This window comes from Podarcis liolepis, assembly GCF_965112155.1.
Source record: "Podarcis liolepis genome assembly, chromosome: 4".
Classification (NCBI taxonomy): domain Eukaryota; kingdom Metazoa; phylum Chordata; class Lepidosauria; order Squamata; family Lacertidae; genus Podarcis; species Podarcis liolepis.
Genome location: NC_139558.1, coordinates 2,507,087 through 2,579,175, shown reverse-complemented (window position 1 = coordinate 2,579,175; position 72,089 = coordinate 2,507,087). Strand labels below are relative to the sequence as shown.

Below are 72,089 nucleotides of genomic sequence, written 5' to 3'. Positions count from 1 at the left end.
ACTTACTGACTTCGTATGATTCGCGGTCAGGCTGAAGGAAGTCCCAAAACAAAGAAATAAGTTATGAAAAAACTACGGAAACAAGAATTTTGAGTGCTCTTTTTGTTTGTTGTGACTGAGAATTTTTGTATTTATTTTTTTTTGTATGTTTGTGCTTTGTTGATTATCTGTGTGTATGTTGTCTTTGTGGAATAAAAATAAAAAGAATTTGAAAAAAAAAAAAAGGAATAGGCGTCCACCACTACCATAAAGGTCCGGCTGTGAAAGGGGATGGCCAAATCGATGTGCACCCTCGACCAGGGTGTCTTTGGCGTCTCCCAGGTGTGTCCCTTAGCTGCCGGTGGTGCAGGCCTCGATTCTTGGCACGCTTGACAGGCGGACATCCAGGCAGTGATGGCATCGTTCATGTTAGGCCACCAGACGTAACACCGAGCCAACGCCTTCATTTTGACGATTCCTGGGTGGCCAACATGCAGAGCCTCCAGGACACGTTGACGGAGTCTTTCGGGAATCACGACGCGGTCTCCCCACAGCAGACAGCCGCGATGAGCCGAGAATTCATGTTTTCTGGTTGCGAACGGTTGGAACTCCGATGCAAAAGGCCCTTATGGCCACCCTCTCCACACCCAGTTGAGCACACGGCTGATGGTGCGATCCTGGGCAGATGTGGAGGCCACAGTGGCAGCCGATACAGGCGCTGCCGGAAGATCCTCAATCAGGAGGAGTGATGAAGCAGGAGCCGGGTCTTCCACAAATGCTGGAAGAGGGCAACGGCTGAGGGCATTGGCATGGCCCATCGATTTCCCCAGGCGATGGATGAGCTGGTAATGGTAGGCAGCCAGGAAAACAGTCCATCGCAGCATGCGCGGTGAGAAGACCGGTGGAGTTGGACAGTCACAAGCGAGGAGGCCCAGGAGCGGCTTGTGGTCAGTGATGAGGTCAAAAGTCCTGCCGTAGAGGTATTCATGGAACCTCTTCACTCCAGCCACAAGTGCCAGTGCCTCCTTGTCGAGCTGGCTGTAATTCCGTTCTGTTGGAGATAACGTCCTGGAAAAGTAGGTGAGTGGTGCTTCTCTTCCGTCTGGAAAATGGTGACTAAGGACAGCACCAATGCCAAAAGGTGAGGCGTCGCAGGCAAGGACCAGCGGCCTGGCTTCGCTGTACTGTACCAGCACACTGTCCAATGAAAGGAGAGCCTTGACCGCATTGAAGGCCGCCGTCTCCCGATGACCCCAGGACCAAGGCGTCTTTGTGCTGAGGAGTCGGTGAAGAGGCTCAGCCACCGTGGCTTTGTGCGGCAGGAACATATTATAAAAGTTCAGCAGCCCCAGGAACACCTGCAACTCCGTCTTGTTCTTTGGGATGGGGGCCTGCTGGATAGCGCGGATCTTGGATGTGGTCGGGTGAAGGCCGGAGGCGTCGATAAGATAGCCCAGGAACTCCACCTGTGGAACGGCGATCTGGCACTTCTCCCTCTTTACCTTGAGTCCGGCCTTCTGGTACCTGGTCAGCACGGCACGGAGGCGCTCAAACAGCTGCTGACGTGAGTCTGTGGACACCAAGACGTCATCAAAATATGGTACCATGCCCGGAAGCCCTTGCAGGAGACACTCCATAAGACTTTGGAAGATGCCAGGAGCCACACTCACCCCGAACTGCAAACGGCGGCAAAGGAATGCCCCTCGGTGGGTGACGATCGTCTGGGCTTCAGCAGTGGCATCATCGACTGGCAGTTGTTGATAGGCTTGGGCAAGGTCCAGCTTAGCGAAGACCTTACCCTCACTCAGGGAATGCAGCAGGTGTTGAACAACAGGAACCGGATAAGCGTGCTGCTGAAGTGCCTTGTTGATCGTGTACTTGTAGTCAGCGCAGATTCTCACTGCCCTGTCTGGCTTGACAGGCGTGACGATGGGGGTTTCCCACTTGGCGTGGTCAACCAGCTCCAAAACTCCTTGGGCAATCAGCTTGTCCAGTTGTTTGTCCACCTTAGCCTTGAGAGCAAAGGGAACCCGGCGTGGCTTTAGCTTGATGGGGGTGACTTGTGGCTCAAGGCTAAAGGAGATGGGCGTACCTGTATATTGCCCCAAAGTGCTGTCAAAAACCTCAGCAAAGTCTTTGACCAGACCCTCAGTCTCTGTGTTAGAGATGCAGTTGATGCCAGTGATTTCCAGGCCGAGGGCATCAAACCAGTCTAGCCCTAGGAGGCTTGGCCGCTGACCTTTGACCACCACCAGTCGGAGCTGGCCCGAAAAATCCTTGAAGGCGATCCAGAACCATCCAACGCCTACCACGGGAATGTCGTTTCCCTGGTAGTCTCTCAGGTGTACGCGGTGAGAGTCGAGTTGCCTTTTGGACACTCTGGGTACCAGTCTTTTGATGGTGCTCCAAGACATGATGGACAGGGCAGACCCAGTGTCGATCTCCATATCATATGGAGCTCCTTCAATGAGCACCGTGACGTTCAGCTTGCGTTGCGTAGGCGAGTCGGTTTGGCCAATTGTGGTTCCAGACGGTAAGCAGCAGTTGGTGAGAGTGAAACAGCTTTCCTTGGCAGACTGGAGTGAAGACTTGAACTTGCGAGTCAGTGAAGGGGGGGTGTCAGACGGAGCTGATCGGCAGACCTTAGCGATGTGGCCCCTTCTGGAACACGTCCGGCAGATGGCGTCTCTGAATCGACACTTGGCACGGGAATGGTTGCCTCCACAGCCGGCACATTCCGGTTGGCCCTTGGACTTCTGTTGGAACTTCCTGCGCTCCCGCTTTGTCTGGTGCACGTCATCGTCTTCACTGGAGGATGCCTCATCACTGCTGGCCTCTTCGTGATGCACTGGAACTGGCTTCCTAGCAAGACGTGGGCTGCTGGCCTTGCAGATCTCTCAGCAGCTCCTCAATGGCTTTCTGCAGCGTGAGGTCTGGCTTGGCGAGGAGACGCCGTTGCAGATGGATGTCCCGGACCCCGCAGACAATTCGATCCATCAGGGCATTGTCTAAGTCTCGGAACTCGCAGTGCATTGCAGCCTGTCGGAGGGTGGTGGCGTAGTTGTTGATTGACTCCCTCTCTGCCTGGTTCCGGTGGTAGAACGCATGGCAGGCAGCAATCTTGGACGGCTTTGGCGCGTAGTGGTTGCGGAGCTTCTCTTGGATCATGTCCCATGGTGTTGCCTGGACTGCTTCAGGCGCAACCAATGCTCGGGCCGTCTGAAACACCTCAGGCCCACAGAGGCTGAGGAATAGGCCCCGCTTCCGTTCCTTTGATACTGCTGTCAGCTCGTTGGCTTGGAGGTAGCAATCAAACCGAGCGAGGTAGGAGGCTGGCGCAAACGGCAGTAGAGGCACAAGTGAAGCCATGATTCCGATGCCGGCATGAAGGGCGATGGATGGAACACAGTTCTCTAGCCACAACGGTCAGCTCTGAATTGGCTCTGTTCAGTGATTTCACTCAGTGATTTCGCTCAGTGATTCAGCTCAGTGATTCAGCTCAGTTCAGAGGATGGCCGCATCTGGCTGTGCTCTGATGTCCATCGATCCCACCCTCGTCGCCAGTGTTAAGTTGTGGGTGAACATATCAGACAACACAGCGATTCTTCCAAAGCAGCTCTTTATTTGTAAGCTGGAACAGAACTGAACTGAGGAGCTCAGTCAGCCTGCTTATATAGAGCTCCAGAACAATGTAACTGTTGCCATTTTCTAAAACTATCCAATCACTGAGTGTCACTTTCGATCCATCATTTGCATACAAACTATCCAATCACTGAACGTCACTTTCGATCCTTGATTTGCATAACTATCTACAGTATCCCCCTGCTGGCCCAGGGTGAGAACTTCAGTACATAACAGAAATCACCCCCCCCCCCCAACTACATAACTGCAGCATCAGCTGCTTCCAGAACCTAGACTAGACCTTAACAATGTCAACCAACTGGCCAAACACCAGGTAACTTTATGGACTCACTGTACTGTTTTACCAAGTGGTAAAGAAGAAATGGAGCTCTCTCACCTGTAGGGCGGCTTATATCCTATTATTTGGTAAGCAGATTTTTACCACAAAAAGCGACAGTGCACATACTTTTGTAACCAAAGAAAATCATATCTATATTAAAAATAGATGCAGGTGTGTACTGACCATGTGGTTGGGTGCACACTGCAGTAAAATTTGCCACTTGATAAATTTATATTTACCCTCTTCCACCTGCAAAATTATTATTTTTTTATAAGATATTTATTGACATTTTTTAACATATTACAATAAAAATGGAAAAATAAAAAGAAAAATACAAAATAAAAACAGTTAAAAACACATTAATTTTCCGTTTCTTATTTTCCTTAAGCTTATTTCCCCGGACCTCCTCATACCTCCCTTTTTTGTATTCCACTTAGATTTATTAGTTCAGCAAATCTTTACCATTAAGCTTTTACCCATTTATAAGCCTTTTTTCATATTCTCTTAAAGCATTAGAGCTAGAAACCACTTAATTTCTATCCAACATCATTCTAACATTCATTAATTTTACAATATTTCTGTAAATAATCTTTAAATTTCTTCCAATCTTCTTCCACCGACTCTTCTTCCTGGTCCCGGATTCCGCCAGTAATTTCTGCCAATTCCATATAGTCTATCACCTTCCACCTGCAAAATTAGTGCTGAGTGGTTTAAGACTAACCTGGGCCTATTTTGGAGAGGCAAACTGTGGGAGGCAGTGGAAGACAGGAGTGCCTGGGGTGCTCTGGTCCATGGGGTCACGAAGAGTCGGACATGACTAAACAACTAAACAACAACAATTTTGGAGAGGATGACGTGGAGTGTTCTGGACAACATATGTGTGAATGAATTCTGAGCTGAGAGCATTCCATTTGAATGGTGGTTATGCCTGGTTCAATCAAAAATTAATTATACCCCCACTAAGAAGCATGAAAGAACGATAACAAACATGGACTTTATGTTGCTGCAACTTTTTATCAGTAGCCATATTAGAACTTAAGAGCACAATGCATAAAACTATGGGGAAATGAAAAATGTCAGGATGCGAAAATGTAAAGTAATTGTAACCTGGAGAGAACACAGTGAGTTGAGATTTTGCAACCCACAAAGAATAGAGAAAACACTTCCCAGCAGGATTTTGGAAAGGAGGGGAGAAAGAAGAAAATAAGTCTTCAGCTTCATCTTTCACTATAATAACTTGGCTGCAGTCTTTTGTGTATTTAATGGAACTTTTGAAATCACCTTCAAATGCTGAGCTTCTGTTATAAACAGAAACAAGGCTTCCTACCGGGAGTCTGGGCCTCAGGGCCGACTTTAACGGCAGTATTGAAGCCCCACAGGCAGAGCGATCAGTGGGGTCTAAATAAATAAAAAAGAGGCGAGAAAGGAGGTGATGAGATACAAGGCTTTGCTGTGTTTTAATATTGTGTTTTATTCATTTCAGTGTTTTTAATGGTTGCCTACATGTTTGTATTTTAGTGGAAGCTGCCTTGGTGTTTTCAGGGTGAAAAGAGTGGAAATAATGGTCTGAAAAATATTTTAAATAAACAAGCAAGCAAAATGAAAAGAAAAGAAAAGAAAGGAAAAGGGCATTTTTGAGAGAGAAAATGGAAGCTGATGGCTGGGGTCTCAAATATGGTTAGGGGTTGGGAGGTTGCTGTGTGCAACGGAATGGCTGGGGCAATAGTCTGGCCTCTGCAAGAAAGGAGATACGGGTCAGGACATTCAGGAGTCTAAAGACATTTTTGTTCAAGAAGGCTTTCCCAGTGGTGTGACCCCGTCATTTCTGTTGGCATCTGTCAGTCTCAAGAGACAATGCAGTGCACCCCCAGGGGTGAAGTCAAACCACTGTGTTAGCAGCACTGAAGTGAGCCCCCCCCCCCCCGTTCAAACCTGGGCAGTGTATGTGGAGGTACAAGACCCTCCTTTTGGCCTCACTAATGAGGTCCAGAGGAAAGCAGAGCAAAACATTTGGCACCATCTTGGCTGCAGGAGTTGCCAGAAGGAGGCGTATGAGGAGCCATCCTTAGGGACTCCACTTAGGATTTCTGTAGAGTTTACTCCTTAGCCTTTTATTTTCCTGGAATATTAATTGTGCATATGTAGAAATTGGTTTATTGGTTTTGGAGTTTGTACAAATGGTCTTATTGTGTTTAGAATTTGGTGGTCCAGGCTGTGAAGTAGTTTGTAAATTTGTCAAATAAATAAAATAAAGTAGGTAAGTTGCCACAGCTAGGACATGGGGGTTGGCTTCTGCAAGCAAGTGATCGCAGAAAGCAGGGAGAAGATGCGGGTGGGATGCCAAGATGTTGTAAGGACAGAGGGACTGTGTACTCTTGGTAGAGCACGGGTGGGATGTAGGATTCAAAAGGACCAGACATATCTTTGGGTAGAGTTCTCGAGGAAACAAGTAACTCTATGGTTCTGGGCAATACTCCCCACTCCTGGTGTATGTTTGTTTGAATACACACCAGGAATGCACCAGTTCTCACCTTTTATGGTTCTGAGGAATCCATGCAAAAATACCAAGTAAAGGGGTCTGTTTGTCCAACTTGGAGAACTTCCCTGAAGATTCTAATGCTATTTTAAAAATAAAATAAAATGTTTAAAGTCATCAGTCATAGATGCTTTCAATAGAAACAGGCATTAAGATCATGGTCATTACTGGAGTCTGAACTTCAAAGGACACTTCATGTGTGGTGAGGCAAATATACCTTGACACATTTCTTCCTGCCTGAGGCAAGTGGGATCGCCATAAACCAAGAAACAGTCACCCCTAAAAACAGTGGTGGACCTTTGGGATCCCTGTGCTCCCCCCAGGCTCTGCCGCAAGTGCTGCCTAACTGGGCACGCTCCCCTAAATCCTCCTCTGCTGAAAGCCAGCTTCCTCCCAGCCTTCCCCCATGTTCTGAGAGGGCATTCTGAGGGAGAACTCTTTTTCACCTATTAGCAATGCTTTTTTTCTTTAAAAATGTTAGGGGTACTCTCATTTTGACTCCAAAAAAATCACCATTTTATACTTCAAATCGGGAAAAATAAATACAGTAAATGGATAAAAGTACAAAGATTCACAAAATATTTAGGGGTATGTGTACCCCAGAAAAAAGCCCTGCCTATTAGGACCTGGAAGTGTGCGTCACCCACAGTTTTCCAGGGAGAGATCATCAGGAATTCTGAAACATAATGCTTAACATGTTATAGCATGTAAGTGCTACAAAATGCTTCACAGGTGTATTTCAGTAATCTTTACTAAGTAGGTTAGTATTATCATCTTCACATTATCAGTGAGAATGGTTGGGACTGAGGCTGAGAAAATAGTATTTTTTTGCCTAAGGCCACTTAGTAAAGTTGTAGCTGAGGTGAGAATTTGCACTGGGAACTTCCCAACTCACACTTTCATGGGATGGTCCTGCCTGTGCTCTTATCACTTAATGATTGCAGTGTCAAGTGATGACTGGCATGTGTGAGTGGGGAAAAGATAAATTTCCAGGGATAGAATTTTCTTATCACCACAGTTGCCACTTACCCTGCTCAAAGCAGCCTGATTTGCATATTGTGCAAACCATTTGCTAATTATGCAAATAAAATACATTAATTTTGGCATTTTCTAAGAATTGCTTTGTTTGCCCCAAGCCACATACCAAAAAAATTGAGGAAGGAGCAATGGAAAGATAAGTGACAATTTGCCCACATCATAAAATAGTGTTCTTTCTTAACTGTATCCATCTTTCTCCTCCAAGGATGGCTCCAGAGTATTTCTGTATTCCAGGAGGGATTTGAGCACATCTGGGAACTTGTAAGTTTGCAAAGTAAAAGTGGATTAAAGCACTATGTCACCCAAGCCCAACAAATCCACTTTAAAAACAACAGAGTTTGGTAAGCAGTTTGGTAAGTGATGGGAAATGCCTCAAAAATTGTGAGCTGAATGAATGAAAAACAGATAGATAAGTTAACATCCCCGAAGCAAATCAGTGCAGGATGATTGTTCTATCAGCAAATGAGTGCAGGATGATTGTTCTATATAACCACCCAATAAACAAATCAGAATGGATACTCAATAAAGATCAGACATAAGTTTCTTGCCACTACACAAGCAAATCAGGATGTATGCTGTGAGAGCACAGCAAAGCATGATCGAGAAAGAGATAACAGCTTGCTTTGTCCTGAATGTGGGTGGGCTTCCACAGGAATTCGTCCAGTGTTGGGGCAAAGTAAATACTTGAAACAAGCAGAATAATTAGCATTTCTAGGAGATCTGGGAACTGAGCAGTGGCAAGTTCTATGTAGACCTGTATTCTGCCTCCCAATGTTCATCTATCTCTCGATCTTGCATCCAGGCAACACCTTTCCACTCCCCACTGAAACCTGCAATGCTTTCCAGCTATTAATTAATTGTGCTGCTGCTGAAATCAACTTCACATACACATACACACTGCCTTGAGAGTATTTTTCAATCACCAGATGCTCTATATAATACATTAAGAATTTGTGTAGCTGAGGTGCCTGGTAGTGATCAGCATGGAAACTGTAAACAGATCAAAGGAGCAAAATCAATCAAAGGAGCAAAATCTACCAATCGGAATTGGCTTTTCAAGATAACCATGGATGAAAAGCCCCCCCCCCCCCCCCGCAAAGGAAAGAGTTTATTCATGTGCAAGAGGCAATCATGAAAAAGAAGTGATGAAAGGGTAGGCACCAGGACACTGGATATTTGAAGATGAGGTGCATCTCCACTTCCCAGTCCTATCCATATCATTCCGCAGTACAGTCAGCTCCTCCAGAGTAGAACTGTGATCAGCAACTGAATGCACCAGCTATTGATGCCTGAATCACAAAGTGGTAATCTGAATGCATGAAAGGGCCATTACAGATGTAACACCACATACATTTCATATCACTCTACAACATCTCAAACATTGTGTTTCCCACAGGCATTTTCTTCTAGAAAAGAAAGGTGCCAGAGGTCACCATGGAATTGTTACACTAAGTACCGCCAGAAAAAAGCACTGAGTTGAAGTAATAAATTATTATCAATATTGAATGCAGCCCATAATAATAAAAGAATGCATCTATCATACCCATATAAAACATCTCTTCTTACAGTGCCTAATAGGAGTGAACAAATATGAAGCAAAGCATTTAAAGATATCTGGATTTTTGCTATGGGATTTCTGTCTCAAACACTCTTTACCCTAAGCACAACCAACACACTCAAACACCAACCAACACACTCAAACTCAGGGACAGCTGTAAGCCACAGGCCTATTTTATCACTCTCTCTTAATGTCCAAACCATTATACAAACTTTATATAATATATGCAGTCCAAAGCATGGAGAGTCCAACCCAACCAAATATAAACTTTTGGCCATATTTTCCACATGGGCTCTGAGATGGCAAGTTGCCTTGTGCCTATTCTGCCATGGGCAGTCCAAGCAGGTGGGCACAATGTCTGCACTAAAATGCAAAGCAGTTTCGCTACTCCACACCCCACCACAATATCCCTTTGGTCCCATGTGCCCTGCTTCAGGACCCTTAACGCTCTCCACCCCACTTTTTAAACTACCCCACAACTTATCCCAAATCCCTGCCACACCACTCTCAAGCTTACTGCACACTCTCCACTTCTCCCCCTGAGACTCCTCTCACCCCACCATGGCCTTGGCTTCCTCAATGGGCTTCTCCTGCCTGTAATGCAGAGAACAACAACAACAACAATTTATTTACACCCTGCCCATCTGGCTGGGTTTTCCCAGCCACTCTGGGCAGCTTCCAACAAAATATTAAAGTATTAAAATACAATAGTCCTTCAGATATTAAAAGCTTCCCTAAACAGGGCTGCCTTCAGATGTCTTCTAAAAGTCTGGTAGTTGTTGTTCTCTTTGACATCTGCTGGGAGGGCATTCCACAGTGAGGGCGCCACTACCGAGAAGGCCCCCTGCCTGGTTCCCTGTAACTTGGCTTCTCGCAGTGAGGGAACCGCCAGAAGGCCCTCGGTGCTAGACCTCAGTGTCCAGGCTGAACGATGGGGGTGAAGACGCTCCTTCGGGTATACTGGACTGAGGCCGTTTAGGGCTTTAAAGGTCGGAATTGTGCTCGGAAACGTACCGGGAGCCAATGTAGGTCTTTCAAGACCAGTGTTATGTGGTCTCGGCGGCCGCTCCCAGTCACCAGTCTAGCATTCTGGATTAGTTGTAGTTTCCAGGTCACCTTCAAAGATAGCCCCACGTAGAGTGCATTGCAGTAGTCCAAGCAGGATATAACCATAGCATGCACCACTCTGGTGAGACAGTCTGTGGGCAGGGAGGGTCTCAGCCTGTGTACCAGATGGAGCTGCCCTGGACACAGAATCGACCTGCGCCTCCATGGACAGCTGTGAGTGCAAAATTACTCCCAGGCTGCACACCTGGTCCTTCAGGGGCACAGTTACCCCATTCAGGACCAGGGAGTCCTCCACACCTGCCTGCCCCCTGTCCCCCAAGAACAGTACTTCTATCTTGTCAGGATTCAACCTCAATCTGTTAGTCACCATCCATCCTCCAACCGCCTCCAGACACTCACACAGGACCTTTACTGCCTTTACTGGTTCTGATTTGAAAGAGAGGTAGAGCTGGGTGTCATCTGCATACTGATGAACACCCAGCCCAAACCCCCTGATGATCTCTCCCAGTGGCTTCATGTAGATATTGAAAAGCATAGGGGAGAGGACAGAACCCTGAGGCACCACACAAGTGAGAGCCCAGGGGTCTGAACACTCATCCCCCACCACCACTTTCTGAACACGGCCCAGGAGGAAGGAGCAGAACCACTGTATAACAGTGCCCCCAGCTCCCAGCCCCTCTAGATGGTCCAGAAGGATGTTATAGTTGATGGTATCAAAAGCCTATGAGAGATCCAGCAGAACTAGGAAACAGCTTTCAGCTTTGTCTCTAGTCCACCGGAGACCATCTTCAACTTTGAAAAAAAAAGTGCCGGTGCTGTGTACTGTTGAGTACCACCAGAAAAAAGGCACAAGTTTCCCATTTGATTCAGTTTACACTTTCATCAAAATCCCTTCAGACATTCAAAATCTGTGCATAATGAATGTGTTCTGTGCACACTTGTGTGTACATTCGCATGCGCTTTGGGCATGCGCATCCCAACCTTTGTGCAGCTTCATTAAAGGATCTGAAGAAGGACCCTGTACACCCATGGGAGACACGATGCAGCCGAAAACTACAACTTCCACTGTCTTTGTATATCTTGTCTGATGTACAGTCATCAAGTGTAAAGAAATGATTCAAGCCTCAACTCAAGCTGATGGGAGGAGAGGAACACCTCCAGACCCCTTCCAGACTGCAGCAGATGTCATGCAGGCAACAGCCCCTCCCCTGACCTCTAGCTGGTCACCTTGCTGCCATCTGCTGGGAAGTGGAAGAGGAAAGGTGAGGTGGCAGCAAGGGATTCCAGCACAGAGTGGAGTACAACATGGGCTCTGCCAGTGTGTGTGGACTGCACTGACTTCACTGCCACCTTTGCCTTCCTCCCTTCCTTCTGGTAAGCAGCAGCAAAGCAGCTGACGGGAGGTGAGATAAGCAGCTGCTCCCCCCCCCCCCCCGTCCACCATGCCACCCACTGCTGCCTGCAGATATCCAAACGTCAGATAACATCTTGTTCAGCAATACTCTCCAGTCCTTTCAAACTGCTTAATTGTATCTTTCATAATCTCCACCCCCCTGCAAACAATTCATCACTTTTCTTCATGTCAAATATCTTGGGTCATTTTTGGTTTGCCTAACTTATTACCAAAACTTCACAACATTATAGTGTACAGTGATTTGCAGTAGGTTCCCAGTTTACTTATTTGGTAATAGCTTCCATCCCTTCCTTCAAGCCTTTTCTGTGGAAAACAATTTCAGTAGCGGGTCTGTGATTTCCCTTATCTATCAAACTCAAGAGATTACAATAGGTATGATCTACATTTAGTTAAACCATCAAGAATTCTGTCAAACTACCCAAAATTCAAGCAATTCTGTACAATCCATAGTCTTTTGGAGTTTTTAACCAAGCCAATGGAACACAATCTAATAAAGGTTTTGCACTGCAAAGGAATTTTGGATTTTTAAATTATTATTTTTTTTGCAAGGTGGCTATTGTAGAAATCAGGAAGTCATCAGAGTGAGGGACTGGGGAAACAAGGTGGAGCAAAGAGATGGGCCAGCTTGACATAGCTGTTTTCTTTCACACTATTATACTCAGCTTTAATAATAATAATAATAATAATAATAATAATAATAATAATAATATCTTTATTGTCATTGCCCCCTCTCGGGGACAACGAAATTACTTATAAGCACCTGATTTAGGGCAGCAACAATGTCTGTGCATATTTCAGTGACTGAAGCCCACCTAAAGAGCTGCTCCTGGTACATGCCTCATGTGCAGGGATACGGGTTCCTGGATATACACAGTGAAGAAGCCATGGCAGTGCAGTGCCTTTTAGGTCCAATGACAGTAATGGCAGAGAGAGGGAACAAAAATGATAAGGAATGAGGCGGGTCAACCAATCATCTTCCTCCCCTTTGCATGTCACTCACTGGTCTTCCCACGTGCCAAATGACTGCCACCCATGAAAGGATGGATCACAGCTCCCATAATTTAAAGGGGATTGTTCATGAGTTTACAGATGTCCTCACAGGTCAGCCTGAAGGCCACCATCAAAGCAGTTGCTGGAACCTTACTGTGTTTATATTGAGAAAGTTCTGTTTGGTCTAACAGTCATGTGTCATGTAATTGCAAGACTTTAAGGAGGTGGATGTTTTGAAGCATAATTCAATTTTGTCACTTTGGTTTCCTGGAAATTTCAATTAGGAGAGAGAGGTACTGCTGCTACAAATTAAAGTGTGTCTTGTTTGTTGATAAACAGAAAAGAGGAGAAGGGGTATGAAGCTTGAAAATAATAAATACATTGCATATATGACAAGTCAGATGCTGCGTTGAGAGCCCTGTGCAGAATACTAGGCTACAAATATAATTAATAAACAAATGTACCAATCAAAAAGGAGAACATAAGGTATATATTTCTTTATGAACCAAAAATGTTTAATGCCTCCACTAATGGCCCCAAATATTCATAACCCAGAATCACTGTGATAGCTGAAGTATTAATAAGCTGCAAGTTAATAGCACTGTAATTCCTTTTAGCACTTCTGCTGTACTGTAATATTTTTTCCTAAAATAATGATGAAATGGAGTGCATATAATATTGCTATGAAGGTGGCACATTACTCTCTGGTAGAAACTGATTTCTTCCCAAAACAACCCTACAAGAAGCCATCCTGAAACATGGCTATTGGGAAATTAAATCAGTCCACAGTTCTATTATTATTATTATTATTATTATTATTATTATTATTATTATTATTTAGTTATTTCTAAAAGGCCACAGCTTCATTGAACACAAAGAAGTTTCAATGCATTCTGATCTATATTCCCTTTCGTTTATACAGCCCATGGAGCAACTCATTCTTCCCAATTTTTGAATTTGATCAATAATTAGATGTCTCCCAGAAGTCAGCCACAAAGAGGTTTCCCTGGCAGTAGCCAAATTTTCTGATAAAGCTGTGATTCTTAGGACAGAGCAAGAAGGTGGTCACCTGTGATTTTCCCCAATGTCATAAGAAAACAAAGATTTCTCAGCAATATCCAATTTCATAGATCGTACTCTCACCAATTGGAACAGAGACAGATAATAATCTACTGAACTGCTATCAACTACACTGAAGAACCCTGTGGAGAAAATGAAAGATTCATTTTCCCAATATCACGCAGTTCCTATAAATGGCGACTAGTCAAGGCACAGCAGACCCTGCCCCCGACCTGGTGCAAACCATAGTTCTTCTCAATGTGACAGAAGAAAAGAGTGGCACTTCTGCATATTTATGTGGGAAGGGAAGCATGTGGTACTCTTTATTTTCCCACATGGAAAAATCTGACTGGCTGCCCACCAGTGTGACCAGTAAACCTTCAAAATGGGTGGAATGGTGACACATCTGTTTTTAAGTATTTACATTGTTTGAGTCTAAAACCAGGACACCCAAGTGTCCATGCTGCATGTTTTAGGATAAGCAATTCCTGAGGCTGACCTGTGGAATATTAAATATAGCTGTTTTCAGATGCTAACTAATAATTATCAGCTTTTCATGGTACTGCTAATTCCTCCCCTGTAGTGTGTAGGGATATAGCAGAGCTTGGCACCCAAATAAGAGGTAGTAACATGCTAGTGGGCTTTATAAGGTGTCCCTGTCTCTTTCTGGGAAGCATTAAAGTAGCTCTCACACTCACACCTTGTGATGCTCACAGTGGAATATTAGCTGAATGATCACTTGGCCGCTATGTAAGAACTCTTCATCTCTCTTATCTGATTAGCCTGGAGTGAGCAGGTGTTTTTGCCCACATGAATTGCTGATGTGGGTCCAGATTTGTCATGGTTTTCGTTTGGAAATATTACTTTGGTCTGAATGGGGAGCTGTGTGGCTGAGGTGCGTGAAAGACACAGTGCCCTGAAACATGAGAGAGGTTTGGATGCCGATTGAAACCGAGGAATTTGGTTGAATGTTGGAGTAGGAAACCCTTAAAAACAACAACAACCCTCTCACATCTCTTGGGGGGGGGGAAATGATTTTTTTCACCATCTGGGTCCCAAAGAATGGCATTCATGGAGCAAAGGCCTTCCGGAACAAAACAAATTCAAGCAGGTGTCTAATACTTAGCAAGGGTGGTCCTCACCTGATTTCTAATAGAAGGGGCTTCATTACAGTTGGACCAACTACACTGATGGCATGACTCCTCATTGACACAAGTTGGGCTTCTGGTCTGCTCATACTGCTCCACCAAATGATCTCAATGATCAGCTTGGGTAAGGCGGTCCTTAAGATATTGTTTTCCTCTATTTCTTTGCATTGCTCGTTTAAGAAGGCCTTCTTGTTTCTCCTTGCTATTCTTTGGAAATCTGCATTCAATTTCCTGTATCTTTCACTATGTCCCTCGCATTTTGCTTGCCTTCTCTCCCCCCCCCCCCTGCTATTTGTAAGGCCTCCTTGGACAGCCACTTTGCTTTCTTGCATTTCCTTTTCATTGGTATGGTTTCCGTTGCTGCCTCCTGTATAATGTTACGAGCCTCCATCCACAGTTCTTCAGGCACTCTGCCCAGCAAATCTAAATCCTTAAACCTATTCCTCACTTCCACTGTGTATTCGTAAGGGATTTGATTTAGATTGTATCTTACCGGCCCATTGGTTTTTCCTACTTTCTTCAGTTTAAGCTTGAATTTTGCTATAAGAATCTGATGATCTGAGCCACAGTCAGCTCCAGGTCTTGTTTTTCCTGACTGTATAGAGCTTCTCCATCTTTGGCTGCAGAGAATATGATCGATCTGATTTCGATGCTGCCCATCTGGTGAGGTCCATGTGTAGAGTCGTCTTTTGTGCTGTTGGAAAAGCATGTTTGTGATGACCAACTTGTTCTCTTGGCAGAACTCTATTAGCCTTTGCCCTGCTTCGTTTTGAACCCCAAGGCCAAACTTGCCAGTTGTTCCTTTTATCTCTTGATTCCCTACTTTAGCATTCCAATCCCCTATAATGAGAAGAACATCCTTCTTTGGTGTCATTTCTATAAGGTGTTGTAAGTCTTCATAGAATTGGTCAATTTCAGTTTCTTCAGCACCAGTAGTTGGTGCATAAACTTGGATTACTGTGACGTTAAAAGGTCTGCCTTGGATTCGTATCGAGATCATTCTATCATTTTTGAGATTGCATCTCAGTACAGCTTTCACCACTCTTTTGTTGACTATGAGGGCCACTCCATTTCTTTTATGGGATTCTTGCCCACAGTAGTAGACATGATGTTCATCCAAACTGAATTCGCCCATTCCCGTCCATTTTAGTTCACTGATGCCCAGGATGTCAATATTTATTCTTGCCATCTCATTTTTGACCACATCCAACTTACCCAGGTTCATGGTTCTTACATTCCAGGTTCCTATGCAATATTTTTCTTTACAGCATTGGACTTTCCTTTCGCTTCCAGGCATATCCGCATCTGAGCGTCCTTTTGGCTTTGGCCTAGCCGCTTCATCAGCTCTGAATCTACTTGTACTTGTCCCCCGCTCTTCCTCAGTAGCATGTTGGATGCCTTCTGACCTGAAGAGCTCATCTTCCAGCGTCATAACTTTTATATGCCTGTTGTCTATGTCCATGGAGTTTTCTTGGCAGGGATACTGGAGTGGCTTGCCGGTTCCTGCTCCAGGTGGATCACGTTTGGTCAAAACTCTCCACTCTGACCTTGTGCTGGTCCCGGGGGTAAGGTACCTTGGGCGTAGCAGAGTCCACACGAAGAGGGGCAAGGTCCGAGGCAGAGAGCCGGGCGGGGAACAGGTACGCTGGAACAGGAGGCTGTGCAGGGAACAGGAACACCGGATGGTCGGGAACAGGAGGCCGAGCAGGGAACAGGAGTACCGGATAGTCAGGAACAGGAAGCCGAGCAGGGAACAGGAGTACCGGATCGTCAGGAACAGGAGGCCGAGCAGGGAAGAGGAGTACCGGATAGTCAGGAACAGGAGGCCGAGCAGGGATCAGGAACACAGGAAGGTCCGAAGCCAACAACGACGTTGCTCCCGCAACCTGGGGCTGGGCTGACTGGGCTGACTGGGCTTTTATCCTCTTCTAAGGCCAGGGGCGGTCCCGGCCCCCAGGAGCCCCGCCTCCTCTGGCCTTAAGGCGAGCACTCCTCCTGGGGGCAACCAGTTCCCTTCGCCTCTCTGCCCTAAGCCTCTGCAGATCAGGAGAGGCCGAAAGGTTACTGGGCCCTGGAGGAGGCTCACCTGTGGCCACTGAGTCGTCAAGCCTCTCTGGGGCCAGAAGAGTTTCACCTGGGGCCAGCTCCTGATGCACTGCCACAGGTGCAGGTTCTTCAGCATCTAGGCCTTGCCCCAGTTCAGCCGGCCCTGGAGGCGGGGACTCTTGTGCAGGCTGGGATTCCTCTGTTTCATCCTCCGAATCGGAATCCCAGGCCATCACACCATCCCCCCTCCCAGGCCCCCCCCTCAACCGAGGGTCCGGACCCGGCTTGCCGGGGTACGTCGCATGGAACTCTCGGAGGCAGGCAGGTGCGTGGACGTTGGCCGCTGGTTCCCAGGAACGGTCCTCCGGTCCGTACCCCTTCCAGTCAATGAGATACTGCAGCTTTCCCCTGCGGTATCGGGAGTCCAGGATGCGTTCCACCTCGTACTCAGGCTCTCCCCGAACCAACACTGGCTGTGGTCGGGGACGGTTTGGGTGGAACTCGTCGGGTGGGGCCACCGGACTCAAAAGGGACCTGTGGAAGACCGGGTGAACCTTCAGGGTTGCGGGTAACCGGAGACGAAATGCCACAGGAGAGACTTGGTCTACGATAGGGAACGGGCCGGTGAAGCGGGCGTCCAACTTCTGCGAAGGTCGAGAGGGGTGGAGGTGGCGAGTGGAGAGCCAAACCAGGTCACCGACGCGAAGTTCCGGCCCCACCTGGCGGTGGCGGTCGGCCTGGGCTTTGTACGCTTCCTTGGCCTGGTGCAGTTGCTCCACCAAAAGCTGTTGCTGGGACTGGGGCTCTTGAAGCCACTCCGTCACCGCCGGGACCGCGGACGCCGGCAGCACCTCTGGAAACAGCCGTGGATGATAACCATAACTGGCCTGGAACGGGGTCTGCTGGGTGGACGCATTCACCGCGTTGTTATAGGCGAACTCTGCCAATGCCAGGTGGTTGACCCAGTCATCCTGCTGGTAGCTGCAGTAACACCGGAGGTACTGCTCCAGCACCGCATTCGCCCGTTCCGTCTGGCCATCGGTCTGTGGGTGGTAGGCTGACGAGAGGCAGACCTCTGTCCCGAGGGTCTGGTGTAATGCTCGCCAGAACCGGGATGTGAACTGAACGCCCCGGTTGGACACCACACGCTCAGGTAGGCCATGCAAGCGGAAGACATGCTGAAGGTACAGCTGAGCAGTTTCCTTGGCTGTGGGTACAGATGGACAGGGAGCGCAGTGCACCATCTTGGTGAAATGGTCGGAGAAAACCAGAAGGCAGGTACAGCCACGAGACGAGGGTAAGTCCACTATAAAGTCCAATGAAACCGTGTGCCAAGGACGCGGTGGAACTGGCAATGGCTGAAGTAGGCCGGGGGGTCGCCCGGTAGGTCCCTTGGCGCGCCGGCAGACATCACAACCAGCAACGTAGCGAGCCACGTCAGCCTTCAGGCGGGGCCACCAAAACTCTCGACTGACCAGATGGGTGGTCCGATACCGTCCAAAGTGCCCCGCTGCTGGGGCATCATGGGCCATCCGGAGAACCTCCAGCCGTAGTGGCCCTGGCGGGATGTACAGACGACCGTGATGCAGCAGAAGGCCCTGATGCAGGACCAGTCCCGGATACTGTGGGCTGGACCCTTCAGCCAGCTCCCGAAGCCGATCCTGGGCCCAAGCGTCGACCCGCTGCTGTTCCCGCACCCGAACCTGCAGTGGCTGCGCCTCCTGGGTGGCCAGGAATGCAGCCGGAGGTAGGATCGTGGTGGGTTCTGCTTGCTGTACCGTGTCTGCGTTGTCTTCAGGTTTCCGGGACAGGGCATCCGCCTTCTGATTCTGAGAGCTAGGGATGTAGCGGATCCGGAACTGGAACCGGGAAAAGAACAACGCCCACCGGATCTGTCTTTGGTTCAGCTTGCGGGTGGTCTGGAGGTACTCCAGGTTCCGGTGGTCGGTTCTCACCTCCACCGGATGTCGTGCCCCCTCAAGATGGTGGCGCCAGACCTCAAAGGCTACCTTGATGGCCAGTAGTTCCCGCTCCCACACAGTATAGTTACGCTCCGCTGGTAGGAGCTGGCGGGAATAGAAGGCACAGGGTAAGAGTGGCGCTTCAGGCCCAATCTGTTGAGACAAGACGGCACCGAGAGCCGTACTGGAGGCGTCGGTCTCCACCACAAAAGGTCGAGAGGGGTCAGGATGTTGTAAGATTGGTGCCCTCTGGAAACAGGCCTTCAACCCCTGAAACGCCTCCTCTGCCTCCTTGTCCCAGGAAAACGGCGTCTTTGGGCGCAGTAGCCGGGTCAACGGGGTGGTGCGATGAGCATAATCAGCGATGAAGGTCCGGTAGTAATTGGCGAACCCCAGGAAACGCTGTAGGTCCTTGCGGTTCCGGGGTGCCGCCCATTCTCGAACCGCTGTCACCTTCCCCGGGTCCATTTGCACCCCATCTGGAGAGAGCCGGTGACCAAGGAAGTCCACAGTCCGCTGATGGAACTCGCACTTGCTGAGCTTTGCGTACAAACGGTGCTCACGCAAGCGCTGCAGCACGGTCCGGACATGTCCCTCATGGTGAGCCGGGTCACGGGAGTAAATCAGTATGTCATCCAAATACACCACCACGTACTTGTCTAACAAGTCCTGAAACACGTGGTTGATGTAGCGTTGGAACACAGCAGGCGCGTTGCACAAACCGAAAGGCATAACCAAATATTCGAACTGCCCGTACCGGGTCCCAAACGCTGTCTTCCACTCATCCCCGGCTCGGATCCGAATCAAGTTGTAGGCCCCTCGGAGGTCCAGCTTGGTGAACACCTGTGCCCCTTGCACCCGCTCCAGCAGCTCCGAGATAAGGGGTAAGGGGTACCGGTCTGGGACGGTAATTTTGTTCAGGGCTCGGTAATCATGGCAAGGGCGGAGTTCCCCACATTTCTTCTTAACGAAAAGCACTGGTGCCGCGGTAGGCGAGGTGGAAGGCCTAATGAACCCACGCTCCAGGTTCTTGCGCAAGAAGTCCTGCAAAGCCTCGCGCTCTGGCTCGGTTAGGGAATATAAGCGACTCACTGGTAAAGGCGCTCCGGGTTGGAGGTCTATGCCGCAGTCAAAAGGCCGATGCGGCGGCAGCTGGTCTGCCCCCCGTTCCTCGAACACGTCCTGGTAGTCCTGGTACACGGCTGGGAGCGTGGGTGCTGCCTCCTCTGAGGGCGCGGCCGCCAGCGTTCCGGATTGAGCATGGGAACATGGGTCTGGGAAGTGCACGGTCCGTTTGACCCAGTCAATCTGAACGTTGTGGGCTTCCAGCCAGTCCATCCCGAGCACCAGGGGGAAGCGGGGCATAGAAGCAATGTCCAAAGTTCGCAACTCCCGGTGCTGCTGGAGACACAGGACCAGGGGCTGGGTCTCCTGAGTAACAGCACCTGAACGCAGAAGTCGTCCGTCAATCGCTTCCACCTGGATCGGTACTGGCTTGTTCCGAAGTGGCACCTGATGATGGGTGGCAAAAGCAGCGTCCATATAGGAGCGGGTTGCCCCTGAATCTACCAAAGCATGGGTGTGGATCCAGGGCCCACCTGGAGGGTATAAACGTACCGGAACCATAAGATGTTGCAAGTCCATTGGTGCAGGCCCATTCTGTACGGTTTGGGACCCCCGGTAGCTAGGGCCATCAGCTACTGGGGTTGGCGGTTTCCCTGCGGCTGGCGTTTCTCAGGGCAGGACCGAGCGAAGTGTCCACTTCCGCCACAGTAAAGACAGAGATTTCCCTCCCGACGCCGCGCCTTCTCTGCGGGGGAAAGGCGTGGCCGCACTGCCCCGAGCTGCATAGGCTCCTCCGTTAAATCAGTTGTGACCGTGGGGCTGCCGGAAAAAGCTGGTGCCGTGAACTGGGAGTGTCGGCGACCCCGGGCCTGACGACGATCCTCCAACCGGTCGTCTATTTGTAGACTCCGTTGAATGAGAGTATCCAGCGTGGTGGGGCGTTCCATTGTGGCCAACTGGTCCAGTACCTCGCCTGAAAGCCCTTCGAGATACTGGTCCCGCAGTGCCGAGTCATTCCAGGTCAAGTCCTGTGCCAACAGCCGAAACTCCGTGGTATATGTGGCCACCGTGGACTTGCCCTGTTTCAAACGCCGAATCGCCCGGTTGGCTTGACTCTCTTTCTGGGGGTTGCCGAACGCGGCCTCCAAACGATTGCAAAACCCCGTATAGTCTGCCAGCAAGGGGGAGTCTTGCCTGAGTAGCGGCAACGCCCACTTGGCCGCCTGGTCCTTTAACAAACTAATCAAAAAGTGCACCTTGGTGCGGTCGTCAGGAAAGTTCCGGGCTCGCCCCTGAATATACAGCTTGGCCTGGGCCAGGAACATGGGAAAGCTGGCCGGGGCTCCATCAAATTTCTCAGGCAAAGCCACTGGGTACTTGCCCGGAGCCGGGGCGTCGGCCCCAGGAGCCGGTAGGGCTTCCAAGCGTTGCTGAAGTGCCACAACCGCGTCGCTGAGCTGCTGCACGGTGTGAGTCAAGGCCTGGTTCTCCTGGGCCAAAGCCACCAGTGTAGCCGCCTGTTCAGCCATGGCCTCTGGCTCTTCCCGAACGCACCTCTACGAAGGGGGAGTGCGGGTGTGGCGGGAGCAAACTGTGCTGGTCCCGGGGGTAAGGTACCTTGGGCGTAGCAGAGTCCACACGAAGAGGGGCAAGGTCCGAGGCAGAGAGCCGGGCGGGGAACAGGTACGCTGGAACAGGAGGCTGTGCAGGGAACAGGAACACCGGATGGTCGGGAACAGGAGGCCGAGCAGGGAACAGGAGTACCGGATAGTCAGGAACAGGAAGCCGAGCAGGGAACAGGAGTACCGGATTGTCAGGAACAGGAGGCCGAGCAGGGAAGAGGAGTACCGGATAGTCAGGAACAGGAGGCCGAGCAGGGATCAGGAACACAGGAAGGTCCGAAGCCAACAACGACGTTGCTCCCGCAACCTGGGGCTGGGCTGACTGGGCTTTTATCCTCTTCTAAGGCCAGGGGCGGTCCCGGCCCCCAGGAGCCCCGCCTCCTCTGGCCTCAAGGCGAGCACTCCTCCTGGGGGCAACCAGTTCCCTTCGCCTCTCTGCCCTAAGCCTCTGCAGATCAGGAGAGGCCGAAAGGTTACTGGGCCCTGGAGGAGGCTCACCTGTGGCCACTGAGTCGTCAAGCCTCTCTGGGGCCAGAAGAGTTTCACCTGGGGCCAGCTCCTGATGCACTGCCACAGGTGCAGGTTCTTCAGCATCTAGGCCTTGCCCCAGTTCAGCCGGCCCTGGAGGCGGGGACTCTTGTGCAGGCTGGGATTCCTCTGTTTCATCCTCCGAATCGGAATCCCAGGCCATCACAGACCTGTTCATCTTGGGTGGCCCTGCACGGCATAGCTTATAGCTTCTCTGAGTTATTCAAGCCCCTTCACCACGGCAAGGCAGTGATCCATGAAGGTGATGGGCAATGGTATCAAAGCTCAAATCGAAGAAGCAGGGTCACATTAGGGTGGCCATGGCTGACTCTGTCCCAGATGTATTGATGTTGATCTAGATTATACATTTCTTCTAGAAACACCTTTCGTTGTCCTAACACAACCCTCTCCAGCACCTTCCCTTCAAAATGGAGTGTTTGTTGCATTCCATTGGGTCCAGGGCTGGCTATAAAAGGAGTAGGCACATTATTGCCTCTTTCAAGATGGCCAGCACTATCCCCATCTTGCAATGATGTGCTCACCATGTGCTGAACTAGTAACCCCCTCCCCCAAGCCGACTTTCATCAGCCAGGATCCTACTCACTTGACATGTCCATGGAGTTTATTGGCAAGTGAGGTGGGGCTCATGACTATAACATAATTTCCTCTACTCCTTTATGGGGTGTGGGCAAGGAAGAGCAAGGAACCATTATTTAACTAGTACTGTGCTTAAAAGCAGAGTTGGCATTACTCAGCTTAAGTGGGGCATGTTCACTGAGTTTTCAAAGGGGGGGTGACATTTAAAGGTTTTAATTACAGATCAGCCCCATTGCAATTAATAAAGTTGTGACCCTAGTTCAATCTATAGGTAAAGGTAAAGGGACCCCTGACCATTAGGCCCAGTCGCTGATGACTCTGGGGTTGCAGCACTCATCTCGCTTTAGTGGCTGAGGGAGTCAGTACAGCTTCCGGGCCAATCCATACCTGCTGTCTTATGTCTCCATTCAAAGTGTGGAAGAAAATTCAAATATAAACAAACAAAAAATACCGTATTCAAATGCTCTTACATTGCCATTTACAATAAGTAATTTTTCCAGTTTAGAATGTACAGTTGAACTCCAAACATCTCCTATAATTACATTCTGGTACTCCATTGGACATCTTTGATAAGAGGTAAGCTTAACTAAAATAAACAAATATCACAATTTCCTTAACTATTCAGGGGTTTTTCCCCCTGATGCAGAGATTGCTTTGCAATGTTTTGCAAATACCAATCATGAGGCATCTATATCATACTACATTAGGTCATCTAAACATGTCAAGCAGATACTTTTTTACATAATTGAACAAGGAAACAACAAAACTAAATGGCAAATAAACACCCAGCATTTCACGGATTGTTTCCAATACCATTTCCTAAAAACAAAACAAAACAAAACCCTCTTTACACAGAACCAAAAAGCTTCCACAACATTCGCCCCCCCCCCCTTTCAGAATGTCTTGTTTGTTAAGTGCTATTCCAGGAATGTTCATTGCAAGGGGTAAGGAAAAACGGCCCTTTAAATATCCTGCCCTCAACTGTTTAGGGCAGGGATTTGCCCCCCTCTCAACAAGACTGATTTTGGCAGCGTCTTGATAGCGATGCAACTTGCCCCCTCCCCAGGCATCCCATTACTCATTTGATAAGTTGGGATGAGGTGATAACCCTCTCCTAAGCTGATCTGTATGGAACAGGGTGTGTGTCCTGTGTGTGTGTGTGCATGTGAGAGTGTGACATAGCCACACCCACTCTGGCCACACATGACTGGCACGTGGTCCCTGCAGGGGCCAACCCAGTTCAAGGATTTAAAAGTAATAACCAGCACCTTGAACTGAGCATGATCCCGTAATCAATCAGAGAGTATGCACAAGACATCTAAACACATATAATTCTTTACCAGACTCCAAGAAGTTGAAATTCAATGCATTGCTCTAGATTTTTTGTTTGTTTTCAGTTGTCTTGGACTGTGCATGGAACCTGTTATAAACACCATTGCACAAATGTGAGATCTGCCCCTTAACATATGTGCATTTATGCAGTTTGTCTAAACATGTTTCTGTTTAACGTTTCTCTCAATTTTACTTGACCTCCCAAGTGATAATTATGAACAACATAAATGAATTAGCTCACTTGATATATCTTCCTATATGCATAAAAATGTAAGGCTATCATCACGCTGCAGTTCACCTGCTGCTGATAGACAACCATGCCAGCTCTAGCATGATGAGCAACAGGAAGGCAAGGAAGGAAGCAGTGTGGGTGTCAGGTGGCCCAGGTGAGCTGGAGGGAGAGAGGAGCTTCACAGAGCAGTTTAGTTAGCTGCTCTGTGAAGTCCCCCCCTCCAGAAAAGGTGGCTGAAGCCAGGTTTAATAGAGGGGAGGTACTGTGGACTATGACTATGGAATGAGCTGGCACATTTTGGGGTGCTGATGCTGTAAGCCCTTCCACTGAAAGCTTGAGGTGGTATATATATGTGTTTAAGTAAGCCATGTATCATAAAGAAACCATGGTCTCTGTTGTGCCTCGTTGCCAAAAGAAAACCACATGGATCCTGGGTAAGTGCCTGGAACCCCTCGAGTCTTGAGCACCACTCGGCAGAGGCTGGTGTGGCCTGTAGAAATATCTATACATGAAGATTGCATCTATGGGTCCCTCACTGTAATGCCACAATACCAAAAGGTTTTCTCTGCCCCAAGGCACAGTTCATAAAATTTCTATTAGAGATGTATTTTATTTTATTTTCTTTCTTCCTTTTTTAAAAAAAGTTAGTGTTTAATAATAATATAACTTGGTGATGTATGAAAAATATCGATTTACATACCACTGAAAGCCAACACAAGATTTTATTGTACCAGACCAACATGTCAAATTTGGCCTGACTGCTCTGAAATTAACAATTTTGTGAGTAAATGGTAGTAATGAAGACTCTCTTTTTGACAGCTTGGTCTCTCATTTCTGATATTCCTTCCTCACCCACCGCTGTTGAAGAATGTATGCAGAACTGTAGCTGTGAGGGAGAATGCTAATGGAAATCAGTAATAGTAATTTAATCACAGGAATTAGCATAAACAGCATTTCCTGCTCCTCTAAGCATATGCAACTAATAACGAGAGGTTAATTAGTAATGTAATTGTGCTTTATGGTCTTCTCTGTCTCAGGGCATACTCTCCATCCACAGACTTTATCAGGGAGGCTTTGAAGTTTAGCTCACCATTTCCACTGGTTCCCCCCTCCCCCTCCTCAAGTGAATTCAAAAATAAACTTAGCCACATTCCTTGGCATGAAGTGGTTTCATTTGCTCTATTTACAGTAAGATTACAGAACACACTAACTGCCAGTCCCAAATTAGAAGTACATTAAGGAAAATGTATTTTTATTGAATAAAAGATAATTACCTTTTGCATATATACACAAGTGGGGGACATGCAGCAAAAAGTTGCAGTGTGAAGTGTTTCTTTTCAGGACTAGCCATGCCATTCCCAGGATACTCCATTCCATTTCCCTTGTTTGACATTTTGTTGGGTTTTCCAGTGGGCATTTTGGGCTGCACACGCCCAGTCCTCTTTGAGCTACATTCAGGGATTTCCCCCTTAAAAATATGTGTTTCTGTAAGGTTTGGGTTTCTTCCAAGCCTTCTGATACCTCCACCTTGCACATGGATGTTCTTCTCCTGATTGTATAAGGATGTACACACTGCAAATATTAAAATGTGACCCATAAACAATAGGAACATACTTCATTAGTATTTCTGGTATACAATGTATCAGTGCAGAATAGGATGAAATTATTGGCATTATCCAAGTTACCATCTGCACTATACATTTAAATCTGCATCATTCCACTCTAAAGAGCCACGGCTTCTCCCAAAGATTCCTGGGAAGTGTAGTTTGCTAAAGGTGGTCAGAGTTGTTAGTAGACCCCTGTTCCCCTCACAGAGCTGCAGTTCCCAGGGTTCCCTGAGAAGGAGGATTGTAGTCCTGTGAAGGGAATAAGGGCTCTTCTAACAACTCTCAACACTCTTAACAAACTGCGGCTCCCGGGATTCTTGGGCGGGGACATCCATGACTGTTTAATGTGGTATGCTACTGCTATAAAGGAAGAGTGCCAATTGAGCCTTCATTTATTTCCTCTAGAGAGACTCTGGATTATTGTGAGTACGGTATTTCATCTGGTTCCACTGGGGTCCAGTCTGGAAGGTGTGCATAACTGGGCCCATTTCGCATGGCTGATAGATTCGTTGGCGCTGTGAATATTGCAGAATAGTGATTAAACCAACTAGAGGCAGGAGTGATGGTAATTCTTTGTTTACTTCCATCTTGAAGGGCACCAGAAACTATCCTCCTTGCTGTCCTTTGCTTGAATTGCCCTGAGCAGATATTGGCAATAGCCTTTGCAGAAAGATTTCTTTTTCCTAGGGAAGAGCTCTGAAAGGTGTTTTTTCCTCATATTTAGGTATTCTTTGGGTTCTTTGGCTTGGGTTCTTCCTGGATTGAAATACTTGAAATGCTTGTCTCAGAAGAGATTTCTCATGATGGCATTCTTTGTCAAACCATGAGACAGCTTAATATGCTTGCCGGTGCACAGGTCTCACCAGGGATTTGAAATAATAATAATAATAATAATAATAATAATAATAATAATAATAATAATAATTTATTTATACCCCGCCCATCTGGCTAGGTTTCCCCAGCTACTCCGGGCGGCTTCCAACAAAATATTGCCGGTGAGGCAAAATGGTGGGCGCCACAGCAATGAGCAGCTCCTGAAGCCAGCCAGAGCCAACTGCGCTACCAGGCTGGCTCCGGGCTGCCACTGCTGCCACCACTGCCGAGGGGGAACCAGGGACACCCGGCGAGTCAACTAGGGGAACTGCTGACACGCCCCCCCCTCAACCCAAATCGAGCCGGGAGTGAGAGCACCCGGGCACCCGGCCAACTGCCCAGCAGCACTCCAGGGCCAGGAAAACCCCGGAGCTGACACAGGGAGGAGGAGAAGAGAAGGAGAAGGAAGAGAGATAAAGAGGGAGGAAAATAAAGAGGGGAGCCCAGACCTTGCTGTCGCTGCCACTGCTAAAGAGGAGAGGTAGAGCACCGGGAGGGCAAGGACATGTGGACGAGCCCAGGCCCAACCCGAGCCTACTCCATGGTGGCTAGTGCACCAAGAGAGCAGGCCAGGGGCGCAGAGGAAGGTCGCATGACAGAGGAGACCACAGAAGAAAAGATATTATTTCTTTTGTAAAAAACCAAACAAACCATTTTTTAAATAACCTTTTCTCTCTCTCTCTTTTTAAAAAAATGTTCCCGGATTCTTTGAAAAAAAATCTGGTAACCCAATTTCTAAAAGCCATGTCAGCCACCTTTGGTCTCATTCAGTTTGGTTGCTCACACAGCACTTCCCACTTATCTCTCTCTCGAATTGTAGTTAATGGTGGAGAGCCTGGCACCCCTCGTTCTGTGGGTGTCTAAATGACTGAAATATGGTAAAAACTGTCATTTTGCAACAGATGTCTACGTTATGTGGCTGCAGTAATTAAGAGAAGGAGATGTTAACTATTCAGGATCTTTTTAAATTCAAACCTCTAGAAAATTTCAAGTTAAAGGGAAAATTGAATAAGAAATCAAGGATCCCATAGGATTTAACACTGACAGTCTCTAGTCTTGATGCTATCCTTAAATAGATGTACCACATACTATAATCAATTCTTAAGTAAATTCCATAGGTTTCACATTAAATTGTAAATTGTCACATGCATCACATTGTGTTTGTTAAAAAATATATATGATTATATGACTCCAATATATTGTGAGTTTTTACAAATGTAGGAGTGCTACATTATGTGTTTAAATTGTGTTTGTGCCTTTTCATGCTATACGGTTTTAACTGGCAAAAGGAGAGGCAGAAACATTCACCCACCCACTGGGGAGTTAATTTAATTTTCAAGCTCATTTTAAACAATTGTCCCCAGTGGCTGAAGATTTTGTTAAAACGTCTGGGATCCATCCACCACTATTCCTGCTGGGCTCTAAATGCTCCCTATCACAACATTTAGCAGTACTCCACTTATTTAAATTATTTCTTAAGCATTGAAACATTCTTATATGGTGGATCATTTCAGCAATACCACAATACACAGGGTAACGATAGAATTTAGTCCCAACAATTGACTTTTTTTTTGTTCTTTGTTGTCAGCGTCTGTCTGTCTCGAGAGACAATGGAGTGTGCTTTTGAGGGTGAAGTCAAATCTCTGCAGGAAGACGTTTTTGTTTTACATGGCAAAAAACAAAACAAAAAAACCAGACCCAAAATTGTCATGATTTGAAGGGGATAAAATAAGAATATAAAAATTATGTCCAAAATTTCATTTTGGTTGTCGTCAAAGTGGCAGAGACATGGTTCTGTTTCATGTGGGTAGGGCATGCAGAGTGAGAAAAAGGGCTATAATTTAACACTTATTTAGTCTGGAGGCAGTAGCATGTCCCCTGTACAAAATTATTTTTCAAGACCTAACATTTCAACCCCAAATAACACTGCGGATGAGTTTTTACTTTTGCTTTTTTATTGGGCGCTATGCTGCGCAGAGCCCTGCCATTCCCAGCATGCCCTTCCCTGTCTTTTCTATAGATTTTGTTTCTGGGAATAATGATATCCCAATCCTGCCATGCCACGTTTCTGATATGTTATGTCTGTGTTGTCATTTAGCTCTAAATAAACTTCCCCTGGTCGGGGCCAGGGATGCTCAGAAAAGAAACCACGCTGCTTAAAGCAACAAGAACTTGGAAACTGCTCCACTTATTTGCTGATCTGATCTGACTTTGAACCACACGCTCCCCGCTTCCTCTCGGCCACTCCCCAGACCGAGAACACTCTTCTTTCCCCCTTTAATTCCCCTCAGAACAGGCCTGCGCAGAGCTTGTTTGAGGCTGGGGACAGGAGTCATGTTTCACCCTTTAAGTGCACCGTTGGCTGGGAGGCATGGGCTGCTCTTGGCATGGCAGTGTAAGTCCGGCAGGTCCCTGGCTGCCCCACCCCAACTCAGCCCTCCCGTCCTTCTGCACTTGCCACTTTCTGGACCTCTTGCTCAGATGATGAACGCAGGATCTGAGTCAGTTTTTATGGGGAGAGGCGGTCCTTGAAGTACTGCAGTCCTGAGCAACTTAAGGCTTTATAGGCCAAAACCAGCACTCTGAATTGGGCCTAGGAGCTAACTGGCAGCCAGTGCAGTCGGGCCAGGCTTTGTCAAAGCATCTTGCCCCTTTGAGCAACCTGGCTGCTGAATTGTGCACCTGCTGATTTAAGTTGTGGGCGAACAAATCAGACGACACAGCGATTCTTCCAAAGCAGCTCTTTATTTGGAAGCTGGAACAGAACTGACTGAGGAGCTCAGCCAGCCTGCTTATATAGAGCTCCAGAACAATGTAACTGTTGCAACTTTCTAAAACTATCCAATCACTGAACGTCACTTTCGATCCTTCATTTGCATACAAACTATCCAATCACTGAACGTCACTTTTGATCCTTCATTTGCATAACTATCTACAGTATCCCCCTGCTGGCCCAGGGTGAGAACTTCAGTACATAACATGCTGAAGTTTCCAAACGATCTTCAGAGGCAGCCCTATATAATGCACAAATCTGTGTTTTGTGAGAGAATTGTTAGGAGACCCCATTCCCCACCCCAGAACTACAGTCCTCAGAGTGGTCTAATAATCAACTTCCCTTTGCAGGGAACTCTGGGAATCATAGCTCAGAGGGGGGGTGAGGTATCAGCATCCATAGCAAACTACTGTTCCCAGGATTTGGGAGACAATGTGACAGCTTAAAGTGGTGTGATGCTGCTTTAAATGTATAGGGGGATTTATACCCCACTTTTTAATAGAATCCTCCAGGTGGCTATCAGTGTTAGTCAAACGCAACAGATATACCAAAATACCAAACCAACCAAGCCAGCCCTAGGCAGCCCCACTGGAGCAGGAGCAGCCAGATGCTCTGTCACATACGGCAGTTGCTGTAAGTTGGCTCTGTGAGAGTCAGAGAAGTGCGTCCAACCGGGGCCGGCCCCAATGCTGCATCTGCCTGCCCGCCCTACTCCCCCCCCCCTTCTTCTTCCATGGGGATTACAGCTGAGGAAAGTCAACGTGCAATAAGGAGATATCACCACGTAGGGTAGGGAGACTGGGACGGTAATATATTACGCTAGGGACATCGGTGGAACAAAGTGACATCAATATTACAACTGCAGCCCTTAAAAACAGCAACCTTAATTGGTTTATTATAAGAGTCTTAGTTAACCTATTGATTAAATTTGCATCAATATGCATAAGGGCAGGAAGACCTCCCTTATTTTTAAATAATGCATTCACAATTCCTAGAAGGTATCATTTAGAAGAAACATTTCCTTCTATGTATATGATCCACAGATTATATAATTATTTTAAAAAGATAAATGGGATGTGCACATTCTCATAAGGTACTTCTATATGATTTTGGGCTATCCTGCCTTTCACCCTGCAGTCCATGCTGTTCAAGAGAGTCTCCTCGAGAATAGCTTTTCCAGGACTACAGAGGAGTCAGGGGTGGGGAAGAGAGGATAAGAAAGAACTCACACAACCTTTGGATCCAACTCAATGTTGATAAAGATTAAAATCAGCTGCTATATTAGTGGGAGGTTCCTTTTTATTCCATTTTGATTACACACTGTAGCCCTAACCCTAATTTGGATGATGCCCTTCTCATTCCCAGCATCTGACAACAATTCCTTCCACAATATAAACATGGCTCCTCTCGGATGACTTTGGCTCCCAACACTTGAAAATGCTGTAGAGATGCTATCTATCATCGCCAAAATCCAACCTTGGAAAGCATGATCCACCTTATCTCACAAGTAAAGGTTTGGGAAAGATATTCTTTCATGACTTGCAAAAGCAGCACCACACATAACAAGAGGGGAAAGGGGAAGGAAACCGACAGCCAACCAGTTATGAGAGACAACCTGCACAGTGAACCGAGTGCCAAGACAGTTACAAATAGCCAAGTGCGTACAGAGGAATACCAATCAAGATCTCTTCCTTCTCCCTAATCTCTATAAGGTGCCACTTTTCAAATAGCGCTTCAGGGTAGCTTGATAATTGCTTCTTTTAAAATACCTAAATTAAATATACATCTGTAATGCCAGGCACATTTGTCTCATACCTTGTTTCAGCAGCATGACACTTTTTAAAGTAGTGTTGCTGATTTATTACCAATATGACTTGATTTTCAGTCATTTCTGTGATTTATAAATCAGGACTTTACATACTCTGGGTATTAAGGTCTATTTTATGAATCCCAGTTTATTTGTTAAAGAAGACTGATTTAGTGGACAGATTTATTAATCACTGCTTGGAAATTCAAGCTAAAGTCTTGGTTTAAAGTCTTACATTTCTAAATTAGATGCTTAAATCAAATTCCAATTTATACATAATGGGCTTGGTTACAAGGGATGTGCAGGGAAGTCATACATCTGCTACCTGCTTCTACCTGAGGATACAAAAATATGTCATGTTCATCACGAGTAACTTAGTTATTACCAGCCTAGCTGGAAATGAAGCTACTTTTAATCAAAATCTTGCCCCCAGTTAGAATTGCTACATCTTGGGGTCAGAAATTTCCTTCATTACCAAAGGCTACAGCCTTCAGTCCACAGACTCCAAAGACACTTATTCTTCTGAAGTTTCATTTAAGTCAATAGAATTACTCCAGAACTATTTCAAAAGTAATTAGTATGAGACTGCAGCATAAATGGCAAATCTTTCCCCTCCACCCCAGTGCTTGGTGGCCTTGGTTGTAGTACTGTAGGAATGTGTTGTATTTTAAAGGCACGGCATCTATCTATCATCTATCTATATCTATCTATCTATCTATCTATCTATCTATCTATCTATCTATCTATCTATCTATCTATCTATCATCTATCTATCTATCTATCTATCTATCTATCTATCATCTATCTATCTAACATCTATCTATCATCTATCTATCATCTATCTATCTATCTATCTATCTATCTATCTATCTATCTATCTATCTATCATCTATCTATCTATCTATCTATCTATCTATTCCCTATTGTCCCCCAGTAAGGGTTCAGGGAGCACACTCATCATGCTAAAGCCCCCAGATCCAGAAAAGAAGTCTATGTCAGAAAGAATCCAGGAGGAGTTGGAAGGCTAAGCTGCGTCAGGAGGGGAGCAGACTTAATGCTGGCTGTGGGAGCCAGTCTGCTGCCACTGCCACTGGCTGGTTCACTTTACCCAGCGATAGATTTCCTCCTGATGGACAGCTTGCTTATGAGTAGCAGGAAAGTGAAGCACTGGATATGATTAGGGAGCCACATGTAAAAGCCAGAGGAAGGAGATAACTAAGTGGAAGCTCTTTTCTGTCCAGCCAAAATCATAGAGTTTGGAAAGGACCCTGAGGGTCATCTAGTCCAACCACTCCAGTGCAGGAGTCTCATCTAAAGCATCCATGACAGATGGCCACCTCTGCTTTGTTGTTGTTGTTGTTTAGTCGTTTAGTCATGTCCAACTCTTCGTGACCCCATGGACCAGAGCACGCCAGGCACTCCTGTCTTCCACTGCCTCCTGCAGTTTGGTCAGACTCATGTTTGCAGCTTGTAGAACACTGTCCAACCATCTCGTCCTCTGTCGTCCCCTTCTCCTTGTGCCCTCCATCTTTCCCAACATCAGGGTCTTTTCCAGGGAGTCTTCTCTTCTCATGAGGTGGCCAAAGTATTGGAGCCTCAGCTTCACGATCTGTCCTTCCAGTGAGCACTCAAGGCTGATTTCCTTCTGAATGGAGAGGTTGGATCTTCTTGCAGTCCATGGGACTCTCAAGAGTCTCCTCCAGCACCACAGTTCAAAAGCATCAATTCTTCGGCGATCAGCCTTCTTTATGGTCCAGCTCTCACTTCCATACATCACTACTGGGAAAACCATGGCTTTTACTATACGGACCTTTGTTGGCAAGGTGATGTCTCTGCTTTTTAAGATGTTGTCTAGGTTTGCCATCGCCTTTCTCCCAAGGAGCAGGCATCTTTTAATTTCATGACTGCTGTCACCATCTGCAGTGATCATCGAGCCCAAGAAAGTAAATTCTCTCACTGCCTCCATTTCTTCCCCTTCTATTTGCCAGTAGGTGATGGGCTCAGTGGCCATGATCTTCATTTTTTTGATGTTGAGCTTCAGACCATATTTTGCGCTCTCCTCTTTCACCATCAATAAAAGGTTATTTAATTCCTCCTCACTTTCTGCCATCAAGGTTGTGTCATTTGCATATCTGAGGTTGTTGATATTTCTTCCAGCAATCTTAATTCCGGCTAGGGATTCATCCAGCCCAGCCTTTCGCACGATGAATTCTGCATATAAGTTAAATAAGCAGGGACATACAGCCTTGTCATACTCCTTTCCCAATTTTGAACCAATCAGTTGTTCCATATCCAGTTCTAACTGTAGCTTCTTGTCCCACATAGAGATTTCTCAGGAGACAGATGAGGTGATCAGGCACTCCCATTTCTTTAAGAACTTGCCATATTTTGCTGTGGTTGACACAGTCAAAGGCTTTTGCATAGTCGATAAAGCAGAAGTAGTTGTCTTTCTGGAACTCTCTAGCTTTCTCCATAATCCAGCACATGTTTGCAGTTTGGTCTCTGGTTCCTCTGCCCCTTCGAAATCCAGCTTGCACTTCTGGGAGTTCTCGGTCCACATACTGCTTAAGCCTGCCTTGTAGAATTTTAAGCATAACCTTGCTAGCGTGTGAAATGAGTGCAATTGTGCGGTAGTTGGAGCATTCTTTGGCACTGCCCTTCTTTGGGATTGGGATGTAGACTGATCTTCTCCAATCCTCTGGCCACTGCTGAGTTTTCCAAACTTGCTGGCATATTGAGTGTAGCACCTTAACAGCATCATCTTTTGAAATTTTAAATAGTTCAGCTGGAATATCATCACTTCCACTGGCCTTGTTATTAGCAGTGCTTTCTAAGACCCATTTGACTTCACTCTCCAGGATGTCTGGCTCAAGGTCAGCAACCACACTACCTGGGGTATACGAGACATCCATTTCTTTCTGGTATAGCTCCTCTGTGTATTCTTGCCACCTCTTCTTGATGCCTTCTGCTTCTGTTAGGTCCTTTCCACTTTTGTCTTTTATTATGGAAATCTTTGTACGAAATATTCCTTTCATATCTCCAATTTTCTTGAACAGATCTCTGGTTTTTCCCATTCTATTGTTTTCCTCTATTTCTTTGCATTGCTTGTTTAAGAAGGCCTTCTTGTCTCTCCTTGCTATTTTTTTGGAAATCTGCATTCAATTTCCTGTATCTTTCACTATCTCCCTCGCATTTTGCTTGCCTTCTCTCCCCCGCTATTTGTAAGGCCTCGTTGGACAGCCACTTTGCTTTCTTACATTTCCTTTTCATTGGTATGGTTTCCGTTGCTGCCTCCTGTATAATGTTACGAGCCTCCATCCATAGTTCTTCAGGCACTCTGTCCACCAAATCTAAATCCTTAAACCTGTTCCTCACTTCCACTGTGTATTCGTAAGGGATTTGACTTAGATTGTATCTTACCGGCCCAGTGGTTTTTCCTACTTTCTTCAGTTTAAACTTGAATTTTGCTATAAGAAGCTGATGATCTGAGCCACAGTCAGCTCCAGGTCTTGTTTTTGCTGACTGTATAGAGCTTCTCCATCTTTGGCTGCAGAGAATATGATCGATCTGATTTCGATGCTGCCCATCTGGTGATGTCCATGTGTAGAGTCGTCTCTTGTGTTGTTGGAAAAGAGTGTTTGTGATGACCACCTTGTTCTCTTGACAGAACTCTATTAGCCTTTGCCCTGCTTCGTTTTGAACCCCAAGGCCAAACTTGCCAGTTGTTCCTTTTATGTCTTGACTCCCTACTTTAGCATTCCAATCCCCTATAATGAGAAGACCTCTGCTTAAAACCTCCAAAGAAGGAAAGTCTGCCACCTTCTGAGTTAGTCTGTTACACTGTCAAACAGCTCTTACCAACAGAAAGTTTTCCCTGATTTTTGGTTGGAATCTTTCTTGTAACTTGAAGCCATTGCTTCAGAAAACTGGACACACTACTCCACGTGTGGTCTGATCAAGGCAGAATACAGCTGTACTATTACTTCCCTTGATCTGGACACTATACTTCTGTAGGTGCAGCCTAGAATAGCATTAACTTTTTGCGCTGCGGCATCACATGGCTGACTCATATTCTCCAATCTGTGAAGGTTATCTTGAATCCCAATTCTGTCTTCAGTGGCATTGACTACCCCTCCCAGTTTGGTGTCATCTGCAGATTTTATGAGCATCCCCTCAATTCCATCATCCAAGTTGTTTATAAAGACGCTGAACTTCAATAGACCCAAGGCAAAACCCTGTGGCACCCCACATGTCATTTCCCCCAGAATGACGAGGAACCATTAACAAGAACTCTTGGGGTTCACTCAGTCAACCAGCTAGAAATCCACCTAACAGTCACCTCATTCAACCCAAATTTTACCAGCTTCTCTGAAAGAATATAATGAGGGACTTGCCAAAAGTCTTACTGAAATCAAGATGCACTAGATGGGACTTCCGGGGTGGCGCCATCGGTAATGGCAGATTCCCTCTGACTCGGAGGGAACCGGCTCTACAGAAATCGGGTCTGTACCGCTACGGCGCAGCGGGGACCCTTCAAAAATCACAGGTGGGTGAAGCCTGTGACCGTGGGACTCGGCGGGCACCGTTTGCGCCCCCCCAATTGGCAAAGGAGCCCGGCAACGGGCTCCGGAGCAGAGCGGGGAAGTGGCGCGGTGCTGTGAGTCGTCTGCTTCTTCCGTGGAGCAAAGCCGCATAGCCGTTGCCGGAGAGCGCTGCCTTTTTCCTGGGACAGTTTGGCATCTAAAATAATCACCCGTGAGTACTTAAACATTGAACAATTGGACCTCAAATAAGAACTGGCGATTAGAAAGGAATTGGATTTAAAAAGGCACCTTAATTTGGTACTGAAACGGGAAGGTCTAAACAGGAAGTCAGCCTTCCGTTTCCTTGTAGTTAGAAGAAAGAAAAGATAATGTACACCAGAGCTTAGAAAATCACTTTTAAAGGATCGGTTTTCACCATTTAAAATCGTTGAACTCCCCTTCAGTAGCAGGAGAAGAAGGGGAATATTTTTTGGACTGTTTAAACCTGCAGAAGTGAGTTTAAAGTAAAGTAACTTTCCACCATCCTGACCCTGGAGCGGGGTGTCAGAATTGACGTTTTGAAGCTCATTAACCAGAGACAAATGTTTTTGACAGATTGTTAAAATAAGAGTAACATTGTGATTCCACTGTCTCCTTTCACATTTTAAAGGAACAAATATTGACAAAATATCTTAAAGAAAGAAACTGTGTTGCTATTGTCCTTAAAAGAAAGAATAACCAGAAGTTCTCCCCCTAGAGGGGACCGTGAAACAGTAACCAATTCTAGGGAGCTTGCAGCTGTCAAGATTACAATCGTGGGAAAGGACTTGTGACCTTGCAGGACAATGTTTTCAGAAGCACTGTTGGGTGCTTTCTGTAAAATAAATGCCCTATTGGATCAGTTAAGTCAGAAGACGGATTTGATGACTAATGCGGCCAGAACATTTGAACAGGTAGTGGGTAGCAGGACCGGGGGGAGGGGTGCTGGAAGAAGATTGGATTGTTTTTATTTCTTTTTTCTATCATTAGGAATGTTTTATAAAATTGATGAACGCTGGGAAAATGCTGAAATGAAATTACTTGGCTCTTGTAAAAATGTTTAAAGAATTAGGTAAAAAGGTAATGGTTATGAGAAGTTAGTAAAAATAAGATTTAAGTTTTAAGTTTTAAGGTTTTTTATAAGATAAGATGAAAATAGAGCAAGGTAATGCAATGACAGAATATTATGAATTATGGAAAGGATTTGCTGTGATAATTATTAATTAAGATACAAGAGATGGGAGGGGGAGGAGGTCATGGAAAGAAGGTAATGAAAGTGGAGAATTTGAAAATGATGGTTTTATTTTTTTTATTTTTCTGTTTTTGTCTTTTTGTCTTTTTTCTTTGTAATTCTAAAATTCCCCCCCCCCAGTAAATATCATTTTAAAAAACAACAACAAGATGCACTATATGAAAGCAGCTTGTGCAATGCCTCTTCTTCAAATTTTAATATAACATAAGAGATCTAATGGGTTATACTAAAGCTGCACCTAGTCCACAATACAATTTCCGACAAGTGGAATTTGTTCCACTTTTCCAGCAACACCTTGGTCATTTTGATTGTGCTTTTCTGATCCTTTTCATAAACTTGCTATCCAGTAGTAATTGGATAATGTGTCAGGAAAGCCAAGTTGGCCTTATGTCCTGACCTAGCCACTGTGATCCACGCAACGGTCACCTCCAGACTGGATTATTGTAACTCGCTCTACGTGGGGCTGCCCTTGAGAAACTCAGAAACCCAGAAACTCCAGCTGGTGCAGAATGCTGCAGTGAGACTCCTTATGGGGTCCTCGCTGCGAGGTCACATTCACCTGGTGCTATACCAGCTGCACTAGCTCCCGGTGGAGTACAGGATCAGGTTTAAGGTGCTGGTTTTAACCTTTAAAGCCCTATACGGCCTAGGACCCTCGTACCTACGGGACCGCCTCTCCTGGTATGCCCCACAGAGAAACTTATGGTCTTCAAAAAAAAAAAAAAAAACCTCTTGAAGGTCCCAGGCCACAGAGAAGTTAGGCTGGCCTCAACTAGAGCCAGGGCTTTTTCGGCTGCGGCTCCAACCTGGTGGAACGCTCTGTCACAAGAGACCAGGGCCCTGCGGGACTTGACATCTTTCCGCAGGGCCTGCAAGACAGAGCTGTTCCACCAGGCCTTTGGCCAGGGCACAGCCTGTTATGTAGTGTAGTTTCACCCTGGGCCAACAGGGGGATACTGTATATAGTTTTCACTCAGGTCTGTAGATAGTTTTCACTCAGGTCCGGGGCAGTTATTTTAGGCGGGAACTCTGAGCTGTGGTGGTTACAATGTTGACAGCCGGCTGCCTATAAATACAGGCCGGCTGAGCTGTTTGGAGTCAGTTCTATTCCAGCTTACCATAATAAAGAGCTACTTGAAGAAATTGCTGTGCCGGCTGCTATGTCAACCCACGACTTAACACTGGCGACGAAGGTGGGATGGATGGACATCAGAGCACAGCCAGATACGGCCAGCCTCTGAACTGAGCTGAATCACTGAGCTGAATCACAGAGCGAAATCACTGAGCGAAATCACTGGGCAGAACCAATTCAGAGCTGACTGTTCTGGCTAGAGCACTGTGTTCCATCCATCGCCCTTCACGCCGGTAGCGGAATCATGGCTTCACTTGTGCCTCTACCGCCGTTTGCGCCAGCCTCTGAATCATGGGACTCCTACCTCGCTCGGTTCGACTGCTACCTCCAAGCCAACGAGCTGACAGCAGTATCAAAGGATCGGAAGCGGGGCCTATTCCTCAGCCTCTGTGGGCCTGAGGTGTTTGAGACGGCCCGAGCGTTGGTTGCGCCTGAAGCAGTCCAGGCAACACCATGGGACAAGATCCAAGAGAAGCTCCGCAACCACTACGCACCAAAGCCGTCCAAGATTGCTGCCCGCCATGCGTTCTACCACCGGAACCAGGCAGAGGGGGAGTCAATCAACAACTACACCACCGCCCTGCGACAGGCTGCAATGCACTGTGAGTTCCAAGACTTAGACGATGCCCTGATGGATCGAATCGTCTGCGGGGTCCGGGACATCCATCTGCAACGGCGCCTCCTAGCCAAGCCAGACCTCACGCTACAGAAAGCCATTGAGGAGGCTGTGGCCTCAGAAGCTGCTGAACGCTCCGCCCAGGAGATCCGCAAGTCCAGCAGCCCGCGTCTTGCTAGGGAGCCAGTTCCGGTGCATCGTGAAGAGGCCAGCAGTGAGGAGGCATCCTCCAGTGAAGACGATGACGTGCACCAGACAAAGCGGGAGCGCAGGAAGTTCCAACAGAAGTCCAAGGGCCAACCGGAATGTGCTGGCTGCGGAGGCAACCATTCCCGTGCCAAGTGTCGATTCAGAGACGCCATCTGTAGGAAGTGTTCCAGAAGGGGCCACATCGCTAAGGTCTGCCGATCGGCTCCGTCTGACACCCCCCCTTCATCAACTCGCAAGTCCAAGTCTTCACTCCAGTCTGCCAAGGAAAGTTGTTTCGCTCTCACCAACTGCCGCTGCCCGTCTGGAACCACGATTGGCCAAACCGACTCGCCTACGCGACGCAAGCTGAACGTCACGGTGCTCATTGAAGGAGCTCCATGTGACATGGAGATCGACACTGGGTCTGCCCTGTCCATCGTGTCATGGAGCACCATCAAAAGACTGGTACCCAGAGTGTCCAAAAGGCAACTCGACTCTCACCGCATACACCTGAGAGACTACCAGGGAAACGACATTCCCGTGGTAGGCGTTGGCCGGTTCCGGATCGCCTTCAAGGATTTTTCGGGCCTGCTCCGGTTGGTGGTGGTCGAAGGTCAGTGGCCAAGCCTCCTAGGGCTAGACTGGTTTGATGCCCTCGGCCTGGAAGTCACTGGCATCAACTGCATCTCTAACGCAGAGACTGAGGGTCTGGTCAAAGACTTTGCCGAGGTTTTTGACGGCACCTTGGGCCAATATACAGGTACGCCCATCTCCTTTAGCCTTGATCCACAAGTCGCCCCCATCAAGCTAAAGCCACGCCGGGTTCCCTTTGCTCTCAAGGCTAAGGTGGACGAACAACTGGACAAACTGATCGCCCAAGGAGTTTTGGAGCCGGTTGACCACGCAAAGTGGGAAACCCCCATCGTCACGCCTGTCAAGCCAGATGGGTCGGTGAGAATCTGCGCTGACTACAAGTGCATGATCAACAAGGCACTTCAGCAGCACGCTTATCCGGTTCCTGTTGTCCAACACCTGCTGCATTCCCTGGGTGAGGGTAAGGTCTTCGCTAAGCTGGACCTTGCCCAAGCCTATCAACAACTGCCAGTCGATGATGCCACTGCTGAAGCCCAGACGATCGTCACCCACCGGGGGGCATTCCGTTGCCGCCGGTTGCAGTTCGGGGTGAGTGTGGCTCCTGGCATCTTCCAAAGCCTTATGGAGCGTCTCCTGCAAGGGCTTCCAGGCGTGGTACCATATTTTGATGACGTCTTGGTGTCTGCAGACTCACACCAGCAGCTGTTCGAGCGCCTCCGTGCCGTGCTGACCAGGTTCCAGGAGGCCGGGCTCAAGGTAAAGAGGGAGAAGTGCCAGATCGCCGTTCCACAGGTAGAGTTCCTGGGCTATCTTATCGATGCCTCCGGTCTTCATCCAACCACATCCAAGATCCGCGCTATCCAGCAGGCCCCCACCCCAAAGAACAAAACGGAGTTGCAGGCATTCCTGGGGCTGCTGAACTTTTATAATATGTTCCTGCCCCACAAAGCCACAGTGGCTGAGCCTCTTCACCGACTCCTTAGCACAAAGACGCCTTGGTCCTGGGGTCATCGGGAGACGGCGGCCTTCAATGCGGTCAAGGCTCTCCTTTCATTGGACAGTGTGCTGGTACAGTACAGTGAATCCAGGCCGCTGGTCCTTGCCTGCGACGCCTCACCTTTTGGCATCGGTGCTGTCCTTAGTCACCGTTTTCCAGATGGAAGAGAAGCACCGCTCGCCTACTTTTCCAGGACACTATCTCCGACGGAACGGAATTACAGCCAGCTCGACAAGGAGGCATTGGCACTTGTGGCTGGAGTGAAGAGGTTCCATGAATACCTCTATGGCAGGACTTTTGACCTCATCACTGACCACAAGCCACTCCTGGGCCTCCTCGCCGGTGATCGTCCAACTCCACCGGTCCTCTCACCACGCATGCTGCGATGGACGGTTTTCCTGGCTGCCTACCACTACCGGCTCATCCATCGCCCGGGGAAATCGATGGGCCATGCCGACGCCCTCAGCCGTTGCCCTCTTCCAGCATTTGTGGAAGACCCGGCTCCAGCTTCATCGCTCCTTCTGATTGAGGATCTTCCGGCAGCGCCTGTATCGGCTGCCACTGTGGCCTCCGCATCTGCCCAGGATCGCACCATCAGCCGGGTGCTCAACTGGGTGTGGAGGGGGTGGCCACAAGGGCCTTTTGCATCGGAGTTCCAGCCCTTCGCAACCAGACAACATGAACTCTCAGCTCATCGCGGCTGCCTGCTGTGGGGAGACCGCGTCGTGATTCCCCAGGGACTCCGTCAGCGCGTCCTGGAGGCTCTGCACGTTGGCCACCCGGGAATTGTCAAAATGAAGGCGTTGGCTCGGTGTTACGTCTGGTGGCCTAATATGGACGATGCCATCACTGCCTGGGTGTCCGCCTGTCAAGCGTGCCAGGAGTCGAGGCCTGCACCACCGGCAGCTAAGGGACACACCTGGGAGACGCCAAAGACACCCTGGTCGAGGGTGCACATCGATCTGGCTGGCCCCTTTCACGGCCGGACCTTTATGGTAGTGGTGGACGCCTATTCCAAATGGCTGGAGGTCGCCCTGATGCCCTCCACCCCTACCGAAGCTGTCATCCGGGTGCTGCGAGGCCTGTTTGCAACGCATGGGTGTCCTGATGTCCTTGTCTCTGACAACGGACCGCAGTTCACGTCAGGCACGTTTGAGCGGTATCTTTTGGGACTGGGCATCCGCCATGCCCTAACGGCACCCTTTCATCCATCCAGCAACGGGCAAGCGGAAAGAATGGTGCGCTCGACAAAAGAGGCACTGGCGCGCCTGGACCGGGGAGACTGGCATGAGCGGGTCGCCGAATACTTGTTCGTGCAACACATCACCCCTCATGCGGCCACAGGGAGGAGTCCTGCTGAACTGCTTATGGGCCGCCGCCTCAGGTCACCGCTCGACCGGCTACACCCAGACTTTGCCGTGGCTGAACCCCCAGGCTGTGCCAACGCACCACGGTCATTTGTCCCAGGAAACCAGGTCTTTGCCCGGAACTATGTGGGGGACATCCCTTGGGTGCCAGCCACAGTAGTGGGAGTCACTGGACCTCGCTCGTACCAGGTGGCACTCGAAGACGGACGCTTGTGGCGACGGCACATAGACCAGCTTAGGCGCAGGGTTGGGGACTTGGACACTACCGAGGTGCCCCCAACTGCGCTTGCGGCTCCAGAAGAGACACGTACAGATGGCGAGGCCCCACCTACACCTCCCTCGCAAACTGCCAGCGTGGAGCCAAACCAAGCCGTTTCAGAACAGACTCAGACCACTCCACTTGCGGAGGCTCCACCCACAGCCGCGGATCCAGGGGAGTTGGTTCCAACGCCACCTAGGGTCGCACCACAGCCTCAGCGAGAACTGTGTGGCCCTCCGGACTGGGCTACCAGTCCCCGGCGGTCTGGCAGAGTTTCCAAGCGCCCAACTTATTTAAAGGACTATGTTGTTGGACAGGTATCACTGTTGGTCTAAGTATGGGAAATGTAACCGATATGCTTTTGTGCCTAATTGAACCATTACGCGTAGTGCTGTATATAAGGAAACCATTACGATTGTAACTAACGCCTTATCTCGGTGGGGAGGGGTGTTATGTAGTGTAGTTTCACCCTGGGCCAACAGGGGGATACTGTATATAGTTTTCACTCAGGTCTGTAGATAGTTTTCACTCAGGTCCGGGGCAGTTATTTTAGGCGGGAACTCTGAGCTGTGGTGGTTACAATGTTGACAGCCGGCTGCCTATAAATACAGGCCGGCTGAGCTGTTTGGAGTCAGTTCTATTCCAGCTTACCATAATAAAGAGCTACTTGAAGAAATCGCTGTGCCGGCTGCTATGTCAACCCACGACTTAACACAGCCTGACTCCCTCCCTCGGCAATCTTTGCGGAGCTCTGGCCTAATGGTTGCGGAGCTCTGGCCTAATTAATTTTATAATGAATGAGTTTAGAGTGTTGTTTGTGCTTACTTTTGTACTGTTTTATTGTTGTTAGCCGCCCTGAGCCCGGCTTCGGCTGGGGAGGGCGGGATATAAATAAAAATTATTATTATTATTATTATTATTATTATTATTATTATTATTATTATGTGTTTTACTTTCACTGATTGGAGGATTAGATATGCAACCAGTGGTTTCCAAAGACCAAAACTGCAAAACTGGTTGGTCAAAATAGCATCAACACAGAGCAATGAACTAAAGCAGGCTGTGTGCGAAACTGCTGGTCCATTACTCATTTTCATCTGTCACATGGCCTCTCCTCCTTGGCCTTCTCTATCTCCTCTTTTCTTCTATGCTTCCTCAGCCCTGGAATAAAGCATTACAGTACTGGCAATCTGAGAAGAAGCAGGAATCCCAAGAGTTTTTCCAGGTACAAAATTGTGTCTCCCTGTTTCCTTTTATAAAGTTTTCTGTACCTTGCAGATGGTCTAGGTAGGCTTCACTTTGACACCAGGGGAAGATAACTGGCAGTCTAGATACCAATCTCTTTGCCCAGCACCAGCTAGTGACCCTGATCTTTATACTGTTAATATCACAATCGGGACATCGCTTACTGTTTAATCAAAATACAAACATGAAATGTTGCATATGTCCTTGTCAGAATGCAGAGGCACTTTGAGATTGGGAGGAATTCTTTCTTGTACACCGTCATGCCAGCGAAAATATGCACCACATTGTAGAGAGCATGATTGCACCTTGAAAGTACATGAAAATGTTGTGTGGGGGATGTTACTTGACAAAACTTGGGTGGTGGACCTACACAGGATATCTGAAATGCCAGATGCAAATCTTTACGAATTGTGTGTGCCAACAGCAGGAGACATAAAGATGAGACTAACATTTTCCTTCGCACAAGGTGCTGGCATGATAGAGCAGGGGCTTCTGCAGTGCTGTTTTGGAGCTACTTCACATCAGATGCCAAATGTTTGATTTGGAAAATCATTAGCAGACATTATCCTTGAGGTTGTGTGACTGGGGACTTGATGAGCAGTAGCAGCAGCAACATCCCAACCCATCCTCTTACGAAATAACTCTTCAGTGTAGAAAGCTTTCCTTTTGTGTTCATCCAGGTTCTTTATGTTTTCTCTGCTGCAATCCCTCCACATCTGTTAAACTTGCCCATCTCCAGCTGAGAAGAAGGTACTGATAGATTGCACAGCCATGTTGCACATTCTGTTGTTCTTGGCAGTAGCTTCCCCTTTTGCAGCATCCAAAAGTGCACAGTAGCTGCAAGTGGGTTTTCAGAGCTACATTCTCTCCTGCACATTGAAACAAATTGGATGGCTTTGATATGATATGGACCAGCACAAAAGGCGTCGAGTCTGTCCCTGGAGGCGTCAGCTGGCACTGCGCAGAACATCTTAAGCAGCACGTGACGTTCTGATGGGACGGTGGTAGCAGAAGTTAAAAGTAAGAATTGCCTCTCAGAAATTAGGATTTCAGCATCGCAGCCTTTACAAACAGATTAAAACTTAACTAAGGTGAAACTGCCTGTTGAACATGCAAAGCAAAATCAATGAGAGATTTCTTCTATTTCTAGGAAAGGGAAACCAAGCAGACTGCAAGTTTATCCAGGTCAATCAGAGTTCTCAACTCAGCTCAGACTTCTCTAGCAGATCCTGTATTCACAGAGAATACAGCTCACAAAGAAATAAGAAGGGGCATCAAGGAAGAAAAATATTTTCTCCCCCATGAAGACCTATTGTTTTGGGTTCTGGTTCCATGCTTAGCTCAGTATTTGGATTCTTTTTGAACACCGTTTATTATACATTTGGTGCCCAGTGTTAGAAACACTATCATTTCATTAATGGACAGAAGGTCTGAAGCCTGATAATCACACAGGTTTAATTATGCTAGATGTTAGCTCATCATATATTTCAGTGAATCTATTTTAATTTCTCACCCATCAGCTAATCCACCTACTCATTTCTTACCTGGTTCAAACATTGGCTCATGGTTTGATCATTCATGCCTGTCACACTCCACCTCAATCCTCACCTTTCACACATGGTTTGATGAAACCATAGTTTGTCCTGTGCAGGTGTAATAAACAAGAGTTTGACCAAACCAATAAGTGAGGGAAAAGATTTTCGGTGAATCAATATATCTGATATGTATGATTATATACTCACGCAGAGTCTGCAAAATCGGACTTCTGCAATTTAGTTTTGTATAATGTTTCTGTCTCGTTCTCAAACTCTATAAAGAATTATGCTATTCTTAAAGAAACTCCTTTTATGGTTCTGTCTCTGAGTCAACTTTAATCCAGCAACCAATCCAGCCCATGAGTTTGTGTCCTGAGATTGTTGCAGAGCTTAATTATAATAAATGCATGTAAAGCTTCCGGAAATCCCTTGTACCTGATTGAAGGTACACAAGCACCCCAATTTGTTATTACATGTTTTCATCCCTGCAAAACAGTCTCTCAGTTTTAAATTTACACTAAATATCTCACCTCTTGCCCTCCTCTTTTTTTTTTTAAGGTTACAGCTAAGCATTTAAAATTACTTTGCCCAATGTTGGAAAAGATATGCAGGAGTAGCCGTGCAATTCTTGGACCTGATTAAACCAAATCTTTTTCAACTGGAAGCTGAAACACTTTATCAGGCAGAGACAGCACCTACAAAGCAAATTCAATGGAATCACCTGTGCCCCTAATAGTAATAAAGTGGAAAGCAGACACTACAGCTGCAACCAGAATAATAAAAGAGGTAGAGCTTCTACTCTCTATAAAGTTATTCCACCTGGAACAGCCATCTTTCTCTGAATAAATTTGCAAATAAACACAGGCTGAGTTCTTGTTAGGAGGTCCCTCTCTCATGCTCTCGTTAGGGGACAAAATCTGTCACATGCTGTCTCACTGCTTCTGCAGAGACCACAGCTACAAATGATCATTCGTGTGTGTGTGTGTGTGTGTGTGTGTGTGTGTGTGTGTGTGTGTAAAATGCAGCAGAGAACTAGAGCTGAATGTTCTCAGCTTCAGATGAAATATGCTGCACATTCCAAGTTAAATCAAAGCTTTAGATATGCTTCCCAAACGACCACATTTCTTGACCATTCTGAAACCAAACACATTACACTCCACGTATACAGACCACATGATATGCCCCAGGGACACACACCTTTCAGCCTGTAGTTTGAGGTGAGGTGCTGAAGTGGGAATTTTCGCAGGTGCAAGTTCTCAAGTTATGATGCTGTGAGACTTTGAATATCTGCACCTGCCCAAATGTTCTCATCTACTTAGCTATTGGAAGTCATAGTACAAAAGGACTGTCAGGTCAACCATGCTTGGGCCAGATTATCAGTTGAATTTAATATAACATTGTTGTGCCTTCCTTCAGCTCAAGGCATCTTACAGTATCAAAGCATTTTAAAACAACAATGAAAAGACAAGACTACGTACAGTAGGGTTTGCCTCTCAGTTTTTTTTAATAGACCTGCATTCTAGCACCACTTCTCATGAGTAAAAGATGTAGCAGCAACTTGAGCCTTTCTACATGACAAATTTAAACTATTTTCAAATCTCTTTAATTCTTAATGCTGCCTGATAATTGTAGGTCTGTGAAGGTGCTAAAGATCCAGTATCAAAGTGCTACAGATTATTTGGAAAGAGTCATGATCTATAAGCCAACCAAGAAGCCAAGCAATTGTTTTTGTAGTCTGAGTCCTTGAGCAGTAAAGATCTCTAGATACTGAAGAGAGATGCATTTTTAAAAAAAATTGCCCTGTCTAGTTTGCAATCACAGAAGCACACATGTGAATGATAATGCATTATATAGTCATTATATAGTGTTCTATAGTTGACGAAGTTAGGTTAGCTACACAGGAAGTCAAATCACTGGCAGCAAGTCTCAGTATCCACAGTTTCAGTGCAGAATTCTCCAGCATTACCTGAACATATCGAACCTGGGATCTTTTAAATCAGAGGTTCCCAATTAGCTAAGTACTGCAGACACCCTGCTTTTCAAAAGCCAACCACAGAGCCCCTACTTTGGGAAATTTTGGTATCTTTCTCCAATATCTAGAGATCCAGAAATGAATCTAGCCTGTGAAGAACAGCAACTGTGGTTATGATGAGTGCCGTTAAACACAGGTTTTAAAAGTCATCCCATGAAGGCAAAACAGGGACAATTTTTTATCAGAGTTGGGCACCAAGAAATAGAAGCTGTCCCTGGTAAATAGAGACCACTGGAGCATGTGACATTTGCTTCTACATTTCTTTTGTAAGTGCCATTGCTTGGATGCCAGACAAAACAACAGGCAAGTGTTGCTGCTAAAGCTCTTATTACTTTAGTCTGCTAGAAAACCAAATAGTAAGTGGCACAATGTTAGGGGAAGGCAGAAGCAAAGGGAAGAGAGTTCTTGTTGCCTTTAAGGAGATAACTCTCCTCTCCAAATTAGATTAGGAACAGGGTTTCAAAGGAAAACAGCAGACTTGTGTAGTAGAAGAAATTGTCTGGTCATCCAGTGAGAATCCTTCCCAGTCAAGCACAAGTACAGTCTAGTGCAGCAGTTACACTTGCAAAGCAGTGGGGAACCTTTCTCCCCAAGGGCCACATTCCTTTCCAGGGGCCACATGCCATTGGCAGATGTTGCCAGAGGCTGCCACAGAGAATGCTCTCTCCAGAGCTCCTCCCCTCAGCATCTGAGCTTGGTGAAACTGCAAAGAGGACACCACATGCACGACAACTGGTAGCCCAAGGGCAGGTTTTTATTTGTGGCGGCGAAGCCTTTATGAAATCCATAAGCTTTTGCTTCTCTCTAATTTTAGCAAAATCATGCCTCCTGCTACCTGGTGCATTAAATCCTGCCATTCTTGGCTGAGCCTTCCCCCCCCCCCCCATAAGTGTTCACAGAATTGAAGCTTTACTTGTTATTGTACAAGAAAGACAGAGAGATGATGCACTCTTACTCAGGAGTAAGTTGCACTGAGTTCTCTACAGACAGCCTACATGGTGCCTCTCACATATTGGTGTCCTAATTTAGGATTGTTCTTTTAAATTAGGGAAACTTTTTAGTGCCAGCAACACTGAGTATATAGTATCTCCTGAAAATTATGTTTATGTGTATATTCATAACATCTCCTTTAATAGCGTTGCCACAGGAGTAAGCGCAGGGCTGCAACAAGAAGTATGAATTAAAAATGTCCATGCATTATTAAGGCTGGGCATATAGAGTCTATCAAGGAAGAACAGCAATAAGACCCTATTCTATGGATATTGATGTGTCAATAATTCTCGGGTGATTTGTATATTCATTCATGCTTCATTAAAGATTCATTGGGGTTTAATTCCAGGGAAATTCAAATATAAGGAGCATCTCTGATAAAAGAGGCAAACCTTTTAAATACCTTCCTGTGTGTGTGTTTATTTTTTAATATAATCTATCAGTAATACTTTTACAGCAAAGTGTTTGCCACTCAGCCTGAAATGTTGTTTTGTTGGTTTATTAAAGATTTATTGCTATTTTACCCAAGAGGAAAATTTACATGACATGCATTATAAACACTAAGAGCATGAGGCAGAGCTAAGGAGGACCCTATTCATTAATATGGGGTTGTGCTGTTTTAAGAATGGAATGCTCTCTAAGAATCAGAGTATTTACTCACTGGGAACGGAATAAAAACAGTTCATATTTTATTCCACACTTGTGGAAATGTGACTCCTAGACCTCATGCACCAAATATTTGTAGCCTAATCCCCCCCCCCTTTGATACAGCTTGACCAATCAACCTGGGAGGGGAGATTTAAAAGTAGGTGCAGGTCAGGCATGGAAGTATGTGGGACAAATGTTTATTTAATTCAGAAGGACACATTTTGGAGGTCTTGTGAGACACAAAAAAGCATTTGGCATCATGGTATTACTATAGAGGGCGGTCTTGCCAAGGGCGTCTTTTTAGATTCAGGTAGGCAATATAATAAACTCCAAGTTTATTACATTAACAGAGTTTATTTGCTAGAAAAGCTTGCAAAGCACAAAGTATTAAAAAAGCAGAGCTCTCACAGTCCTTTGAACTGCTGGGAAAAACCCTCCGAGGAAGCAGCTCATCTTCCCACTCCTTCAATCTAAGGCTTGTGTGGTAATTATTTTGTTTTATTATTTATTAAATTTGTATACTACTCATCATCTGAAGATCACAGGGCCATTTATAACATAAAAATGGAATAAAAGCACCAAATATATAACATAACAACAACAATTAAAACAATATCCCCCTCTGATACATTTTCATACTCCACAGCAGCTATTTGAGTGCCATAATCTCACATGATTTCACACCCAAATCTCCCCCTGAAAATGTGCTTTGCTGCGATCTTGCGCAGAGCCACAAAACTCAGTCTTTGGGGTTCCATAATCTCATGTGGGTCACATGACTTGTGCAGGAGCATGGGCAGGAAGATGCACACCCCAGTTTGGGGACTCATGTTGGAGTGTATGCATTTTAAAGGCCATAGATTCGCCAAAGGCCTGGTTGAAAAGAAACATTTTCACCTGGTGCCTAAAGGTGCCAGACAAAGCTCGCTGGGAAGAGTATTCCACAAACGGGAGGCCACAGCATAAAAGCCCCCATCTCATGTCACCACCCTTGAGACCTCTGGTGGAGGAGGCACACGAAGAAGGGCCTCAGGTGAGGATTGCAGGGTCAAGGTCAGTTCAAATGGCGAGAGGCAGTCCTTGAAGTCCTGAGTTGTTTAAGGCTTTATAGGTCAAAACCAGTACTTTGAATTGGACCTGGAAACTAATTGGCAGCCCGTGCAGTGGGAAAGAATTGGCATTATATGCTCAAACTGCCTTGTCCTGTTGAGTAACCTGGCTGCCGAATTCTGCACCAGCTGAAGTTTCCAGGCTGTCTTCAGCCCCATGTACAGTATAAATGCATTGCAGTAATCTAACCTAGAGGTTACCAGAACATAGAAAAAAAAGGGAAGTCAGTAAAGTCAGTAAATGAGTGAGGGGGTTTTCTGACTTGGATCTTCATCTAAGGCAGGGAATGACTTAGAACCATAACACTCATGCTTGTGTTGAAGGTGAAATTATGCCCTTCAATACAATGGGTTTGTGAAATTACAACATCCTTCCATGACAAGAATACCTTTGTATGCACTTTAAAAGCTGTGAATCTTTGTAGTGCTATGCAGTTTTAGCCCATCTTCCCAGCTATCCTGGATTATTTTGCAAAACACTTAGTAATTCAGTTTTGTCATAGAGGTTCACAGCATTAACACCCCAAGAGGATCTGGCCTCTCCCATAGTGACAGCCTTGGATTCCAACGCAAATCAGGCATAGCTGTGTCTCCCAACTGTCCAGCCTGCAGCCTTGCAGCTCACACAACTCAATGCTCAACTGCGGACTTTGTTTTTATCTAACTACCGGCAAGTTGAGGGTGTGAGTTGAGGGGGGGGGGGCACCCATTTGCTGTCTGGCACAGAGCCACTTCCTTTGTTACCTTAACATTCCATACTCAGGTCATTAACTCAGCAGGAAGCTGGGCTAACTCTTCCAGGAATTTTAATGCTTTCTGAATCCAAGAATTAGAAGGGTCTTGGCATATAGCCTAACTCCCCCTCTCCCCAGAAAAACAACCTCATAACAATACATAGAAACATCCCATGTCTGAAGATACAATTTGATAGAGTTGAACAGTTTATAAATAAATTCAGCAAAGCAGATATTTTTAACTACTAATACGACAAAAACAGTTTTAGAATAATCATATAAATGGTTAGAATATGCTGGAGCCATAACTCAAAGCAAATATTTCAACCTACTGCTAATTAATCACAATCTTATTTATGGCAAATCTTGCCATAGGATTGCCCCTGAAATATTATAAAAAACATAAACAAGCCTCTTAATATGCAAGAATTGATTATACATTTTGCTTCTTTTTGTGCTATATTTGTTATATTATACTTGCAATTACTGCAATTTATTTTCCCTTGACATTTCTCCAAATGAGGCACTGAGTGTGTGCAGAGTGAGATGGAGCTTTAGGAGGCAAATGGATCACAAAAGATTTTTCTTTTCTTTTCATCACTCTGGTGGGTTGTCCTTTATTTTATACCAGTACACCCACCACATCCAAGTCACCTGTTATTCCTTAACAAACGTACAGATTTAATTGCATATTAACTTGGTAAAAAAGAGGGGCCTGAAAGTGAGCTGCTCTCCCCACTCAAAAATGGGTATGCTGTATTTATTTATTTATACAGAATTTCTATGCTGCTTAACTGTAAATAATAATAATAATAATAATAATAATAATAATAATAATAATTTACTACGTAGACCCCGTCCACTTTGGGCAGCTTCCAACAGGATATTAAAAACACAATAAAACATCAAACATCAAAACTTCTAAGCAGTTTATCTCCCTCCCCCCACCTATATTTTAGAAAGTGGTTTGTCTTATCTGTCTCTCCTCGATGTGCTCAAGTTATTGTTGCCCAATTTGCCACAAGGGTTCCTGAGGTGGAGGAGCCAATCTTCATCTGTGTTTCAACACCAGATGCCATTTTGAATCAAGATGGCAGACCGAACCCTGAGTTTGATGTGACTTTGACTCATTTTACGTGGCAGTTCCAAACTGTGCTAATTTGGATGTTTCTGAATATATTCTACACTCAACCTTTGCATGTCATCATCACCCCTATCCCTGCAAATGGAGCTGCAGTTCTGGTGCTCTAGATTGTTCCACCAACACAGAAGCTAGTATCTTAGCTGAGCATAGAACCTCGGCCAGTCTCTCCTTTCCTGCTGGCAGCAATCTGGAATCACAGAATCATAGAACTGTAGACTTGGATGGACCCTATGAGACCAACCCCTGCAATGCATTGCTCTTGAATGTATTCTGGAGCTCTTGAGTGCTCTGAACCTGACAGCTCATTTCACGTCTGGCCAGAAGTCCTAGCCCAGGAGTATTCAACATGGTGTTCTCCGATGTTGTTGGACTTCAGCTACCATCAGTAGTTAGAAGAGCACCATATTGGCTACCCATGCCCTTGCCGCTAGCTGTGGTTTGCAGCTCTCTCCAAAAGTGAATAGAAACAGATCCTGGTGCACCCACTGGCTTGTGCAACACAGATTGAATGGCTGGCCAAAGAAGAACGCCATCAAATATGTACTATCCTGGCGTCTAAAAGAAGCCCTCAGCCATGCCCCTGTGCCTCTCCTACACCACCTAGACAGAACATAACACTCTCCCACTATTCTAACATTTCTACAGTTTGTGGGGTGGGCTTGTGTACCTGTGGGACTGCTTCTGTGCTCTGTAAACTTTGTTTTGCTGATGGCACAAGCAGCCTCAGCCACAGTGAAAATGCAACATTGCTCCTGGAGGTCCAGCCATGTTTGGAAGGGGAACGGCATGGCTGCTACCAAATACTGTATCCTTTCAACCGGATATGCCTGGGACTGAACCAGGGACTTTCTATATATGCAAAGCATATGCTCCGCCACAGAAGTATTGGATATCCTTGGATTAACCACTTCTCTAGAGAACTTAGTGAGGTACAGTGTCGGATTATCACATGCAAACTCCCTGTGCAGGTTCTCATGCGCAGCACCCTAAGAAGCCTTGGCTTAATGATATTCCACACCACCCTCTTAAAAACCCCAGGATAACTCATGATTGCATGTGTGCCACATCTTCCATCATTTACATTCTGATGCCCCCTAGTTACAATGTATTTACTTATCCTGCATTAGAAATGTATAATATTCAGGAAGATGATTGAGAAGTGTCTGACAATAAATCAGTGAAATGGCATAAAGAGTAGAGCACTTTTGTGGAGCAAATATGTTCACATGCAGCATGTGCATCTATGGATGGAACCTGATTAATATTTAGATGGAGAGCATTGATGAAAAATGTTTTGATTGCATTCACCGTTTCCCCCAGACCAACTGATTTCTCACACAGTGTTCATTCACCGATGCAGCCTTTCCCAGCCTCGGGTTCCCCAGTGCCACAGCTCCCATCAGCCCCAGGCAGCATGGCCCAGTGGTCAAGGAGTGTTGGAATTTTAGTCTAACAACATCCAGGGACCAAAGGCTGCACTAAGGCAACAATCAGCTAGCAGTAAGTTCCACTGAATTTAATGGGATTAATTTCTGACTAGCCAATTCCATCAGCTGCTATTTAAAATTTTAAAACATGCATGTTAAATGTAAAATACACATTCAGTGTTACATCTAGCTTGGCCCGTTGAACTCATAATTATCTTCATTTGGTCAGCAGTAGAACTGATGTGTTGAGAATTCTTTATTTTATTCTTTGTTTTATTTTTTAAGAAAAAAGTCTGAATTATGTACCGAATATGTGTGGTTTGACAGATCTTTCAATTCCCTATTGTCTTTTACTACCCTTCATTTATGCACTGATGGTATATTACAAAAAAGCAACATGGATGGGATTATAATATATATGAATACATCAAGATTCTCTCACATAATTGTGGTGTGTGTTTAACTGATATGCATGTGCACTTGTTCAAATTAATGAAGCATCACAAAACAACCTTTATGTGACTGGATCAAAACTTTGTTCTATTTTTCACAGCATTTCATGGATGTACAAGAGCTCATTTGTGCATCAATAAAGCACCATACAAAAAGGATTTTGATGTAATCTTGAGGTCCCCAAATGGTGCCCACCATCGTCTTTAATCCCCTCAGGGCCAGATTAATAAGGACCACACAACTTGAATTGTTGGAGGAGAGAGAGAAATGCCTTCTGTGAAATGGGTGGGTTTCCTGGCAGGCAGGGAAATAAGTTTGTCTTTTTTGTGAAAGGTGTTGGGTACTGGAGCACAAAACTGCATGTTCAAATACAGTTTTGCTTTCTGAGGCTCACTGTTAACTGGGCAATTTGCTTGTATCGCAGGCTCCCCAGTTTGCCTTCTGCGGAGCAGGTGCATCCTGTCCTCCACAGCAGCCATGTTGAGAGCAGGCCTGCTGTTGTTCTCCTACTTGCAAGATGATGCATTCTGCAGCCAGGTGAGGGTGTGCAAAAATGCCCACCACCACTTAGTTGCCACTGTGGCCCCATAGCCAACCCTACAGTTGTGGAGATGTAGAAACTTATCTGACAATTAACCTGTTTTTGAAACTGGTTTGGTCAGTTCAGCAATTCTCCCCCCACCCCATCCCATCTTATAAAAATATATTCTGGTTAGCTGGCTATCCTGTATATACGGCTGATCCCACAATTGATCCTATAATCTGCATTTACATTTTATTGAATGCAAACACTTTGAAACATAAATTTCAAATTTTGCATATATTTGACCATTCCTAGAGCACTCTGCTAAAGAGTGGGAAAATGTCTGCAAATCAAATAAACAAGATATAATTGGGGCAGTTAGGGTAGGTAACAGTTTTTTAAAAAATCAAATTAACAGCAAGACTAAAGAATAGAGGAAATTATAAAGAAGAAATGGTTCAGTGGAGTTTCTTAACAAATTGTGTATAAAGAGAATTGAGAACAGCAAGTATTGGAGTAGATTATTTTGTGAAGTAAGTCTTATCAGTGCCAACAAGCAAGTTTTTCTATTCTTGGTTTTAATGTTCCAGTTAATGCATTTATGAAAGTATATAGGCAAATAATCAAATACGGATACAAGCACGTTTAGTTTTCTGTGTAAATGTTGTTTGTGGAGAGTAAAATTTATTCATTTATTATATTTTTAAAAATCCCTATATATAAATATAGGAGCAGGAAAGGAGCCCTCTCAGATATGTCTCCCTGTATGTAGCAAACAGTAATAAACCATGCAGGCCCACCGCCCAACATTTTGTGGTAAGAGGACCTGAGAGTACCTTGAACCAGAACCTATGTGCAAGTAGCCTAATAGATGTAAAGTATTAAATATTAATACAATTAAAATTAATTATATAAAATTTTAAATGAGGGCTTAGCACTTGGCTGGGATCCCATTGCCTTTGGCCAAAACACTAGGAGATGGGAGCCACTTCCCTTCTTACTGAGCAATTGAAAGAAAGAAGATTCCACCTAAACATTAGGAAGAACTTCCTGACAGTAAGAGCTGTTTGACAGTGGAATTTGCTGCCAAGGAGTGTGGTGGAGTCTCCTACTTTGGAGGTCTTTAAGCAGAGGCTTGACAACCATATGTCAGGAGTGCTCTGATGGTGTTTCCTGCTTGGCAGGGGGTTGGACTCGATGGCCCTTGTGGTCTTTTCCAACTCTAGGATTCTAGGATTCTATGATTCTATGAATTGAGTAGAGCAAGTGGGGCGCTGCAACAGATTGCTGCAGTGTATCCCTGCTGTACATGTGCTGCTCCTCTTCCCCCTCTGCCCCCCTCCCACTGCCTTGGAAGGCTCCCCAGCAGGGAATGTGGCGTCTCCCTTGCCTTACAGGAGAAAGAAAGGGGCTCTGAATTTTTGCTTATTGTAAAAAGTGTGAGAGATACTTCATTTTGAAAATAACCAAGAACACCATAATAAAAATCCTACATAGGATGTTAAGTTTTATTGCCATTTTGGTGAAATAACAAGACTAAAGAACCTAGCTAATTCAAGGGTATATAGGTTAACTGTTTTCCATCTAGAAGCATGCTTGTTTGTAATTGTTCTGTTTTGTTGAAGTTTCTAATCTCTGTGATAAAAATTCTATGCCAATAAACCATGGAGACTGTTGCCTTCTGTCCTGAATGACATAAATCTCCATTTTTAAGTACTTGGAAAATACACAGAGAAGAATATCAAACAGCAATAATTTAATTCACTACATACCTTTTAAACAGATTACACCATTCTTGCAGGATAGATATTTAATCCCATTGAAATTGTGATTACACCCTCCTTGCATATCAATTTTTGCTTTAGTGATCTCCCTCTCTAAACCCACTTAACTGTAATTTCTCTCTCTCTCTCTCCCTCCCCCCGCCTCTTTATTTTTTAGCTAATTCCTGCCCTGCAATTTCAGATACAAATGTCCGGAAGACATATATTGTTGGCTCTCTGCTGTGATAACGACGCCAGATTTATCGCTATGCTCTCAGCTAGAACTGCTAGTACTTAGGGACCTGGAGTGCTCCATTTCATATTGATGTCCACTTCCTCAGTAAACGAAGTTCTTTTCTGAAGAGAATATCTATTAAATATAAAGAAGCTCTTCTGAACTCATTACAAGGATGAGGCGTGGTACCCATTTATTACCTCTGCCAGTGCAGGGATGCCCTCCAGGGTTGCTCACGTCCTTTCAGAGGGATGTTTTGGTGATCAGCTCTGTAACTGAGCTGTATACTATTGCTGCATGTTCACTGATACTGTATATAAATCTTGAAGTTATAAGAATATGTATAGGATATGTCAACAAACATCTTTCCAGAAAAGTAACACTCCATGGTGAAATCTGCACACATGTTAAAAATGTGCCACAAGGCGAGATGTTTATGTCTCTCTCAATGCCAATTTCTAGTACAGGCTTCATATGCAAAAGTAGATCTCAGCAAAGGTGAGAGAGTTCACATGGCACCATCCTAATGAAAGAGTATGGATATTTGGGTCTTCTTTTAGAATGGTGTCATACTGCCCCAGTCTTGAGGATTTTCTTGGAAGCACTGTTTAAAATTATATTGAGGGAGAGTGAGTGGGGTTCAGCTAGAGAGGTGGGGAATATTTGTGACAGAATGGAGTGATATGATAGGGAAAAAAGTTGTTATTATTCTGAAGGGAACAGCCATGGGTTTTGCTATTTAATTTGTTTTATTAATGTTTTCTCAGGTTTTGTGATACTACCTGGTCTGGCTTCTTCTGTAAAATTGCTATCATAATATTGGCCTGTAGCAGGTTCCACATGGAGGGATGAACTAGATGCAACTCTAAGCATGTCATCAGAAACCAGGTGAGGGTGTTTAGTTTAGTTTAGGGGGTTTTTAACAGCAAGTGCAGGGTGGACTTCACTGGGATTGCAACATGCTCCACCTTTCTCTCCCCAGCCACAATCTGATATTTCCCCTGACGCATTGCACTGAGCCTTACAGAACAAAGCTCACATTGCTAACTTCTCTAGCCAGTTGCAAACAGTCTTGGCAGGGGCTGCCTGGGTATTGGGCAGCCATGTTTCAGATCCCAGGCATGCTTGCTATGCAGACCACTGAGCAGTTTAGCTGAGTCCTCCAAGTGGCAGAGGCTGTCCATGGCCTCAGGCCGACATCACCCCCCAGGTCTTCTACACAAGGTCCTTTTAACTAGAAGTCTCAGGCTGTGGCCCTGGGCCATCCGGCAAGCAATGCATGGACTTTCCCACAGAGCGATGCTCCTTCCCTGCTCTGTCTTTATGCAGAAATTTGTGTTGACACAAGTATGTGTACATGATTCTGACGATATGGAGCCATAAAAGCTGTCTTGATGGTGATATGCCAAAGCAATACTTCTGTCCACAGGATATCCAGCAGATCATTTGTGAAAGTTAAAATATTTTAAGGAAAGGGAGTTTTGCTCTCGCAGCAGATTTAATGAAGAAACCAGAGAGTGGATTGTTTTGTTTTTCTCTGCATTCAGTATAAACCAACGCTTGTAACTTACTTAGCTTTGCCTGTGTTCTCTAGACCCCATTTTTGGGACTGTTGATTTCATACCTGATCATCCAAAACATGTAACTTTTAAACCACAAAGCAGACACAAATCAGAGGCATGAAGGGGAAAATAGAAAAGCATTATTGGAGGAGTTGTGAATGATGGAGCTCTTGCACAGACGTTTTATTTCACCTGCACTGTGAAATTACAACCTGTCACGACTCTGCTAAGTCACATATACTAAGCACAAAATAAATAAAAGAAAATACTGCTCCTGTAGTGTTCTGAACATCTGTTTCATCAAAGTAAAATGCCTAGACATTCCACATAGCTGCCAAATAATGTGCTTTCCAGCAATAAAAAAATAGATTCTGAGTTCTGCATTATAGCATTATGTCCAGATATAACAAATGTGTTGAACAAATATTACAATAATGTACGGTGATGGATTGTAAAGATTTCAAAAAAGATATTCCAGACGTTTTCACCAAGCAGCTAGTGGATCTATGGCTTTGCCTCAAGTATAAATTTAGAGTAAACTGCAGTTCATAGAATTACTTGAAATTTCTATTCTGTTAACTGGGAGGAAGCAAGAGAAGTAATTCTTGTCTTCTCATTTGGGCTGAGAAGCATATGGTTCTTAAATGTGGTGGTGCTTTTAAGGTCCTGTTTTTGGAGAGAACCATCTCATCGACTTCACTGTCCTAGCCATTGGCCTTAACTTTTCAGGTAAAAAAACCCCACAATATAAAATTACCATTACATATTACAATATAGTGAAAAAGTGGGTAATGAATGCTACTACTACAAATAATAATTTTACTCCAAATTTAAGTGACCAAGGTGATCAAGCATCTGGAAACCAAGTCTATGGGGAACAGTTGAAGGAGCTGGGTATGTTTAGCCTGGAAAAGAGGAGACTATGATAACGATCTTCAAATATCTCAAGGGCTGTCCCGTGGAGGATGGAACAAGCTTTTTTTCTCCTGCTCTGGAGGGTAGGACTCGAACCGTGGCTTCAAGTTACAAGAAAGGAGATTCCAACCAGACATATGGAAAAATTTTCTGACAGTGAAAGCTGTTCAGCAGTGGAATGGTCTCCCTTGGGAGGTTTTGCACTCTCCTACCTTGGAGGTTTTTAAGCAGAGGTTGGCTGGCCATCTATCATGGATGTTTTAGCCAAGATTCCTGCATTGGGGGTGGACTAGATGGCCATTGGGTCCTTTCCAGCTCTAAGGTTCTATGAACAACTGCTGATCCAAAGGAAATGGTTAACAACCCCAGTCAGTAAACTGGCTTGCCTGTATTGGCATAGGTGCCACCCATTTTGAGCAAACAAGTGTTGTGGAAATTCTTAACCAAGTTCCCAACATGATATGGGATCCAGGGAAGCAGGGTGATGATAACGTTATCCAGAGACTTTGACAGTTCTGCCTTAACAAATAATGTTTAAGGCATAGAAATGTAAATGCTTTGCTGTGTCCACCTTACATTGTCCAGACCACTGGACACTCTCTGCAGTTGTTTTGATTGTATTCATCACTTCTACCATTGCTTAAAGAAAACCCTTGGCCAGGTTCTGTGGAGCCAATGGCCAACAACCATCTTTCCTTTTGATTTACCCAAGTTCTTCCTAAACTAGAGAGACATGAATGCTGTATGGAAAGATATCTGGCTCCAGGCTACACTGCCAAGATCAGAGAATTCAAGCTCAACCTGGTGTTCCACAGGCCAATACCAACATCAGCAGAGCCATCCTGGATCAGACCAAAGGCCCACATGGATGCAAGAGTTTATATCTCGAGGCCTAGGTTACATAACTGCAGCTCACACATGTGCTGAATCCCACCATTAGTGGTAATAGAATCTTAATTGTTAGATTCCCCTTTACTTTAACAGCTCATAAGTTCATGAAGCAAACTTTGAACAATCAAGCAGTTTCTAAAATCTGGTCATTTAATTAATTTATTTTCAGATTTTTTATCTTACTGCACCTTCAACAAATCTTGGATCCTAATCCTGCACTTCCACAGAATATATTGCAACACATCCTGACTACCCATCAAATAACTAGGAGTATTTGTTTTGCTTTTCACAGGTACAGTGCAGGATGGGTGCAGCCACTATTAGAGATCTTCCATATGACTGTGTCATTTCAAGTCCCATCAACACATCATTTCCAAACCTAGCAGATGGTCCCCAAACCCAGCATCTGCCACCTAATTACCTTAGTACTTGATATCATAATATTTGAGACATAGCAATTGGCTATTGTGGAAATAATTATATCAAACACAATGATTTAGAACTAAGTGAAAAATGTAGCAAGCTTATGTTTTATTTTAGAGAAGAAAAGCTATAACTGGACTACATTATGGCTTAAAGTTTCAACTCTACAAGTGAATTAGGTAAAGGGTAAAGGGACCCCTGACCGTTAGGTCCAGTCGTGGACGACTCTGGGGTTGTGGTGCTCATCTTGCTTTATTGGCCGACGGAGCCAGCTTACAGCTTCCGGGTCATGTGGCCAGCATGACTAAGCCGCTTCTGGCGAACCAGAGCAGTGCATGGAAATGCCATTTTTCCTTCCCGCCAGAGCGGTACCTATTTATCTACTTGCACTTTGACGGGCTTTCGAACTGCTAGGTTGGCAGGAGCAGGGACCGAGCAATGGGAGCTCACCCCATTGTGGGGATTTGAACCGCTGACCTTCTGATCAGCAAGCCCTAGGCTCTGTGGTTTAACCCACAGTGCCACCCACATCCCAATACAAGTGAATTAAGGATTACCAAATAAGCCACCAGGTAAAGGAAACATTATTTTTGAAAGAGAATCATAGATCTATGATTCTATGAAATATTCTTATAATGTTTGAGGTCGTGTGTCATGAGTAAGCAGTCCAACAAACCATAATGGAAAATAATATCTATCACGTGACCTGCAAACAGATGGGACCAGTTTACCCGCACTGGGTGCTGAGCCAAGGGGGAGCTGCAACAGAGGAAGGGGGTGCCAACTTTTGGCATTGCACAGGACACCGCTGAAATTGAAAAGCCCAAAGTCCACCACTGCTGCATAACTTGGGTATAATGGTATGTGCTTAAACAAGTTCTCTTGAGTTTCATTGCCTTTAAATGGTATCTGTATCTCCTAATAATATCTCCCAATCCAGCTGGGCAGGAACATATGTGAAACAAAAATTCCTTAATTTTGCTCAGGATTGCCAGCTTAGCCAACTGATTCCTGAATTAGCCAGGTTCAGCCAGCATTAAATCCCCAATGCAAACTCAGATGAAGACATGCTGGCATAATTTGCTCATTCTGGCTCAGCTGGGGCTCCGCCAGGTGATCTGAAGCTGGCTGAGACAAGGCTGGTGTAAGTCTCAAAGAAGGGGCATGGTGGGGGCGTGGCAGAAGCGCAGCCAGAAAGATGGGCTGCATCCTGAGCCTGCTCAGTTTAGTCAGGTGACCTGGCAGCCCAGCATAGAACACTATTTTAAAGGCTTAGGCAGAGCAGCAGTCCTGTTGCTGAACAGGCTTTGGATCTAGTATAACTTTATGCCAGCTTAAATTTATGCCACTTTCCTTTCACCAGCTTCCTGTGCAGAGGATTGCGCCCTTAATCAAATGCTAAAATAGCACGGAATTTATGTACTCCACTGACCTCTCTTTGCTTCCTCCACTCTCCAAAAAAGCAACTGATGCATTTGTGAAAAACCACATTAGAAGCGTTCGCTGCCCAGGTCTTGCGCAATCCATACACACCCAGAAGGACTAGAGAAGAACACAGCATATATAAGGGTTTGCAAAGCATCCCCGGGGGGGGTGTAATTTGCGTTGGCCATTACTGCATGGAGTACTACTAGAGCAGAAGCCAACACATAAGAAAGAGGATTGAAAACAGGTAAAAAAGAGGGAAATGAAATCAATCAATAATTAATTTAGAGTAAGCATTTTTGTAAATAAATATGTTACATTCAGGGCTATGACGTGGAGGATGGGCAGCCTGTTTTCTCCTGCTCTTGAGGGCAAGACCCGAACCAATGGACTCAAGTGACAAGCAAGGAGATTCTAACTAAAGACCAGGAAGAACTTTTTTACAGTGGGAGCTACTTGTGAGTGGAACAGACTCCCACGAGCAGTGGTGGACTCTCCTTCCTTGGAGGTTTTTAAGCAGAGATTGGAAGGCCATCTGTCATGGAAGATCTAGTGGAGATTCCTGCATTGCAGGGGGTGGACTAGATGATCCTGGGGGTCCCTTCCAACTCTACAATTCTATTAATTGGAAAGAAAGAAAGAAAGAAAGAAAGAAAGAAAGAAAGAAAGAAAGAAAGACTGCCAACACTTGCATGGATACCAACCAGCTGGCTTGGTGGATGAGCTTGCTCCAGAGTTCGCGTTCATGTTCAGTTATTGTGATTTTTTCCACTATCCCTAATAGTAACAGGCTGTGCTTTTTTTAGTTAAGATATGTTCCTGAGCAGCACTGACTTGTTCCGTGGAAATGGGGAATATCAAATAAATAAATAAATAAATGCGACATTTCCACTTCGAACACAGACCAGCCAACTTCAGTCTGAAATAGTATCTTTATTTTGTAACTGTAATTTCAATATATTGCAATTATGAATATGTCATTTTCCTTCTGCAATATGGAAATCATATATAAGTGCTGCATTCCTAATTAAGATAAAATATTAACTTTAATTATATCTCAGAGCACATTTAACATTGTGGAGCTGGGAATAAAAAGCAGTGGTGGAGCTGAGTTACTGAAGAAAATAAAAATGACATTTTGAAACATGTTTGAATCTTGATCCTTCACCTTTAAGTCACACTATTCCCTTATTTGTTGTTAATAATCAGGATTCAGTTTGTTGGTTAACTTAAATTAGCACAGGGACAAGCAAAAGAGGATGCCTTCACCCCAGTGTGGTTCCCCTTTATCACATTCACAGCACAACAGGACCATGTCCCCCCAGCAGATTACAAATCAAGATGGCTCACCTGACCCAATGACCTACACCCCCCCAAATCGAGCTCTGGACCCCCCAACCTCTTGCAAACTCTCTCTCTGTAAACACACACAAAGGACCTATCCATGTGGTGCTGATACAAACCCCTACACTAACACCATGCAGCAGAACGAAAGAACAACACTCCCCATCTCTCTCCCTCTCTCTCCCCCCAACTGCAAGATGTCTATGATGCAAGTGTCTCTTGCTGCATGTAAATGAACTCTGAAAAAGAGTATGAGCTGAAAGTGGAGACGAAAGATGTACTTCCCCCTGCTTATTTGCTAGTTTTGTAGCAAATCTTTAACGAAATACATTTTTTAAAAAAATCATCATCATCAGGATTCAGGACTTTTCATGTGTCCTTGAAGAATTTAATTGAAGTGCTGGAGTTGGACATCTTAAGAACAACTTGAAGTGAGCCATCCTTGGCTTGGACCTCCTGGAGTTGGGGGAAATGTTGTAGGATAAACAATTTGGGCTGAGAAATCCATTTAATTGCCTGAGGAGCAATGTGTGACCAGTTTGCAGACAAGGTCATGGGCACATCTGTTTTGTTAGTGCTTCTTGGCAAGGAATCAATGGCTTGGGGTTAATAATCCAATGTTGCTACTAAATGTAGTAGACAAACCTGAAAGGAGTCTGCCGGGGATTCTGGCAGGAAGGCTTGAGATGGCCTGTGCCAGGGTAACTCTTTACAGGAATCTCTCCAAAGGCACACAGATAACAACCAACAGAAGATTCACTAAAAAGAAAACAAAATGGTTCTCATCAGAAGATGATGAAGAATTTTATGGGACTTGTGTAGAGTCACACCTTTTCTATTTTCAATATTATTCATTATTTATAGGAAGTTGCTTTGAGCCTTCAGCAGAAAAGTGGGCTACAAAAATTATAAATAAATAAAGCATAAATAATAACTATAAATAGGATCAGCTACTGAGAAAACCTTGAGCGGGTCCATGATATCAGATGCCATTGCCAACTGCTCTGCATGCCTGCGAGCAACCTTCCAACAAACGAGATGTGGTGTCAATGGTGTTGGTCCACGGAATGTGGGTTGAGCGGCCAGCCCTACACACTTTGCTGATTTTCTCAATGTGGCCTTCAAAGAACACTGTGTGCTTTGTGGAGAATTACAACAAAAAGTTTTGAATTCCTTAACAATGCTGACTGTATTTACCAGACATATTTTTGAAAGTAGCTCTTCAGTGCAGAATTTGGCAAAAGAATCTCTTTCAGCATGAAATCCTTATTTGTATCAAGAGTATCCTCTAGCAAACTAAATAAGCAGAGTTAGCTGTAGGCACTAATCAATAAATGCAACACTAGATCAAGATTTTTATCTACCCAAAGTTAATGAAATTACTGGCACTTCATGGAGAAACCCATTAGTCTTGCACAATAAATTTTCAAACTTGGAAATCCACAACTGGTGTAAATACTCCATGTGTGAGTTCAGCAGATTTACACCCTTGCACCATGACTGTATAGAGCCGTAAGGGTCAGCATTAAATACTGTATAGCACTGACAGCAAGAACAACTGCTTGTCTTAAGGTGTAACAAATATAGTTACCACAATGTACATCTCCCAAGCAACAAGTTCAGCTGAGAAAAAGGTCCTTAGGCCACCAAAGGCATTCCCACAATTCCACAAAACAGTCCTCAAACAGGTGATAAACTGAAGCTTCACTCATAGTGCAATTGAACGGCTTTGCCAATGGATGAAGAAACCTCAAGTCCTATCAGTGATTATCAGCCCTGTTGAAGAGTCGTTTGCTTTGCTCACCAATATATCTCCCAAAGCTCTCATTAGAAAAAAGACGCCTCTCTGAACATGTGCAGATTCCCATACCTTGAATGGGGAAAGTTCCTTGGTTTTAACTCTTGGCTGCTGCATTCAGGCTGCTTGGCTTGCAAGAAATAGCTAAGATGACAAAATGGGTACGAATGTGTGCTCACATCTTACATGACCAGCTCCATCATTAAGGGAGAACTTTTCACCATCTCATGAAGGTATCTTCCCTGCGGCAGGTGTGCCAACTGGGGGAGGTGACGGGGTGGGGCTAAGACCCCATTAAAAAATTCAAGGAGGGGGTCAGGCCCCCTCAAAATTCCATGGCAGCCATGCCTGTATGCCATGGGGCATGCTGACCTCACATGGCCCCAGCCCCTTCCATTGTGGGGGCAAGGCGGTGCACTTGACATGCAGGTGGCAGTGGGAGGGGCTAGCTGGAAGATGCGGCAGGAAGAAGACCCTCTCAGCACCTGACACCTGTGCTCAGAGACCTGTACGGACTGCCGATTTGCTGCCAGGCCAAGTACAAGGTGTTCCTATTAGCTTACAGAGCCCTTAATAACTTGCATCCAGTTTACCTGCAAGATTTTAACACATACAATCCTTCTACATATCTAGATAGACCTGTCTAAACAAAAACGTTTTAGCATGTGTGGAAATGACTGCAGTGAAGGTGCCTGCCTGGTGTCAACAAGCGGAGAGTTCCAAAAATTTGGTTGCTGTCACTCTAGAAGATGAATTTCTTACAGATGTGGGAACAAGCACTATGTGGTCACTATAACAGTACAGTGGTACCTCAGGTTACAGACGTTTCAGGTTACAGATGCTTCAGGTTACAGACTCCGCTAACCCAGAAATAGTACCTCAGGTTAAGAACTCTGCTTCAGGATGAGAACAGAAATTGCACGGCGGCGGCACAGCAGCAGTGGGAGGCCCCATTAGCTAAAGTGGTACCTCAGGTTAAGAAAAGTTTCAGGTTAAGAACGGACCTGCAGAATGAATTAAGTTCTTAACCCGAGGGACCACTGTACCAGTTCCACAGACAGAAGCAGTTGAACAGGCATAGATGAGGTTAGGCGAACCTGCAAGTAAAGTGGTCCCAAGTTGTTCATTCGTTCATTTTATTTGTATGGCACTCTTCCACACCCAAAAAAATCATGCTGAAGAAAGAAACAGATGCATTTCCCAACACTACAATAGTAATTTAATAATAATATAGGCAAACAATAACATCATAACAATTTCATATCATAGCAAAACAAGCATATAATAAAATACAAAATCCCCACATTTCAATACTATAAATATAACACAACAGCTTAAGCAACATGCAGCAAAAGCAGCAAGGGAGCTTCACAGTTTCGCCTTAGTCCTGGAAACACCCCTCCCATGGTCTTGCTAAGGCCTTTATAATAGCACCTTGCACTGGCCCTCCAGCAAACTGGCAACCAGAACCTGTCCCTGGGCACAAGAGTCATATGCTGAAAGGGTCTCCATGCAGGAAGCCCCACGCAAGGAAGCCCCACGCAGAGGACGTTGCAGCAATCCATAAAATCAAAGAATCATAGAAGTGTAGAGTGGGAATTACCCCCAAGGTCATCTAGTCCAATCCCTGCAATGCAGAAAAAAAATCCAGTTTTGAAGTAGGCAATGCATAATATCCATTATGATGTCTGAAGGCATTTATTTGTTTTTCTTTTTTTGAAATTGCCACCTGCAAGGGGAAAGGGACTATTGTCCTATGGAATTTTAAGTACTTGAGACCTAAGCCCTGAACAAACTTCATGAGATAAGAACTCCTTCTAGCAAATTTTGAACATTGATTACATCTTTGCAAATGTGGGAGAAGTGGAGAGTAAAGGTCAACAGATTAAATATGTAGTTTAATCAGCAAATTATGTAAATGAACATGAATGAAATCCACCGTTTAACCATTATGATCAGTAAGGCATGCAGCTCCATTAAGGAAAGTGTATAAGGGTTTGGCTTCTTACCCAAGCACCTAAATCAGAGAAAGTTTGTCATAACTCTTATAACTGATAAAAGATACACCTCACTGACAGTGATAAGCAGGTCAACAAAGCAGGTAAAGTCACTGGAAAATTATGGGTTGTACCGATATCTAGAAATGTGGCAGCCAAGGACGTTAAGGATCAATGGGCAGAACTATGGGGTTGGAAACCCAACTGAAACCTGCATCTCACACTTTGGGGGGTAAAGATCATTGAGTAAGCTGCTGCATGAATTAACTATTTGAAATATGTCTCTGCTTGCCCTCAACTACAGTTCACAGATCAACAGCTGAATATATTCCCACCCCTGTATTTAATATGACCCCTCTCTCAAATCAGTTTCCTTTCTATCATTATCGTAGCCGAGGCTGTGATGTGAGTCTCGCTAATCTATGTTTTGTCTATTGTGGTGTTTAAAAATGATGTTTTCTTAGCTTGGATAAATGCCCTTAGTGTTAGGGATCTTAATCAGGCATGGAGCACTCCTTTGGGTATTTGCTTTTCAGTTTACAACAGGGTGTTCAGTTTATTGCAGCTGATCTTGCTCTGAATACTAGTTAGAACTGCAAAGTGGGACCCCAGCTGATACAGTTGAAGGCACAGGCCATAACCACAGTGGGTCAAATACAGCTGTAAATAAACTGTAATCATGATCTTACAGATTAATACATCAAGGATGGGGACAGCCAGTAATCTGGCTGCTGCATTTTGGACCAGTTGAAGTTCCTGTGTCATCTTCAATGGCAGCCCCATTGCAATAATCCAATCCAGTTACCAAACATGGAGGGCAGTGGCAAAAGTCTTATAGGGGCTGTAGCTGGTGGACCAGATGTAGCTGGAAACAGGAATATTCCCATACTATGAAACCACTCTTTCCAGGAGAATGCAACCCCATCCAGGGCAGGGTGTTTCCCCACCTCCCAGACTCAGGAACTTTGAACAAATCTGGCTTTTGGGGATTCAGTTTCAATTTGCTGGCCCACTTCCAGCCCATCATGGCCTCTGCCCACTGGTCTAGCACCTCTCTTGCCAACTTGCAAATTTCCTAAGCATGGCGTCCACCCACCCAAAGAGCCTCCATCATCCTAGAATTCAAACACAGTTATTGACCCTCATAAAGTCCATCTCTGCATCCAGACACTAGTCTAGCGCATTCATAGTCCCTTTCATAGATTCAGAATATTACCCTGCAGAACCCATGGCACAGGTGCCGGGGCCCAAGATACTCTCACCCAGTACTATTCTCTGGATATGACCCTGAAGACACAAACAGCACTGCTGTAATTCGGTGCCTCTGATACCCATCTCACTAAGAGAGATCAAGCAGAAGTAGCAGTGTCACACTGCTTCAGTCCCTCATCCATCACAGTGATCAAGGCTAAACGGGTCTAAATCCAGACTGCAGTGGTTCTAGATAATCAGTCTCATCCAGGAACACCTGCAATTGCTTCACCACCTCCCTCCTCCCCACCTTTGCCAAGAACAGAGTGTTGGCAACTGGTTCTAGTTATTTGGGTCTAGTTCTTTGGGTCTAGAGTGGGCTTTTTGAGAAGTGGACACACTACTGTCTCTTAAAGGGCAGCGAGCAGCACTCTGTCACACGAAGATGCATTGCCCCATCTCTGATCCATTCAGTCGACCCACCTCAGCAGTTTTGTTCATCCTATTTGTTTATAAATCAGTAAAGTTTGCAAAGCTATTTACTTTCTGGCGTCAGTTTGCTTTATTCATCTACTTCTGCTAGCAGAACATTGGTGGTAGGGTGTGCATCCAGACCTCATAGCATTCTTGCAGTGTCAAACCCTCCACTATCAGGGTTTCTCTTCTACTTAACAAGTATTGTCAAGATGCTAGCAAGTCATTCCCTACAAGCATTGCATTCCAGTCCTCTCCTTCCCACATGGTCAGTATTTTCTTTTCCAAATGAGCATGCTCAGTTCTCCTTTAGCTTTTGGGGGTTTTTTTTGTACTTTTGCAAATCTTGTGTTTCCACCTTAATTCTCAGTGCTCCAGTTTGCTGTTAGAAGGAATGATGTTTTTATTCCTTTATTTATTCATATTGCTTTGGAAAAGAATGTTCAAAAAGGTTTGAAATAGATTGTAAAATCAACTGACAGTGTAATCCTAACCATGTCTCCTGAATTCACTGGCACTTTCTTCCAGGCAGCTGGGGCAAGTGTTGCAGCCTAACTAGCTGTGACTATTATACATGCATACATAATTTCCTGAAGATGCTTAGAGTAAAATGTAACTAGTTCTATACTTTAATGTGTAAGATTTAGCTTTCCTTCCTTACTCAAGTTATACTTGTCAAGCTCAGAATTGAACTGCAGGGATCATAGTCAGTAATTTGTTTTATAATTATTTTTCTAACACTTAATATTCCACTTGGTTTTTTTGCCCATCTGGAGACATTTCTTTGCATTTTCCCCCCTTTTGCATGTTGAATCTAGTTACATGCTCCCCTTATTTTTCAAATCTCCCTCAGTCACCTTTGTACACTGTTCACAGTGGTGTTTGTAATACTGCTCCATTTAATTTCATTTCTACATTTCATTAACGTGTTATTTTCCAGCAGTTATCAGATTATTAAAGGTGCTAAATTAGGGCAGGCATAGAGCCAATTCCTTCAAGACCCCGCTACACAGCTGCTTCCAAGAAGATACAGTCTTGCAATCACAGGAAGTGATTATTAATCATTTTTACAGCACCTCAGTGTACAAAGTGCGATGTAATCCTTGTCTCAGTCATATGTACAATAAAGCTCCTTAGTAGGTCATTATTCTTCCTTCTTTTATGGATGAAAGCAGGCCAAGTAGTTAAGTAAGGCTCCCTTCCTATAAATAAGAAAATGTTGCAAAATACAACGGTCATGTCACACAATAAATGCACATTTTAAGGACCTTTCTCTAGGTGAAATGCAATGTTGCAGTATAACTAAAATGCAATATTATCATCAGGAAATAAATGAACTTGTACATTCCACACACACCCATATAAATATATATAGAGAGAGAGAGAATGTGGAAAGTTTACACTGACTTCATTTTCTTTGTAAAAACTCATTCCAATACATCTAGCAGCTAGCTCTCTTTTAAGAGGGAGGCGGCATTTCTGAATATTCTCTCTTTTTGTTTACTCATTGGGGGGAAGAAGATAAGCTATGGTGTAGCTCTAGATAGGGTGTGATTGCAAAACACCATTATAGATAGCAGGGTATCAGCGGCTAGCAGGATATTCGCTTGCAAAGTCAGAGTTATTTGCTAGGCTTTAGGTACTGTTTTTCTGTCCAGAAGAGGAGGGGGAAGATACTGTAAATGTGAGGGTCAGGGATAAAGTGTGCTGTTCATCTAAATGAGAAGAAAAGCTACAAGAGACATATTAAACTGGAAAATGTGTGTTTTTCCCTTTGCTACACCATTGTTCAACTCAAGGGTATTTTGCACACTGGGATCCACAGCAAACATGGATGTCAATGATTGATCAGTCAAACTATACCTTGGCTGGCAGAGACCTCTGGTCAATACTGGGAGTCTGAATTTCTTGAAGAAACTCTTATTCTTTATTAGGCCAAGTTGACATGGTCTGGAACTGGGTTGGCCACTTTACCCAAAGTCAAATTCATAGTGTTACGGAAAAATCTGGGTGCGGGGTTACTCTGCCACCCAGCTCATCGGACTAAGTCCGTGGGTCCCTGCGGAAGAAAATGAGCTCAGCCGGACACAGGAGCAAACTGCAGAAGGTCCAAGTTTATTGCGCAACAGGTTCAAGGCGAGATTGAACCCAGAGTAAGGGGTGACATGAACTTTTGAAATTTCCCTCCATATCCCAGAATACAGTGCAAAATACATCCCAGTTACATCATGAATACATTAAGAAGAGGTTGGGTTACACAGATTAACATATGGAGGAGGGAGGGATGAATATGCAGAGAGCTGGAGATATGCGCAGATAAGCACATCCTGAGAAGGCAATGGTCCATGTTTGCATAGTCTGTCACCTGGCATCGCCTGGAGGAAGGGTTTGGCAGAGTGATTTTGACTGGATTACTTGAGAGATTATGGAGGACAGGGGAGGGGTGATGGAGTCCTAGAGAAATTGAGCAAATATATTGTACTGAAGAAGACATGCCCCCCCCCTTCCGTAACAGTCCCCCATTCGGAGATAGATTTGCATTAAAGTTCTGTAAGAACTTGCAAATCTTTTCTCCGCACCCTAAATCTCGGTGAATGGGATGTGTGGCTTTATGCAAACCTGAAAGGGACTTAGATATCATGCTGCTTTAAGGATATTTGCACAGAAATATAATGGTGTAACAGTGCACATAGTTAGACATAGGATATCACGTAAATTAATACTTTGTTGCTCAGTTACTTGTGGTATTCTAGCACCTTGGAAGAAATATTTTCTCAATAGTGATCTATGCTTTACATTTAGGCAGGAAGGTCCACTAATGACTGCAAAGTGCAGTTTGCTTCCCCCCCCCCCCCGCCATTTGTGTGTTCTCAGGTGTCAAGGCAGCTCTTCTGTGGTCTCACATCGGCATGGTGTCGCAGTAGTGGCAATCCCTGCTGAATCCACTTAGGGCTTTCATATTTATCATGTAGCCTGGTACCCACCACAGCTGGCACAGGTTTCGGACACGTCCTGAGAGAAATGTCTTTGCCTTGGCCAAAATCCATGGGATTTCTTATTATTATTACAGGCTCTGGTCTTGTAGTCCTGGGAAGTTGCTCACTTGCACTTTAAGGACCAAAAAGCTAATTGCAGCCTGGATACACTTGCCCAATTCAAACTGAGTCCAATTTGAATTTATGTGCCCATGGTTCTCAACTTTTCAAACCAATCTGTTAAAAGAAAACCATTCTTAAAAGGGGCACTTTGTCCAAATAAGTCAATTTAACTCTATAAGGGATCATTCCTGCTATACCAAAGCATATCCACCTTCATGTACCTGGTGTTTTATGGATCCAGAAGTTTGTCATTGGCAAAACGAGGTTTAACACATATTAAAATGGATAGGGAAAGTTGGCAGAGTGCCAGGTGGAACAATGTGGTTATAAATTGATCTAAACATTGGACTACACAATAGTGTGAGCTATTAGAAGGTATAAAATGCATGAGAATTCTCCATTGGTGTGTAAGCAATAAGACATTAAACATAAAACAGTTACACACAATAAATTGCCCCCCATTGTGGAAATCACACTGTCAGACACATTTCAACATTCTTACATAATAACACATAATACAAAACAAAATAATTAAATATCTGTTGCATATCTTGACACAATTGTGATCTTTTACGTATGTATCTTTTGAATCCTGGAGCAGAGGCTTGAGGTTCAAAAGTGGGAAAATGTCCTTGCAATTCAACTCCTCCCCCCTTTGTCAGCCCCCCCCATCAGTCTATAGCCTTTGAAAGAGATAACTGTGGGCACTTTGAAAACTCTGGTGTTGCAGGTCTTGTGAGTTGAGGGGTTGTTGCTGCTTTTCATCATTGCACATCTGTAGAAGTGATATCCTGTAAGGGGCAGGGTTTTGGGGCGACTTAGAAACACAGTTAGACAAGAAAGGGGCAAAAGGCAAAAAGGATGTCCTCCAGTTTCCATGGGAAGCTGCAAATAATAACAATCTTAGTGGATTAAACATTTTATTCATTATCACATTTCCATATAATTACTGTTATTATCTGCTAAGTTTG

At 45.2% G+C, this 72,089-nt stretch overlaps 1 long non-coding RNA gene across 1 annotated transcript; it reads left to right on the top strand.

The window, feature by feature from the left end:
• Positions 1-30,740: 30,740 nt before the first annotated feature.
• Positions 30,741-56,342, top strand: LOC310706137. Its single transcript, XR_014525716.1, has 3 exons — positions 30,741-31,044; positions 43,322-43,387; positions 55,944-56,342. It is a non-coding gene; the product is annotated as an uncharacterized lncRNA (long non-coding RNA).
• Positions 56,343-72,089: the final 15,747 nt, after the last annotated feature.